We start from the raw sequence: 72,089 nt of genomic DNA, 5'->3' as shown, positions 1-72,089 counted from the left end.
GGGACAGCTGCTTGTCAGGCTTCTGATTGAGACACAAGGTCCCTCCATGGACACCATGAGTTACAGTTAGGGATGATGAAAAAGTCACATCATGCTTCCAGGGCAGCTGTAGATCTCAGGCTAGCTGGCACTGGGTCAAGAGCAGCACAGAAATCATTGTAAAATGGAAGTGGCTATAAATTGTAGTAAATAACCACGTTAAAATAATCACAATCAATATTAATTCCATTGGTATCTTTGAAGAGGCATTAATCATAGTGGACTCTTCTGATCCTTATAATGTGCAATCGTTTTTGTCATGCATTTCCTGATTAATTGCTTCACCTACACAGTTGTGCCAAAATCTATATGGACAATGAAACAATAAAATTGAGAGAGAAAGACACAGAATAAGAGTTTACATTTAAACATGCAAAGAAAAAAGGAAAACTGCATGCACTTCTTGTTTTGCGATTAGTAGGAAAGTTTTTACCTCAGCCTATCTTTCTATAAGCAATATGTTTGTCCAGTTTTGTCTGCACATTGAAATACAGGTGAAATGACTAAGTTTCATGCAATTGATGCGAATTAGCTGCAACCAACTTAGCTTTGATCTAATTTATGTTGGTTATATAGACTTTGTTCAGGTCTTTTTTTTAAGAATTTTTTTTGAACAAAAACAAAAAATACAAAAATACAAAATACTTGCTATACAAGACTTTTTTCAGGTCTTACATTTTTTTTTTTTTTGGACTTATATACCGCCCCATAGCGCTACAAGCACTCTCCGGGCAGTTTACAATTTTAATTATACAGGCTACACATTGCCCCCACCCCCAGCAAGCTGGGAACTCATTTTACCGACCTCGGAAGGATAGAAGGCTGAGTCAACCTTGAGCCGGCTACCTGGGATTTGAACCCCAGGTCGTGAGCACAGTTTTAGCTGCAGTACAGCATTTTAACCACTGCGCCACAAGGCTCTTTGAACTGTATGCTTGAAGGCCTTGCTGACAGAAGAGGTGATAGCATAGTACTATCATCAAGCACACCTATCATTCCTTTCCCTCCCAATGTCCTTGAGCTCTGTTTCCCCTGTACTTTAGAGAGGCTGGATATAAGTCTTTGCAAGTATACAAAATATTTGTTATTCTAATGCATTTTGTTCCTATTTTAAGATATGCCCTGGTGCTCCTATTTAAAACATGAGATGAGATACAAGTGTCAGGAAAGCTACAGCTAGTTTTGGTTTCCATCCCACTTTCCCCAAATTTAGTCCACCTCTATCTTTGAAAAGGCAGAATATAAATTAAGTAAATAATAAATAAAATGGGTCCAGAAGTCTATCGCTTATATATGCTGGAAATAATCCAACAGTGCAAATAGCAGTGATAAATTACTGCTAGTTAAGAAATTTATACTTTTATTCCTTATGGTGTGTCAACTTGCAAGAATGGTACACAACCAGGAATACAAGCACTGACTTCTTAACTACCAGCAATTCACTATCATGATTTACATCATTTCATTTTCATTAGCACGTGTAAATAATAGAATTCTGACCCATGTTTCTTCTCCAGTCCACAGATACTAATTATGAGAAGATTCATATACAAAGCGGGAAGCTACAACTGTCCGCCCTGCACAGAATCCACCACACACTGTCTGAATTGTCCCTACTCTAAGCCAACAAGAACATCTCTTTTTCCTGTTCCTTAAAGGAGGCAGTACCTCAATGTGATGCTTCTTTATTCTTTCACTCTTCAACACTGTTTAGTCATGCTTGCCCAAAATCAAGTTGTGCCTTTGTGTTTTCTTGTATAGCTACTATATTTTGTTTGTGAACTTCATCACAGTTTCTTTTCCCTACCTAATTTAGAGTCTAGTCTGATCTATAATACATTACTGCTGCCCTTTAAATAATCTCTCCATTGGCTCTTCTATTGATTTAAAGGTTCTCTCCTCTCTCTCTCTCTCTCTCTCTCTCTCTCTCTCTCTCTCTTTTCTTTCTTTCTTCTTACAGGAATAACTTCTGATTTTTTCCTAACCTCTTCACACCCCTTAATAGTGACCTGAGTTAATTGCACTGTTATCAGTAGATAATATAGCAGTATTAAAATAAATTAGCATGTAATTACTAGTATTCCTAAGGGATATACAGCACTTACAATGAACCAGTACATTCTGTTTCTGGAAAACTATGAAGCAGTCAGTATATTTACAAATGTATATTCAGATCACCAGCTGCTGCTGCATATCACATGACTATAGTGCTATCATCTCCTCTACAGGAGGTTTGGAAATGCAAAATCAACATCTGGTTTTAAGTATAAGAGGATTAAAAAACATTAAATTTATTTTTAATTATCTTTACTTTTGGCAAAGCATTTTTAATAATTTTGAGTGGATAGAGCAGAAAGAGTTGTTGTTTTTTAAAAAGGGATTCCATGAATACAGCCCAATCCATTACCGAGATAAACTAAAATACTTGGATTAAAGCTGATTTAGAATCCTGGTCTTCTGTGCAAATTACTGGGGTCTAAAGCAAGCCTAGCATTGTGAATATTGACAAGGCAAGAGAGAACAAAAATATTAAGGTTTCTCTCTGTAGCAGAGAAGAGGCTGTGTAGATACATTGGGGTGTGTGTGTGATCAGTACCACAACAGATCTCCAATGAAGTGGGAGAAACAGATAAAAGTAAACAACTGACCTTTGTTAAGAAAGTTACATTCCAGATAGAAAAGCTTAAGCTCACATGGGAGAGGTCTGCCCCATAGAAAAGCGGGAAAAGAAGGGGATAGACAATCCCCAGGAGTATCAGTCTAACAATAAGTGCAGGAGAAAGCAGAAGAGAATGAATCAAAGGGGGTAGATAAGCCTCCTTGACATCTATTCCCAAACCCTCCTTTGGGAATTTGGTCTGGATAGCTGCTAATAGGTGAGGCTGTGAGGGCACCAGGGCATCAGCTGGATGAGATGGGCTGTAGCTCAGTGGCAGAGCACACACTCTCCATATAAAGGATTCCAGGTTTAGAGAGCTAGCTATGTAAGTCTTCGGCCTGAGAACCTGGAGTGTGTTTCCGTATTAGCGGAGACGATACAGAGGTACGTAGATGGACTAAGAGTCTGACATGGCTCCTTTCATTGCCAGAAAATGCCAGTTGTGCTCTGTGCAGAGCATTAAAAGATTCAAGGCCTTCTTATCCTCAGTCACTGACTGGCAATATCAGTAGAAGTAGCTTGCAGTGGATTCTTGAAGGCTTTCACGGACGGGATTTGATGGTTGTTGTAGGTTTTGGGGGCTGTTTGGCTGTGTTCTGGAGGTTTTTCTCCAGAACACAGCAAAACAACCCAAAAAACCTACAACAGCCAGCTTGCAGTGGGTTAGGGGAACCCTACATCCTGGAGATACTCTATCCCTCCATTTGTCCCTCCAGTTTTTAAAAGTCCAATCCTCCTCCATCTGCAAACAGTCACATCTGTTCTTATTCTAAATCCTCGTTTTCCAATCCTTAAAATAAGAATTAGAGGGAATGGAGTGACAGCCCATGTGAGTTTCTTTTAGCACCACCGCATTATGTAGGGCAGTTCGCGAGCATATTGTTCCACTTCGCCAGAGATCAATAAGCAGATGGTCAACCAGAAAAGGACCAGGGCCTTCCCTGAATGCTTGTGCAAAAGCACGTAAACACGTCCCTTATTATGCTATGTTGTACAAAGGATTGTGGGGGGAGGGGACTATGAGCTAATGGATAAGGGTTTGGTTTTTAAGTCATTGCCAGCATGATCATTAACAGTTAATTAGCCAATAACATTTAAGCCCTTTAAGTATCCCCCTTCCTTTTTTTTTTTTTTTTTTTTTTTGGCCAAAGCGAAATTTAAGTACTGTACTCATATACTTCTCCCGATAATCTGATTTTCCTTCGCCTGCCAGTGGTCTGAGAGGAAAGATGCCGATTGGCCTGGAATCCAGAGGAAATCCCAGGAATTTAGCACTTTGGAAGATCAAGAGCTGCTTCTCAAAGAATAATGAGCTTAGTTGTATGGTTTTTAAAAGCACTTTATGCATATGTTTCCCAGAAGGGGGAAGGAAAAAAAAAGAATTGCTGGCTATAAGTTATAAAAATATAAATCAGTGTGTCAGGGATTATCCACAATGTAAACAAAATGCAGGGTGCTCCTATTGTAACCGACGACGCCTCCCCCCCCCCCCGGCAACTCCCAATTTGATTTTGTTCTGTGTCAGTTGCAATCTATTTTTTCTGATGTCAAAACATTTTTAGATATCTCTGCCAGAACGCCCAAATGGAAGTCTTTATTTCTCCAGTGTATATCCTTATACCAACACGGCCAAGGAAAGGGAATAACAAAAATAGAGGGAAGCATCCAACCGTTTCATGAAACAAAATCCGCTGGAAATGCTTACATGCTTGAAAGAGAAACTAAACTTAATCAGAGTTTCATTTCTGACAAGGGAAAACCATATTTTTGTTTACAGGAAAAAGAGCTGCAAAAACAATTGCCTCATTCCACTTTAACTACACTGCTTCTTTTCTGTAAGTGATGGGGGATCTCAGCCGTATCCTCATCTGCTGTAACTTTTCTGTAATTATATTTTTATGCCAGCAAGAGGTATGAGGCCATTGTTTCCCTTCCCTCTATCTGGAATGCCTGGGTCACAATTTAAAATGCTCTCACTGTGACAGAGAGAAGGGGCATAAAAACTGGGGGGAGGGTGGTCTTCTAGCTTCCCAATCTCACCATTAATTTCATTGTTATTGGCACTGATTAGAAAGTAAACATTTTTTTCTGAAATTGGACAATCCTCTCCTGGCCCAAAACATGTATTTACTACCTAGGCTAAATTCCTCTTAGCTAGTATTCCAGCAAACTTCATGCATGTCTCCATTAAAATAAACTTAATATTCCACTTGTGAGTTTTGGGATGTCCTTTATTTCGAGGTAGGATCTTCTCTTGATTTATTCTTGTTCAGTACACAAGCAAATAGCAATTTTTGTTTTCATTTCGCATGGAAGTGAAGAATTTTGGAAGAGCTTGAAAAATCCTCCTCGAAGTGTTATCTCCTCCAACGCTGGAGGCATTCAACTATGTGTCAGATCTTTGATTTGGATCCCTGCATTAAGCAAGCCACAGGACTTGATGGGCTTATAGGCCCCTTCCAACTCAATTCTTCTATGATTCTAAGATCTCAAGTTAAGGAGAAAAATGAAGAATTTAGTGAGTACCTCTCGATTACATGGTATCTTAATAGGATTAAATAAGGGGTTACCAGCAATGAAAAAAGTTCTCAAATGATTATATGACCCCCAAAATTTGCTACTGGCTTTAAAAAGGTATGGGCAAGTGAATAGTACAACTGCAAACAGGGAACCTTTAGTGTTTGAGCTATGAAGGCCAGGCATGCCTCAAGAGGCACTTAAAGTTCAATAGCTGCTCATTTAATGCACCTTTTCAACCCACTTGGGCTCTCCTGCCTAATGAAATGATTTTCTGAAAGTCTCACACAAAGCTACAGATATTTTGAGTGGAACCAGAATAGCTCTAAGCTCCTTGCAACTTGGAAAGAAAATGAGAAATGGGCTGCCGGATTGGAATAATATTTGTCTAACAAGGCATTCTCTTTTCAACAGCAGATACACAGCTGCCTCTGGAAGCTCACAACCATCAGATGGGTCTTTTTCCTCTAGGTGGCAGAGTTCTCTGACCATGAAATAATTTTTATGCAAGACCCCCGTCTGCTCTGAAAAAGAGAGTGTTCTATGAGAAGGCAGCTTGTGGAAAAACTGAACCAATGACAGGAACTGAAAGCAAAGAGCTCCAGAGAGTGCGGCAAAAACTGCACCACGAGCCCTTGCTACCTGGATGCACTCTACCAGACAGGAGGCAAGAACAGTAGCGGAGGGCTCATTCAGAATAGCTAAGCCTTCAGAAGAGAAACTTCTCAGTAGGAGTGCAAATCTTCACTTGCATGGGAGGATGATGAACCATAACATGATTCTCCTGACTGGGCGGGGGGGGGCAAGGTCTATTGTAGCACTCTCAACAGCAAAACCCTAACTTCTTGTCCAGTTACACAAAACCACACAAGCAATAGACTAGCACAATTGCATAACATGACAATGGCTCTGTTTCTTTGGTACATTAGCTTTAAAAGATGAGAAGCATCAGAGGTTTGTTAGCATCTTTTCCAACAAACATGTAATCGTTATGCCTTTGTTTGTGTTGGGTGTGCACAGCTTCTTAATGTGAAAGAATGCCAGTTTTGTGTGGAGATAATTTGCACACATAATAACTAAGACTCCGATAAGAAGAAAACTGCACTTGTTTTCTCCTGCATAATGGCAAGGTATCTTGAACAGCTTGAAAACTCCTCACAGAAGTATTTCATCAAGCAGAGACAACAAGCTGTGGAGTCAGAGGCTGGGAGTTCGATTCCTCACTGCACCTCCTTGATAGGGGCTAGACTCAATGATCCATAGGGGCTTTTCCACTTCTGCAGTTCTAAGCTGCTGCTGCTGCTGCTGCTGAAATATTCTTTACATCTATACTTGCCAACATGGGAAAGGCTTCATCCAAAGAGCTGAAATACCAGGATAGAAAAATGCAAGACAAAATGAACACAGTAGTGATCACTTCACCAATGAAGGAAGGAAGAAAATCTCTTTTAAAAAAAGGGGGAAAAAGAAAGGAAGAAAGAGAAAAAGAAAAGAAAAACAAGACTTTGCATTCTGCTACAAATGAGATTTCAACTATAACTTTGATCCATTAGTTACAGTTGCCTACGGATCATTTTCTTACACCTGATGACATGCACTCAAAGGCCACAAGGAACAATTTTGGTGGCCCGAGCTTTGTCACCCTATTGGTTATGTAAGACAGGCATACATGGGAAGAAAATGAGGTAATGGGGAGGAAAACCTGCTTTTGGTGTGCAACAGACATCTTGGCTTTGCTTAACCTGCCTGTTTTATGCTTCCTTACATAAAGGGAGAAGAGGCGAGAGTACAAGCACTCAGGGCAGGCAAAATCATACTTATCAAACACTAATGGGTGTGTTTGTGGCCTCCTAACAGCAAAATTTTGTTCCCTCTAAATTTTGGCACTGCGCTTGAAACCCACTTTCCCCTATAGCTCTGCGTGCACTTTGGTAAGAAGAATTTTGGCCAGAGGTGTGCTGCAACGGTGGCAAGGCCTAACAGTATCAAAGCAATGTGATGCCCTCTGAAGAACAGAGACCAGAAGTGACACCTGCAAGTCCATCATTCCATGACTTCACCTGCACTATAGAGGCAGTGGCTGAAATCCTGTTTATGTAAGTTCTGTGGCATAAGGATAATCAATTCCCTTTCCTGTCCCAAAGCCCACATAGATTCCATGTAAACTCTTTCATTGCTGGGAATCCTTAGGGGCTGAGAGATGGGAGGGGGAGGTCTTTAATTATCAAAAATTGCTCTTGCCAGTATGAATTAACTGGTGGTGGTAATTACCCTTAATTAAAGTCTTCCCCCACCCATCCCTAGGCACCTGGGCTTCCTGGCAATGAAAGGAACTACTTGGGATCTATAAGACGTTAGAAAGGGAGAGGGAAATATTATACTTTTTTTAAAAAATTGCCCTAACTGATGAAATCATCAGCGTTACACTGCAGAATGTATATACAGAATTTCAGCCAAAGAGTTTAATTTGGATAAGTCTATAATATTTAATATTTGCTGCAAGGTCAGAAGACCAGCAGTCATAAAATTGAACCCACACGACGTAGTGAGCTCTTATCGCTTGTTCCAGCTCCTGCCAACCTAGCAGTTTGAAAGCATGTAAATGTGAGGAGATAAATAGGTACCACCTCGGCGGGAAGGTAACACTGTTCCGTGTCTAGTTGCACGGGCCACTTGACCACAGAAACGGTCTTTGGACAAACGCTAGCTCTATGACTTGGAAACGGGAATGAGCACCACACCCTAAAGCCAGAAACGATTGGACTAAATGTCAAGGGGAACCTTTACCTATAATATTTAATGGCAGGTTTTGCCTCTCATGCTATTCTAGCCAGTGTGAAACCAAGGGCACAAGCTCAACACAGTAAATTTTGAATTATACCCACTCAGGTCCTCAGATTCTGTGAGCTGTAGGCCAAGATCATTTCAGAGCATGGATACAGTAAAGATCCATCACCTTGGCTTGAGCTGCATCAATGGAGGAATGACTGACTTTCCTCTGCAAATCTTGTACTTTGCCTGCCCTTTGCCATTTGGGCTCCCACCATTTTGCACCAGACTCCCCATTTCTTGATTTGCCATTTCCAAAAGTGATGGTTTGGCCAGTTGACTCTAGCGCAGTGGTCCTCAACCTTGGGCCTCCAGATGTTCTTGGACTTCAGCTCCCAGAAATCCTGGCCAGCAGAGGTGGTGGTGAAGGCTTCTGGGAGTTGTAGTCCAAGAACATCTGGAGACCCAAGGTTGGGGACCATTGCTCTAGCGTGTCTTTGCAGTGCCACCTACAGATGGAAATGGAAAGGAGCTGCAGTAGACTGATCCTGATAGCTGTAAGCCTGTTTTACTGAGAACAGATGCTGTAACCCATTCCTTGCCTTCATATACATAAAAAATGGACAGCAGTAAACAATATACCACTGTTTGGAATAAATGAACAAGAGACACACTAACACTCAGAGAGGACACATTTGAATCTATTAAATGGACTACATCTTTTTAGAGACCTATATTAAATAAAAGGATTTCATTGCAATACAATATTTATATGAAGCATGAAAGCATCCAATTTCTCATGCCTTAGGGCTGTAAGCCATTAGGATCATCCCCTCTAGACAGGTTATTGCACAGGGCTACATTAAGTAGATCTATTTTCACTTTCCTCTTTTGCATCTGCCAGTGGAAACGGCTGAAAACAGCAATAACTATGGTCCATTGATTTCATACATTTTGCATTTGCATGTAGCTTTTTGCTGTGGATTTCATGCTCACTCTTCCATGGAAAGTGCCACAACCATAGCCGAGTTTGAATATCTCCTGGGGTAGATCATCAGCATATGTGAAAGTATAGAAATTCTACCAAGGAACCAGCTAAGAGACCTCAAAGTGTGCTTACATACCACTAGTCAGAGTGTGGGAAAGCTACTTTTTGCACCATGTCCTAGAATCCAGAGAGAGTGTGGCTCGTGACTGTGGTAGTTGTCCACGCTGGGAGCTGTAGTCCCAACATGCTCAACAATCAGGTGTCTCATCATCAACATTGTGCCTATGTTCTAAAGTGTTTGCAATGATTTGTCAGTTCTAAAGCTGTTCTCTGCCATGGATAGAGTTATTTCCTACTAAGATTCAACATGTCAGTGGCAACCCTCCTCCACAGGGAGGATGGATCCATGAAAATAGTCTGCCCTTGCAGGCTTCTCGACCCAGAACAATTCTGAGAGGCTCTGGGAGGTCCTCCCGCTGACCTGATAGATGACCCTGTCAAAGTCCACATTGATAGATGCTATCTAGAGATGACTTTCCTGACTGACACGATTGCCCCCAACCCCCCTCTTCACTCTAGAGCTCATGCTGAAGAAAAGATCAGTTGGCACAAAATAAGGCTGCAATTAAGACTCTAGCCAATAAATATGTGAATGCCCTTAAAAGGGCGAAAAAGACCTTTAACATCCAGAGGACTGATGAGGCTGTGAACCCACAAGTGAAATCATTCCAGGTGGTCTGTGACCTTACCAGTTTTGACCTTGTTCTGAGTTTCCTAGTGATCAGTTCACAGCCTTTTCTAGAGTGAAAATTAAAGCCATTTGTGCCAACTTTGATTCCTCCAGCAGCTTAGCTAACCCAGGAGTGACCACAACTGCCCCATCTCTCACAGCCCAACTGGTTCAGTTTGACCCTGTAGTAAAGGAGAAAGCTCCCAGGGGGATAGCTAGCTATAGGCCCACTGCCTTATCACTTGATCCTTTGTCAGTGTGGCTAATCAGAGCCATGGAGGGAGCTATGATTGATTGGATCGTGAACCTTGTTAATTCATCACTGAGGGACAGAATCCTTCCCTCCCATCTAAAAGAAACCATAATCTGCACCATCATCAAATACCCACAGCTAGTGATGAACAACCTCAATAATTTCCATCTGATTACTAATATACCATTCCTGGGTGAGGTGATTGAGAGAGTGGTGGGAAATCAGCTGCAATCATACCTAGAAGAGCAGGACTGCATTGAACCATTCCAGTCTGGATTCAGGCTTTAATGGGGTGCTGAGACGACATTGGTTGCACTGCAGGATGACCTTTTAAGGGAAGCTGACAAGGGCAGATGCCCCATGTTGGTACTCATAGATCTCTCAGTGGCTTTTGACACTGTTGACCACGGTATTCTCCTGGACAGGCTCTCTGAGGTTGAGATTGGGGGCTTAGCATTGAGCCAGCTCCTGTCCTTCCTCAAGGACCGTGTCCAGAGAGTTCAGCTAGGGGAGGAGGTGTCAGCACCTTGGACCATATGGTATGGGGTTCCTCAGGGATCAGCACTACCCCTGAGGCTTTTTAACATCTATGTTAAGACATTTGGAGAGGTCATCAGAAGATTTGGAGCAAGGTGTCATTAGTACGCTGATGACACACAACTCTATCTCTCTGTTACCACATCCACAGTGGATGCCGTCCAGATGCTTGAGTGTTGCCTAGCTGCAGTACTGGAATGGACCAGGGCTAACAGGCTCAAAATGAACCTGAACAAAAGAGAAATTTTGTTCTTGGGGGGGGGAACCTCTGATAGGTTAGGGAGGGGTCCCTAGGCTGGATGACATTCCCCTCCAGTTTAGAGACCAAGTGAGTATGTTGGGTGTTCTTCTGGACCCAGCTCTTTCTTGACAGTCCTGGAAAGTAGGCATGTGCAGATCAGCCTTTAACCAGCTTAGGTTAATTTTTCCCTCAGGACTTCGGTGCAGGCCCTGGTCATCTCCCAGATCGACTACTGCAATGCTCTCTATGTGGGGCTTCCATTGAGCCTGAACTGGAGACTTAAGTCGGTCCAGAATGCAGCAGCCAGACTGGTGGTGAGTGTGAGAAAATTGGACCACATCACTCTGATTCTGGCTCACATCCATTGGTTGTGCATTGTGTCCTGGGTCAGGTTCAAGGTTCTGACACTCCTATACAAAGCTCTCCACAGTTTGGGCCCATGTTACACGTTAGAGCATTGCCTGACCCACAAGATCATCCCAGTTAAGGTTCCCACCCCAAGGGAGGCCCATAAATTGCATACAAGAGGTAGGGCCTTCTTTGCAGTGGCTCCAACTTTACGGAAGCAGCTTCTGAAGGAACATCATCTAGCCCCTTCCCTGCTGAAATTTAGGAAGCAATTAAATACATTGCTTTTCAGAGATGATTTCCACACCAACCCTAGCTAACCATCTTTCCCCCCTTCCCCCCGCTCTTCTGGGACGCCCAGAGTAGTCTTCGGTCTAGATGGGTGGGGCATAAATTTAATAAATAAATAAAATATTCTTCTCCCTCTCCACTTTCCTCTGTCAACTCTGGATTTATATGATTAGTCAGTGTCATTTGTTTTTAGGGTTATTGTGGTTGCTTTTAATGCTTTTATATTTATTTTTGTTTTCTGTTATATGTGTTGTAACCATCCAGAGTAGTGCCTTTACACTAATGGACGGACGGACGGACGGACGGACAGATAGAGATAGATAGATAGATAGATAGATAGATAGATAGATAGATAGATAGATAGATAGATAGATAGATAGATAGATAGATAGATAGATAGACAGATAGACAGACAGATAGATAGATAGATAGATAGATAGATAGATAGATAGATAGATAGATAGATAGATAGATAGATAGATAGATAGATAGATAGATAGATAGATAGATAGATAGATAGATAGATAGATAGATAGATAGATAGATAGATAGATAGATAGATAGATAGATAGATAGATAGATAGATAGATTTCAAAAATTATTTTACTAAGCCTCCATGAGGAGGAACATTCAAACCAGCCAATCAACCAACTGACGCATCTGCACATGCCCAAGCTCCAGAGATAGAGGAGAGGGGTTGGGAATTAATTGAATCTCTACATAATTAACAGTCAAATCAACCCTCGATTATGTAACTGAATTGATCCAAATGGACACCAGATAATCCTTCTGAATTCCATTTTCTCTGGTTTGATTTTTCCTGTGTAAACTGAAGCAGAAGTCCTACAGGTGCTTTCTTAGACAACATGCACACCCCCACACCCCCACACCCCCACACACAGAGAAAGAGAAGGTTCTAAGAAACAGAGAACTCTGCAGGAAGAACCATTATATGTGTGTACAGCAATTTCTATTTGCTGCAAACTCACTATGAAGCTTATTGTGAAATTAAGACAGTTTCTTTATATTATATCCCTAGACCACTACACCTTCTTCCTTCACAAAGAATTCTTATCTGCTTGCTTGAACTTCCCCTAAGTATATGTATCATATTTCTGAACATATTTGACTTTTTCCTCTGAACTAACATGGCACTGAACTTCTATTTCACCTTTCAAAGTATAAATAGAAGGAAAACACTATGTGTTGAGTCTTGGGTATTCCAGGGTGACCTAGATTTTTTTTTAAAAAGGGGGGGGGGAACCACAAGCACACAGAAGACACATTTGACAAAAATACTGTTTCAAAGTCTAAGTTCACCTTTTCACTCCCGATTTCCTCAAAAGGTAAGACTTTACAGAAACCATGAGCCTGCCCCCAATCTTTTGATAAGGCCATTTTTGTTTTAAAACCTAAACAAGTTCTGAAGTAGAAACAACATGACATGTGACATAATCAGAATTAGAACAGCTCTGTCGAGGACACTGTGACATAACTGAAAAAACTATCTGCTCACTAGAGACATTCATTTTTCATGTCTCAGTTTATAAATCTCAGAAGTATAGCCATTTTCAGCAAATAAAGAGTTTTGTGGCACCTTTGTAGGCTAATACTGCAATCCCACACATATCTGCTCAGAAGTCCTCTTGTGTTTAGTTGGGTGCGCCCTTGTCTGTTGTTGTGGAGGAGGAGGAGGAAAATGCTACCGCAAAAAAGAAAAAAGGAAGCTTTCTATTATCTTGAAGGGCCTGCTAGGATTATTCAAAAGCTATGTCTCATCACCATTGAGTTCTCACAACTTATATAAACCCATACCTATTCACTTACTGGTGAAATCCTCTCTTCTGGAGCCTTCTGGAAGCTTTTGATGATTTCTTCTGTGGGTACCAGCCACTCCTTCTCAGCATGACCTTCCTCATAATAAACTTAAGAGAAGAGCCACATGAGTTTTCTTGAGCATACACGGAGGAAGGTGAGATATGAATACAACCAATAAATAAACAAATAAAAGGCCTTGCCTCTGTACAATTTTCCCACTGAAAAATCACTTCCTGAACTCCGTTTCTTCATGACTATACTGTTCAAAGTGCATGTTTTTATGGTGGAGAATTCCATTGGTTTAAAAAAACAAACAAAAACAACCTAATTTGCACTTCCCAGAGTAATAGGCAGACTGTAACACAGTGATCTTTTGCTTTCCCACAATTTGGGGGGGAAGCTCAAGGGGGAAGTGCCTGTATTTAAAGAAGGTTGTGTACAAAACTGTCTATATTTGGGGAATTTGCATGTAAAATGGAATTTGGGGGACAAAAATTATGCCCTGTTAAAAATGGAAAACTGATGACAAAACTGGACCAAACTAACATGACCTAGAGACACCAGAATCACAGGGAAGCTTCCCCAACTCTCCACTACAATATCTTCAACTTTGGTGGAGATTGGATTTCAGACATCTGAATTATACTACTACAAAGTGGGTGCCTCCAGGAAAGTGCCCTTTAGTAGCTGGCTTGGGGAAACCCAACCTTCACCAAACTTAGAGGGATTGTAGAGGAGAGTCAGGGGAAATCTTCTCTGTGATTTTGGTATCTCTAGATACATAGGGGGAACTTTCCTTGGGGAACCTTCCTTGTAGGTGTATAATTCAGACATCTGAAACCCAGTCTTCACCAAACTTGGAGGGATTGTAGAGGAAAGTCAGAGGACGCTACATTTTGGTGTCTCTAGGTGCCGGGGGGGGGGGATTTTATAGCCTAAAGAATTGCCAGATCAAAATCACTAAAAAATCATTGATTCCTATTTGTCGAGCACATTGATTCCTATGAATATGAATTGATGAATTAGCAATTTTAGAACTAATGTGGTGATTAATTTTTAATTCATACCCATCTCTAATTGAAACCGTATGCTGTTTGCCTATAATTTTAAAGTTATAAATGTTATGGAAAGTTAACTGAACTTGAGAATTATTTTTTAATTCTTCTGATGAAAAGGGAACACACTCAGAACACATTAAGGCCAATGATAGAAAATTCAAGTGCTTTCAGAAATAATTCACATAATTTCAGTCCAGTATCTTGTGAGAGATACCTTGGTTCTTTTTTTCCCTTCTAGCTTGAGCTGGAAAAGATGCTGCTGTAATTATTTATTTATTTTACCTATTAAAACCTTTCTCCTTTATCAAGAAAAAAAAATCCTGTAACTACTTCTAAACTTGAGGAAAGAAACAATTTTCTCCCTGGGGTGGTTCTGTCACATTCGAATGCTCGTCCCAGGGAGCCAACCCCACACAAAGACACACTGGTGCTTACGAGAACCCTAAAGACTTCTTTCATCTATTCTTTGTATTATTTTTAGTATTTGTTTTAATTAGTATTTTACCCATTAGCATTATTTTCTATCTTACCTCATGATTTATTTTCATTCGACAATTTCGGCATTTTAATTGGTATCTTTAAAATACTCTGTGAAAGGAGGCAGCCTACAGGTAGTGGTGAGGGATTAATCTAAGAAGTGAATGAATGAATACCTAATTTGGAGATCCAATCACTGTTTCATGCCTTGGCCTTAATCCTCCAGGGAAGGACAGTTCCCTATCTAGGATAGAAATGCCAACACCCAGATCAATGAAACTATGTGGTGTGCACAGACAGACTACCAATGAATATACTTATCTGGCTGAGGAATTATGTGTGGTGGAGATATGACTTCATAGCCCAGTTCAGCATCTCTGACTGTGTGGCTGTAACCAGCAGGGATATGACTTTTCTCTCCTGAAGAGGAATGAAGGGAAAAAAACCTCTTTCTTCCTAGCTATGACAAATTTTGTGTGAGGTATTTCCCACCCACCCCAAGAAATCTCCCATACAGAATAAGTAAAAAAAAGAAGGGGAAGAAATGATACAAAGATCCTGTTTTTCCTGATTCATCAATCAATCATTTTGGGATGCTGTTTTCCTTGGAAGCCAGGAAATCTCACTGATGAAGGGAAAGTTTCAAGAAAAGATGTTGAAACAGCAAGACTAGGAAGATCATCACTGAGAACAAGGACAGGAATTCTCATAAGGCATCTAGCAACGAATGGATCAGGGCCAGGTTTAGAATTCTAAAATGCATTGTATTCTTCTTCTTTAAAATGTGCATGTTCCCATCTAGAGAAAATGCCTTAAAACTCCCGAACACACCCCAAATGTATTTGTTCTCAGACTTGGATAAAAGTTTCAGAAAGATAACCATGCATATTGATTGATCAAGCTGAGTCTTGGTTCTATAGCTTTATTACACAGAAACTTTAGCTCATTTGAATTATGCAGCTTCCATAATTACCAGACCTCTGCTTCTTCAAAATGCTTTGAGGCAAGTGTAAAAACTTAGCTTTTTCTCATAATGTTTGATACTGATATGGCACATGCATACGCAAGTAGGGTGTCGTTTCATCCATAGGCTTAAGGGGCAAAAAAAGAGAGAAAAATTTGAGGGATATTTTGAGACACGAGCCAGTGGCAATTAGTAAACACGTAGTTAGGGGCTACAATAAAACTCTGCAGATATTGGTTCTGCTGTCTGGATTGATTCTCTTCAGCCCAATTTCATCTCCCTGCACCTACAAATGTCACACAGGCATCACAGTAGCTTTTAAAGCGGGAAGGAACTATATGGCACATTCAAAGTACAAGTATATAGCTTCCAGATCTGTTGTTGAACTCACCTGGGAGGAAATAGACACAAAACAGTGAAAGCTTTGTTAACTACACTGAGCTCATAGTTGTATCTATGCCTCAAGGAGCTTTGGTACCGGATATGAAAAGACAATTTTGAATTAATGGGATGTCTCCCAAATGGAAAGATTCTTCATAAATATATATATATATTTTTTTAGCAAGGGAGGCTGGAATAGCCATCTATGAATAAACCTCATGAGTGACTTTTCTTTCACTGCAGGGATGTATAGAATGAGGGACATTCAGAAAATCAATACTGCTCATACTTTAGAACTGTTGGAAAAGCTACTGTAAATCAATGCTTCAGTATAATCTGAGCTTGGGAAAAAAATGTTCCTGAATTATTCCCAGAATCCCCCAGCTCAGTGTCCTGCTGGTGAGATGATTCTGGGACTTGTAGTAGAAGATCACATTTCCAAGTTCTTACTTTAACATATGAATCCTTGTCAAATATTAACTGAAATTGTGGAGGGGAGAAATTGGGAGCTAATTTCATCTCAGTGCTTTTCAGCAAAAGCATGAATGGATACAACTCCAGGATTTTTCTGAATGATCATTAATTAGAGGTGGGCAAATATGCTGCAAGAGCACAAGTTTTCAGGAGCAGAACTATATCTAGAATGGGACAATAGAGTTTTGACCCAGGGTGCTAATTTTATAGGGTTTCCCCCTCTCCTCAGATTTCCAAAATTGGCCTAGCAGGTTGGTCTGTTACCATATGAAAAGACAGTAGCAGATGAGGCTTCTGGGGCAATCCAAGTTTGGTTGGATTACACACTCAGTTACCAGGCTGCAAGTAGCTCACCATGGTCAGTGCCCCATCAGATCTCACCTGGTGCCTCCTGGAAGGCCTACTGTGCATGGAGACTGCCAGACCTCAGGTGGGCACTGGGATCTGTTGTCCTGTTTAGAAAGGAGAGGCAACTGTGCAGGTTTAGGATCGACACTTAGGACAGTAGGAGGTGGTGGCCTGATTCTGTGAACAGGTGGGGGCTGTAAAGCTAGAGGCAGAGGGAGTACAGGAGGTGAACCAGAGTCTGGAGACAGATTGGGGGGGGGCTCAGGACAGGAGGAGTATTGGGCCAAGGTAGGAGAGGTGCTAGTGCCTTGGCCAAGAACTTATTTGAGTACCGTATTTTCCGGCGTATAAGATGACTTTCTTGCCCTGAAAAACATGCCTCCAAGTGGGGGGGTCGTCTTATATGCTGGGTGCACTTCAGTTGGGATAGACATACCATAGCTGCCCATAGTGGCCTTCCAATGCCCACCCACCTCATTCTACATACCGTCCAGTATCACGCGGTATCCAGGGGCTTCCCCCACCCGAACTGACAAAAACCCCAACAGCTCAGAGTGGGCATATCCACGTGCCCCCGACAGGCAGCCCACACAGGCATGGAACTCCCCCCGCTCTCGGCCAGGGACTCCCCAGTGCGGATGGGAAAAGCAAGGCTGCCGGGGCCTCCAGCTACCGTCTTCGGGATTCCCCCTGCACCCGCCGAGAGAAGACGGATGGAAATGGCTAGGCTGGTCCTGATGCTCCTCCCCACCCCTAGGCCTGCTGCTGAAACCAACGCAAGCCTCCTGGGGTTGCTCAGGCGCCCCTCACAGCTTCCGAGCCCTCGTCGGGTAAATCTCCGGCTGCTGTAACTGAGGGTGGAGGATCTTATGAAAAGCGGGCTCGCCCTGTCAGTCTGCCCCGCCGCCACCTATCCACATCCTTTAAGACCTTCCCCCCCACCTCAGGTAAACCCTACTGTCACTTGGGCCCCAATCCGTGGCACGCCTCGCTACGGGGGGAGGGGGGGTAAAAGGCAGAGGGAGGGGTAGTCTTATACGACTATATAACAAAAATCTATATTTTGAGTGGAAATGTTGGGGTCGTCTTATACGCCCAGTCATCTTATATGCCAGCAAATACGGTATGTCCTCAAGAAGGGCCCCAAGGTGCCCACATCACCTGTGACCCACAAGACTTCAGCCAAGACATTCAAGCCAAGTTAGCTGCGCATCCTGACTCCAACATCTAAGCCAAAGAGGCACTAGAGATGACAGTACCAGCATCAACAGGTGCCCCTGCAATGTTTGCAGGTGGGGGCAACCCAGCACCTAAGTGAGGACCTGAGATGTAGTACAAGCCTTCTGTGAAGGGAGCCAGTGGTACAAAACTAGGCCAAGGACTTTTGGCTGCTCTGTAGTTCTTCTTCCATTCATTCAGTTAACTCTGGACCACAGAGAGACTGAGTGAAAATGAGGTTCCTGCGGGTAGGAGGGCATAATCAGAAATGACACTAAGGCCACTTGCAGGTATAATTAATGGAAATATTTATTTGAGTTTAACACACAGAACAGAGATAAAATAACGTATTTTGTTAATTCAGAAAGGATGAAACATTTCAAAGTAGCAACATTTCATGAAGAAAATGATAACAGGCACAGAATTAAACCCATTGTTCCATGCAAGAATTTTCCCACGCAAAGCAGACTCTGATTCTACTTTCACTCAAGCTGTTTGAATAATACAATTCTTCTTTAAATAACAAAATCAAGGCCTATGAAATGAGCAACCGCTTGAAGTATTATCTAGCACCACCTAAAACTCCCTCAAGCCCTGAATCTTAGAAGCAAGCCTAAAAGTCCCAATTATCTAGTGGCAAAGCTATCAAATCAAAATATGATTAGAGAAAAATATTATATCTACCTAATCCAATGTATAGCCATGAAGAGCTTGATTCTATAGATACAGACAGGTGAGATAAGCAGAGCCTCCTCCAATATCCCAGATGGGGGACTCTGGAGAGGCTCAGTAGGAAGGCTAATTAGAAGAAAGGGAAAGATTACTGGGAGGGAAAGTCCTCTTCTCTTTTTCAAGGGAAGGGGATCAGAAACCAAATTTTTTTGATTAAAGATTGAGGGGAGGGAAAGAGTCACTTCTTTTGGGGTTCAGTGGCTTTTTGCTCCATAGACACCACTAAAGTTTCCTTCATTCTGATTTTTTTTCTTTACTTTCTTCTCCAGTTGCCAACTACAAGATGGTTCTTGAGAAATAACATGGTGGGGCCAAAGCGTGTAGAAACAGTTCTCTATTTTTGTCAGGGGTTGACGTAACCCTAGACATTATATCTCTGTATAAGGAACATCCCAGGCTCATGAGGTAACAACTTTTCCAGGGGTCTATGCATCAAGTATCCATTGCCATACTGCCCCATTTTTTCGGGTGCAAATTGTTCCCAGCTTCCCATTTTCCAGGCAGCTAAAATTTCCTGTATGAGAGCCAGGCCTGTATCTGAGCCATCTTCTTGCCTTTTCTTCCAGCTGCAAATGGCAGAGTCTCACAAAGATTATGTACATAAGCCCTTGATGGAAGTGGTGGAAGAGATGGGCACAGAATATGCAGCAATAAAGCCAAGCTGAGCCCTTGTGCTTTTCAGAAATACTGTATTTTTTTAAAATCTAAAATATGTAAAGTGTTTCACGGAGCAGCAACAATCAACTGTCTTACATTCCTGAACTCCACGGCTGTGGTTTAATGGCATTTTTTTATTGATTTAAGTTTGAACTAATTTTCTAGCTTCTTTTTCCTTCTCCTTCTCCTTCTTCATTTTAAAAATCAATAGAACACAATGCATTTGGAGGGTCATAATCTGTCTTAGGTGAACATTTTTACATATTCCATGTTGTTGTTTTTTTGGTGTTCCAATTACTATTTTTTCTTTGCCAGTATCATCAAAATACAGCCGCACAACTGGAGCTTGGGGAAAAATATTTTAGACTCATTACAAGAAGCTTATCATGGCAGTATAACAGGTTGTTTCATCGCTGAATGAAGCCTATTTTAAATGTGCTTGTTTTCCTAATGTTATAATTTCTATTGTTATACTGAACCATCAAAAACAAAACAGATAGAAACACACATTGTGATGCTGAGTACTAATAGAAAAGGGGGAAGGGGACATATCTTGTGACAACCACTCCAGCATGCCAATACAAAATTGATAAAAATATTAGCATATTAAAACAACATTAGGGATGTAAATCTCTCAGTCTGCCGTTCTTAGTGAGAAACTAAGAAAAAGAAAACCCACCTTTTCTCTGTGTAGCAATGTTTTTTAATCTGAGAAACTGTGCAGTACATGACTTTCTTTGATGTTTTGTGGTCATTTCTACTCTCCCAACAGAAACAGCAACTTGTGCAGAACAGAGATGGTGCTCTATCTTGATTTGTGGGTCATCAACCTTGATGACCTACGAATTACCTCTCAGTGGCCCGACAAACCACAAATCAGTTTGTCAGTTCGTTCTTTTTTTAAGACAGCCCATGGAGTGTCTTCCCAAAGACAGTGGGGAGAATTCCTTTGGTAAGCCTTCCCCGTCTGTGCCACAGGTGCATAGAAATACAGGGGAAGCCTGAGCAAAGCAATCCCTCTGTCTTTGTAAACAGGAGGGTAGAATTCTCTTCGGGCAGCCTTTTGCAATTCATTAGAAAACAGCTGATCCACAGAGACATAAGCGGTTAGGGATAAATGATGGGACAAATATAAAAGGGTTATATTTGTTACTTTGTATTCATGGGGGGGTCTCTGGACCTCAAGAATACAAAGCAATGAATATCTAACAAATCAGGGATTAATATCTGATGAATCATATTAGTTGAATATCCTGATTTGTTTTATATTTGTCCCAATGTCTAGTGCAGAATTACTATAAGTTATTATCATCATAGAACGTTAGAGCTGGAAGGGACCCTGTGACAGGCAGCCCTGACCTCACCTGTCCGTCACAGCTGGGCAGTGAATCATCAGCCAATGCGGTGACGGAGGATGGGGCTGAAGAGGGAGGAGCTGGAAGAAAAAAAAGGGGTGTGAAGAGAGTGTGAGGAGATCAGATCAGGAGTGTGTGAGAGAGAAAGAGCTTGTTTAGAGGCCTGTGTGCCTAAGTGGTCAGTGAGGGAAGTCTGTGATTGATTAAATAAGATACAGTGATTGACATCTTGATTAGCTAATTGTGATTTACATATTTTATTTTGTTATTTCAATAAACCTGTTTTGTTTTGAAGGAAACCTTTCTCCTTCTTAAATAGTTATTACAATTGGTGGCAGCGAGTGTGAGGTAGTGTGGTGGGCATTCTGAGAGGCCTGAGTTGGCAGGGACATCAGAGTGGCCTGCTACGTCACAGACCCTATGGATCATTGAATCCAGTCCCTGTCAAGCACAGAGTGAATTAGAGATGGGGATGACTCACCATTTTGACATTTGATGACTCACAAAGCACAACTTTGCCCCCATGAAGCAACAAATAATGAAGTTATTCATCAATTTGTGTGTGGAGGCTTATTAAAAAATGACATGCCTGCTCCCCTCCCCTCCCCCGCTGCCCCCCCCCCACTGCCAGCTTCATTTACGGTAGGGATGCTGCAGCTGCCATCTTTGCAAAGGGCAGCCAGTCTCCCTTTTACCATGCCATGGCTGCTGAGGCCAGATGCAGACCTCGGTGGTGGCAGCAGCGGCAATTATGGTAAGGGCGTGTCAGTGGGGGTGGGAGGGCTAAGGTTGGGAGAGGAAGGGGGTGGGGGTTAGACTGTGGGACTGGGTGGCTATGGGGACGGGTGGCTGCCTATCGGCCGCCGATCAGCTAATCTGTGGCTGGTAGACAGAATTTTTTTAAATACAAAGGGACGAATAAAATGGGGAAATGTTCATCCCTTTGTATTCATGGGGGTCTCTGGAACCTACGAATTTAAAGGGATGAATATTTAACGAATTGGCTATTTTCGTCAAAAAAGCTGATCTGTTTTTGTATTCACCCCCATCTCTAATGCCAACCTCTGGATCCACAGCCAGATGCCTAAACCACAGAGCTATCCAACATCCAAAATCTTTCCTGGGCAAGATTCTCTGGAAACAGTGTTGTGAAATGCAGTTGTTGTCAGTTTCTTGAGCAAAAACTCAAGTGAACAATTGAAAACGGGAACAGCAATCACTTGTGGAGAGAGACCAGACTAGCATAGGAATAAGTCTCAGCAAGGGAGCTTAGCAAAACCATTTATCAGGAATGAGAAATTTTTCAAATATTCCGCACTTTCCATCATCTTGGCCTAAACGGACATGTGCAAAACTCTCTGTTTCAGTAATTACATGTCAGGATGGGCGTTTCTAGTACAGTGGTGCCTCGCTTAACGATTGCCTCGTTTAGCGATTAATTTGCATAACGATGTGTTTTTTTAGAAAATAATATGCATCGCATAACGATGTTTCCTATGGGCGATTTTCGCTTAGCGAAGTTTGGGACCATGCTTCGCATAACGAATGCGATTTTATGTCCCCTGCTTCACTTAACGATGTTTTTTTTTCAATTAAAAAAGTGTCTTAGAAGGGTCAAAAACGGTTCTAAATGCTTGGATTCGTTAGAGGACCCCTTAAGTCATGTGCAAACCTGATTTGGCTTTGATCTGACTTTTCGTTAATTTTTTGTGAATTTTTTTTTTGGGCCCATAGGAACCAATGGACCTGTCAAAATCTGACAGCTCCATGCTTTCCTATGGGGGAGAAAACAATTTACAAAAAATTAACGAAAGTTCAGATCAAAGCCAAATCAGGTTTGCACACAACTTAGGGGGTCCTCTAACGAACCCAAGAATTTAGAACAGTTGCTGAGTCTTCATTACTTTTTTGTGAATTTTTTCTGCCCCCATAGGAAATAATGGAGCTGTCAGATTTTGACAGCTGTCAAAAGTTGGGGGAAAAAAATTCACCATTAATTAACGAAAAGTCAGATCAAAGCCAAATTAACTTTTGCATCCATTTTAGAGGGTGCAGAAGCTAATCCAAGCATTTAAAACCATTTTGACCTTTTTATGACACACTTAATTTTGCAAAACTTGACTTCGCAAAGCCATTGAAATGTATTGAGTCAGCTACAATACATTCCAATGGAGGAAACATTGTATCGCTTGACGATGTTTCCTATGGGTTTTTTCGCTTAAGGACGGCAATCCGTGCCTATTGGAACGGATTAACCGGTTTCCAATGCATTCCTATGGAAAATGGTGTTTCGCATAACGATGTTTCGCATAACGTTTTTTTTTTAACCAATTAAAATCGTTATGCGAGGCACCACTGTATTGATTTCAGAAACAGACTTTGTCCATGCAAATGTGTGAGGCAGGAGGAATGAGATGACAGAAAATTTACAGAAGAATTGTAAAACAGAACAAGGACCAGAAGAGATAAGGTAATCAATGTAGGGTAGAGGTTGAAGTAGAATAGGCCTTCAGATACCTCAGTGCAGAATTAGATTCTCTCTGGCCATGTAGTTCACTGAGTGACCTTGGCATTATCACATTTTCTCAGTCTGACACACCTCACAGGTTTGTTCTGGGGTGGCAAGGATTTCAATACACTACCTTGAACTCATGGGAAGAAAGGTAATAGTATGTATATAAACAACAAGAAGAAGAGGAGAAAGAGAAGGAGGATGCCAATGCAAAATGACAAAAAGTGAGCTTTCTATTATCTTGAAAGCCTTCAAGGATTATTCAAAAGCTATGTCTTATCACCATTGAGCTCTCACAACTTAAATAAACCCATACATATTCACTTATTGGTGAAATCCTCTCTTCTGAAGCCTTCTGGAAGCTTTTGATAATTTCTTCTGTGGGTACCAGCTCATGACAAATGTATTTATCTCCCAGTATTGAAATTCAACAAATAGTTCAAGAACAAATGAAGCTGTGCATAAATGTGAGAACCTTCCAGCTGACCTCACGTAAAATAACTCAGGTTGTACAAACATACTCAAGCAGCATTCTACCTCTAAAAGAGATTGTGCTCCTTTTTTGACCCTATTCATGGCCACTTCTTATCACTGAGTCCTGAGATGTAGAAAATGCAGTGCAAATTGGAGATAACTAAGAATAGAAATTGTGATTTTAATCAAAAGAAATAAATTGATGCTGAATAAAAAAGAAACTAAGCAAACAAACCTCTCGGAACTAGTTTAAGATGTTTAATTAAAATGTTAGCAAATAAAACTATGATTAGGTCTGGTATTGTCATCCTCTGCACACACTTATGGACAGACAGACAGACAGAGAAAGAGTCCATTTTTTAGATTACAGTGTGATTGTAAATAAAATAATTGCATAGCTGAACTTTATTGTATATGTATTGCTAGGCTACAGTGTGCTCTTTCTGTGTGCTCATATGGCAACGAGCGCTGTAAAATCTTTTTTAAAATTGTTGATTTTCTTAATTAGCTGAGTATAAAGTACAAAAATGCCACTATGTTCAACAGACAAGCATGCCAAGGCGTAGCAGTTCTGAATGGAATAGAACTTGGGAAACTCACCTGTCACAACAAGTGTATATTTGCTCTTGATGATTCTTTCAAGTCTTTGAATTAAAATGGACTGACATGGTCCTGCATGAGATGTGAAGGCAGTTTACTGTATTGATTCCCAAGCTTTTCTCAGATTGGCAGGTTAATCAGGCATTCTTTTGGAAGAGCCTTTTAAAATGAAGTGAGCTCTTTGGGGTGGGCACACTGGCTAGGTGGAAAATGCAATTATTCATTTTTAAGCTAAGCGAAAGAAATAAATTTCTTCTTCTCATTACTGTTAGCAACAGGGAAACACTGATCTTCATCAGAATCATTAAGGCCCCTTTCCTACAACCCTGTGATTCTGATCAGAATTGCTATGATGGGTAGGGAAAAGCTAAAGCTGTGAAATCGTCCCCTTCCCTCCTCTTTCACTTAACTTGTATTAACTGCAGATTTGTAGCTTCAGCATCTCTAGCCAAAATGATTTTGGAACTTCTCCCTTCAGTCTCCTTTCTGTCTAGGCTCTTCAAGGCCCAATCCTGATGGAGTCTTGCAAGACTATGATGCTCTCCTTTCCCAAGATATTTCAGTGGTTCAGTAAAAGTGTTACCTAATCATGATTTTGGATACATCGTAGAGGTGTACCTAGGTAAGAAATCTGTAATATTTTAGAGGGATAGATGCAGGAGATTGTGAGTTACAAAGGCCAGAATTGTATTACATATTTCTGCCAGTGTAACTCTATTGATGTAAAGTTCAGCAGCAAATTGCCACGAGTTGGGAAGTCAGCGTAGGCACACCAAGCTACATGACTAGTATATGATAGCAAATGTGCGCACTGACTTCTTGACTTCTGGCAATGTGCTGCTGACATTCATACCAGTGAAATGTATGCCATTGGAGTTATGTCAGTGGAAATCACCAACAGGTTTCTGGCCCACAAATGAAAAAACAAGGTGAAGCTTTTCTGTCTTGGGCTCATTAGTCCCATGTCCAGAAATTACCCATGGTGCATGACAATGAACTGTGTTGTTGTTGTAGTAAAGAATTGTTTCAATTGTCTCATCATTGCGCCACTCCATGACTGTGGGTCTCATGAGACATTCTTGGTGGGAGAGAGTGAAAGTAGGAATTAAAACTTCTTTCTATGTATACATGCCAAGGGATCGAATAGTCTGTGGTGATGATAAAATAAAAACAATAAAATAACAAAGGAACATGCCCAGCAAACAAATACCTGTGGCGCTTTAGAGACATACAGTGTAACAACTCCTCTCATTGAATGCATATCATCATAGGGTAACATCTTACATTGGCTGAAATCTGTTGCACAAGCCTGTGTGCTGGAATTCTGCACTGATATTTTTCTGGAGTACTATCCTATGTGGCCTCTAGCCTAACCCAGAGTACTAGATGTCTAAAGCTGTGAAAGAATTTTACATACTTTTTAAAAAGAAAACTTTTAAGCTTTTGTACTCAGTGCAGCTGCCAGCTTTGAAAGGCAAGGAAACCTGTTTTCCTTGCATGTCATATGTGATAAGCTTCTCTCCAACATCACACCCGGTACTTGACACAAGGTAAAACTTTTCTTGCACATCAAAGTTAACTTGTGAATAATTGCATTTTCTCCGCCATCCACTCAATGGCCTGTGGCTCCCCAACCAAATGCATGGGATGCTGTACAAAGATAGTGTTCTGCTGCTGTAGCGATGTACTGTGCTCCTGGGAATCGTGATGCCGGTGGGAAACATCAGATGAATTACCTTGTTGAACTCAACCAGGGGCTGTATTTTCTCTGCCCAGAGACTGACACATGTTGAAGAGGTGCAATTTATGTGCATAGGAACACCAATAAAGTGGGGGGTGGGTGTTGTTTTTTGCTTTTTAAACAACTGCTGCCAGTGTAAATGTGGACATTGTGGGCGGGGGGAAGAAGTCTACAAAGGAAGAAAGACAAAACAGAAAGTTGCATGCAATGACTACTTGTAAGAATTCATGTTACAGCTTTTCCTTTTTATTATTTCCCCCCCTCAGACTCTAGTATTACAAAACACCGCACCAACAAGAATTAATGCAAAATGCATTATTCACCTGTTACTTATATTTGCCCCTGGGTATTTGTTCTTGGAAAGGGACCCACAGTTACACCAAATGAACATACCATATGAACACAGGAAACACATTCCCAGCCTGTAGGTAATCCAGCTTCAGTTTTAACGATGGCAACATTGTCAAGTGATGAGTAAAATATGCAGAGATGAAATCATGAAGTTCCAATTCTATAAATGTAGGACAACAGAACTTCCACTTCCACTTAATTAAAAAGATGTCATTGTTCACTGTGAAGGGCTAAAATCTAGATCCCGAGACAAAGGAAAGAAAATAAAATAGAATATTGACCAAAAGAGAAGACCGGAAAGTTCTGATTCAGCCTTTGTTTCCTGGGGAAAAGGCATCTGGGTAGAGCAAGAAAAACATTTTGTGATTAAAAACAATTGACACTTGTGACAAAAATAATAAAAATATCCCACAAATCTGCTAATAAAGACTAATAAATACACGGGGAATGCCTGAGAGCTACTTTCTTCTGAGGCATCTGATTTCTGTTCTTGTGAACTCCACCTTGAATCTGTGAGCCTCAAAGTCCATAGCAAGTCTGGGTCAGACTATTTTCTTAGCCAAAATCAATCGACATTGGAGTGCTTTAAAAAAAGAAAAGGCATTCAAGAAAACAGTTCTATATAGAACCGTGTTGTCCTTGCTTTTCACTCAAAGCCAAACCACCTATTATTTTTGTCAGAGAAGAACTGTACAGGCCACTGAGAAACGGCCACTGTTCTGCTTCATTTTAATTCCAGAATACAGTACTGCGTATGCCCAATGTCAAAGCTTTTAGCTCTTCAGTTTCTTCATGCTCCTGTATGTGCCTTAATAAAACAATGTCATGAAGCCTTGATATGATTTCATCTGCAGCTTAAGTTTTTTTTTTTTAAAAAATTTTGGATAGTATTGATATGCAGCATGAATGTATGTAATAAAGCACTGGGAAAACTGCTGTATGACTGTAGCATGGGTACCATTTTGCAGTATTTTACCAATGCCCAAAATGTGCATGGTTGAGATAGAGGCTGGGGGGAGATTCAAATGAAATGAAAGAAAAAAATGAATGGAAGAAAAGTGGCCAGAATTCTTTTTCACAAGATACACTTGCATAAGAGAAATGATATCACTGGTAGGAGGAAACTGTTGTTAGTTAAAGAGTCCCTGTTTTGATACCAGATTTCATGCAACTAGTGCACAAAGACACCAAGTTATGTTGTTCCTGTGAGGAATAAAAATGGACAGTCTTTAATTAGCAGCAGAGAAAAAATAATTTTGTCCCATGCATTATTTGGTTGTAAATTCAGACCTGCTGTTAATTAATTCTGGAGTTTCGTAGGGGTAGAAAGAAAAGAATTAGTATATTTCGCTCTCATCTCCTGCCTGCTTTCATGAGGCCATTAGAACATCGTAGATTTGCTTAGTTTTCATATGGCTTTAGACTAAAGTTTAAACTACGGTAACTCTTCTGTCCTATCTTGTTTGAGAGGAAAACCAGAATGCGTAACTAAGATTATGTACAGTGGCTAGTCAGGTGCAACAAACATTTTTCCTCCTAGAGAGGCAATATAGATTAGGTCACCTTCTTTGGTTTTGTTTTAACTGCAAGGATTGTCTGGAGGTATGGCAGAGCAAACAGCCTAACATGTTCTTAATTTTCATACACAGAGTCTGCCCCTCTTTTTCTTCTTGTCCTTTGCCTCTGGGTCACTGAAGAGCCAGATGAGTAAGATTATGATCAGGATACAACAGGTTAAAGGGATACTTCAGTCACATGGGGCAGGATCACTTTAGTCAATCTGGCCAAGTATATATATTTAAAGACACACACTAGCCATATTATTGGTTCTGGGGTTAATGTTGTGGGATGACTCTTCTTGCTGTGTCTATCTCTGCCTAACCCCTGGTCTTACTGATCCCTGTCAGGCCTCTCTGGGTTGACTACACTATTTCCGAGCTGAAATCACTCTCCCCCCCCCTCCAGAAGCCAGGATTTAGCCAGAGGTTTCTGCTAGCCCATATTTCTCCCATGAAATCCTGGTTTCTGGCCTAGGACCTTTGTTATCCTGTCCTATCTTGGGATCTTTGGCAAAGAAATTTGAGTTTAAATGCCCCCAGCTTCAAGATAGTTTAATGAGTTTAAGGAGAGATGATCTATATCTCAGAACCCTTTCAGTGAGCTTGCTTCTTTTGAGTCTGTATTTCCCCATATTAGTTATATACTTTGAGAATTTCGTTGTATGTGTATATACTTACAATGACAATAAATTATTATTATAGTGCTGAGTCTTTGCTATCCACCAATGTAATCACTATGTACATTTACATTTTGTATCCAATCAAATTCTCTCTATGGGAGAATTCTCTCTCCTTTCTGTGGGAGGGTGATATATTGAGCCTGATCTATTTCATGGTGCACTATTGCTATGATTCAGGGATTCCTTACATGTATGGCTCCAAATGTTAAGTTCATACATGTGCTTTGAGAGCACATCTAGTTGCTAATTGATTATTTAATAAATGCAGCTGGTTAATCAAATTCTCAGCTCAAACATCATTGCCTCCCTATTTTTTCTCCCAAAGCCAAATAAATAAATAAATAAATAAATAAATTGATCAATCGATTGATCAATCGATTGATCAATTGATCGATCAGTCAATCAGTCAATGAGTCAATCAATCAATCAGTACTAGGCTTGCAAATAGCTTTTTGGACAACTAAGTGTCTACAGAGGCAGAGGCGGGGAGTTCGACCCCCCTCTCCACTCTGTCTCCCAAGAGAAGAGAAGCCTGTGTAGACTTGGGCAAGCTGTATAGTCCCAGAGTGCCCCCCCACAGAAGAAAGGAATGACAAACCACTTGTAAGTACAGTGGTGCCTTGACTTACGACCGTCCCAACATGAGACTATTTCGAGTTGTGACCAGGGATGGGCGCAAATTTTTGCTTCAACTTACAGCCGGAGTTTCGAGTTGCGATCAAAAGAGGCAGGGGGAAAAGGCGGGGAATTTAATTTAGAGGGCTAACTGTTGGTCAGCGAAGAGCTTCTTTGTAGCTCTTTCACCCCAACGGTTAGAGTGTGCATCGAAGGAGGCTTCGGACAGCCTGGCGGTGCTTTCTCTCGTGAGTAAGTACACTTACTTTGTTTTGCAACGTGGGTTTGGCTTTGGGGGGGTTGTGTTTCTGTGCTGTGTGTGTGGAGGGGTGTTTTTGTGTTTTTTGCTTTGTTTTTCATCCCCATCATGTTCTGATGGAGCTGGTTGTGGTTTCGTGGTGTGGTTTTTTGTGTGATTTTTTTCCTGCTGGAACAGATTAATCCCATTCCAATGCATTCCTGTGGGAAATGGTGCTTTGACTTACAACCATTTTGAGTTACGTCCATCTAATGGAACGGATTATGGCTGTAAGTCAAGGCACCACTGTACTCTATTCCTAGAAAATTCTGGAAATGATTGCCATAAATCAGAATTGACTTGATGACATATAACTATCATTATTATTAGGCTTGAAAACAGTCTCTGACTCAGCATAAGATGGCTTCATGCATTTCTATGTGAGCTGTGTAACACAAAATCTACTCTTAGTCTTCTTGATACATATTTACTAGATGCTTATGAAAGGAGCATTACTGCCCACTTTTCGAATTCCTGGACCTGGCTTCTTCCCCATGCATTTGGCTGTCTATTCAACATGACTATCTCTGTCATGTTTTTTTGCATTTAATTTTGTATCTGTTTAACTTTGTTAATAACACTAACATATTTTGTCAGTGGTTGAGCTACTGTTATGAAAACACAGAACAGTCAATGATATTATGGATAGATTTAAGCCTGTTTTCCTATCACACATTGCATTTTTGTTATATTCCTGCTTTTGCGGGAAGAAATAAATTTTATACGTCTCCAGATCCCCAGCTTGTAAATTGTGCTTTCAAAAATAAAAAAATAATCATGACACCTGCTGGTTTCTGCACAGAACTGAGAGAGTGAATACAAGGTTATAAGGGTGGTGGGTTTTTTTTGCGTGTGTGTGTTTTCAGATGATGACATAAACTACAAGAGCCAGTAAGTTTATGAACAGAGAAAGCACTGGCACCAAGAGTGTATTACTACCTGCATATTTGAACTCAGTGGACTTGACTGCAGCCAATGCCTCTTTCGGGACTCTGTCTCTCCACCCCCAAGGCTAATTTTTAGAAAGGAAAAAAAAAGCATTTCCATAGAAATACACTAAACAAACAAAAATGTGCATGAGTATGTGTCTTGTGCACATGCACATAATCATGGAGACAGCACACTATTGGCTAAACCAATGTTGTTGATGACAAATCATACCATATACATTTTTAATTCTGAGCCTTGGTTTAGCCACAAAACCGCCATGGTAACATCTCTCAGAAAGAACCACCTTGGTTGCCTACATTTTATGATTCCTCTTTCCAGATATTTTCAGTTGCAAGAGGGTGCAACTGTAGATCAAAAATTTCACCAGTGCTGCATTCTACCACACTGACATTTTTAGATCAAAAAATGGTATCCACTCCAAATGTGAGGAAGTCTCCAAATTTTAATCTCTTCCCCAAATTAACTGAAATAAAATTATCTCTATCGCCACTGTCCAGAGTCAATACATGTGGCTGTTCCCAGTATGTTATACCTGCCTGCCCATTCATGTTAAAAATTAGAAGCCTTCAAAAGAGGTGGCAGGTCTAATTCAGCACAAACATGAATACATACGGATTTGAACCCAGATTTTTGAGAGTTAAGCCCACTATCTGGGTGGACGGCTCTGGCACTCTTGGTTTCTCCTTTGTTCAGTTTTTAATAATTTCACTTTCTCTTCACCCCAAATGTGAAAAGAGAATTGTAAATGTTAGTCATTTACCACTAAAACCTAAATAGAACTGCAATGAAATTAAATTCTTACCCATCCCTAGAAGAACCATGTCAATTAGTGGAACATGTAGTTCCTTCACATCAAAAGTTCCGGGAATAGTGTGCAACATGATCGTACTACCAACATATTGGGCCTAAGTCCCGTGCAACAGTGGTTCCCAACCTTGAGTAATCCAGGTGTTCTTGGATTGCAATTCCAGGAAACCCTGACCAGCACAGCTGGTGGTGAAGGTTTCTAGGAACTGCAGTCCAAGAACACCTGGGTTACCCAAGGTTGGGGACCACAGCAGTATACAAAATGGCAGATGCCTAACTGGATTTCTACTTTCTGGAGCATAGGAGGGCAAAGTGCAGTCTGAGGGAATCACATACAACCCGCCAAAGCCATTTTTATAGTCCCCATCAATGAAACTGGAAGAGGACTCTGAGCAACAATCAGGGTTGATTTTCCATAATTTTGCCCGTGGACTCTGCAGGGGTGCCCATCCTATTGTTAAAGAGGCTGTTTCATCTTTAAAAAGTCACCAGAATGTGTGCTTTGCATTATCACCTTGGTGCAGGAGGTGAGGGAATTATTGCAAATCAGCCTAAAACTGTTCTGAGCTATATAGTGTAGGAATAATATAGGCATGATACATATGTCTATAACTTTCCCCCTCTATGACCAACACTTTTCAGTGCTGGTGGTTGGCATCAGAAAATTGGTGCAGGGAACAGATCTAATTCACTCCCACAACTTTGCCATCTGTTGTCTGAAAAAGAGAAAAGACATTGAGAAATCCAGTCAGGGATCTCCTGTACCATGTTTAGCTTGGCTACCAATGCTCAGACCCAATCTTTTGAAATAGTGCTTCTTTAAGAGAAGGAACCTTGATGACATCTCTTCAGTCAAATCAAGAATTCCCAGATTTTACTCTCCACATGTTGGACCTCAGGAGGCAGGGGAAGAATATGTGCTGTATTCCCTGTCCTCATCAGTTTTTGGTATCTTGAGATACACTTTGATAAGGAACTTAAAAGTTCTGTGAGATCCCTCATTGTGAAAGCTTGGCAAAGAACAGTTTATTTGTGTGACACCTATACAAAATGAACACCTGTTCCCTTGAAAAGCAAAGCAGGCTCATAAAGGAAGCAGAGAAAGACTGGTGGATAGTTAGTAAGAGTCAAATAACTGCTCACGTTCTGAAATGATTTAATGTCTACAAAACGAGGAATAAATAGTCATCACTCTGACATCTAGGCTGGCAACTCATCTGCATCTCCTGGATGAACTCTGAGGATTCCAGTTCCTTTTCTTTAACAGGAACATTCTGCAGGAAGAAACTCCAGCCTCATGTGGGATCAAAGTCCCAGTCACACCTTCAAAAGGAAAAAAAAAGGAAAAAAAGAAACTTCCTTAGCCATGGCTTTAGAAAGCTTGCAGCCAAAAATATTGACTTAGAACTAAGCTAGTTTTTGTTGTTGTTATGTTCCATCAAGTCATTTCCAACTAATGAGAACCCTATGAATGAGCAATCATCAAAATGGCCTGTCCTCAACAGCCCTGCTCAGCTCTTGTAAATTCAAGACTCTGATTCCTTTAGGGAGCCAGTCTATCTCGTATTTGGTCTTCCTCTTTTCTTGCGGCCTTCAACCTTGCCCAGCATTATTGGCTTTTCCAGGGAATCTTGCCTTCTCATGATGTGCCCAAAATTGTACAGTCTCAGTTTCATCATTTTTGCCTCCAGAGATAGTTCAGGCTTGATTTGATATAGAACACATTTGTTCATCTTTCTGGCAATCCAGGTTATTTGCAAAGCTCTTCTCCAGCACAACATTTGAAACTATTCCATTTTTTTCCTACCAGCTTTCTTTACTGTTCAGCTTTCACACTCATACACACTGATCAAGAATACAAGAGTGTGATGATCTTTGTCTTGATTTCCAGTGGCACACCAATACACTTGATTTCCCCACCCCTCCTATTTCCTTCATTGCTTCCCTTCCAAGTCTCAGTCTTTTTTCTAACTTCTTGGCTGCAACCTTTATTTGGATTGATGACTGAACCAAGGTATACAAAATCGTTCACAATTTCATTTTCTCCATCATCAACATTAAAGCTGTGTAGTTTTTCTGTAGTATGATTTTTGTCTTCTTACTGTTCAACTACAATCCTGCTTTAGCCCTTTCTTCTTTCACTTCCACTAAAAGTCATTTCAAGTCATTGCATCTTCTATTGATAAGGTGGTATAATCTGCATCTCTTATATTACCAATGTTTCTTCCACTAGTTTTCACTCCTTCTTCATCTGAATCTAGACTGGTTTTCCATATGATATGTTCTGCATACAGATCAAACCAATAAGGGCTGAGGCACATCCATTTCTTTCAGAGCAACCCATGGTTTCTCATGATCCACATAATCAAAGGTCTTTCTGTAGTTGATGAAGCACAGACTGATTTTTTTCCTGAAATTCTTTAATGTGCTACAGTAGCCAGTGGATATTTTCAATATGATCTTGAGTGCCTCTTCCTTTTCAAAATCCAGTTTGAACATCTGGCATTTCTTTGGTCCATATAAGCTAAAATCCTTTGTTGTAACACTATGAGCATCACTTTGCTTGCATGAGAAATTAAAGCAATGGTTCTATACTCCTTGACATTCTGTTTGTTGGGATTGGAATGTATATTGAAGGTTTCCAGTCTGTTACTGTCTATCTGCTTTCTTCCCCAATAGTATAGTTTTGACTCATGGTTGTTCTAATTCATGGTCAATTGAGTTTAGTAATGCAGATCTGTTCCTTGTGAAAACTTTATATTCATCAGGAATTTGTTTAGATTACTGTATATTTTGGCACTACAATTCTTCTAGTGTTCTTTTTCAGCTTTAATTTTGGATATTAACAGTTCATGATCAGTGCGACAATCTGCTCCAGGTCTTGTTTTGGCAGAGATAATACAGCTTCTCCATCTCCTGCTTACAATTACATAGTCTATTTGATTTTAATTTTGGTCATCTGGTCATATCCACATATACAGCCATATGTTTGGTTGCTTGAAGCATGTATTCACAATAAGTATATTGTTGGCTTCACAGAATTCTATGAGTTGTTCCCCTACTTCATTTCTGTCCTTTAGGCCAAATTTCCTAACAACATTTGGTTCTGCTTTCCACCCCTACTTTTGCATCCCAGTCACCTATGCTTATAAGAATGTCTTATTTTAATTACCTCTTTGAGGCTTGCACAAAAGCTTTCCACCCACTCTGGTGTTGAACAACTGGGAGGACAGGCAAAGGACAGAAGAATACACCCGTCACTGCCCATCCAAGTTTTGGTTATGAATGCCAGATCTGCATCCTCCTCCAGAATAAGATTGTAAATCAGCTGGGATCTATTGGATACAGATCTGGCATTCAGCAATGCCAGTTTTAGAGTGGAGGGCCGACTGAGTTGACTACCTTGAGCCTGACAGGTGGTCACAGAGCCAGAACAGTGGACAGCCTTCAAACATCTGTCCACCGGTCTTCTGGAACAAGTGGCTACTGTGCCAGCACAATGTTTCCCTCTACTTGTATTCACCAAAATATTTAGAGGACCTCAGCAGGGGTTCATCCCTTTCACTTCTTTCAACATTAACATTTGAAACCTTGACCGAAATCATTCAGTGTTAAATGCAGGTATCATTCACATTCACAGAACTTCATGCCACTGTGGCTCTGTCATTATCATCAGGATCATAGGAGGGAAAGGGTTAAACTCACATAGGTCTCCTCCCCAACAGTTACTGTGCATCTTGCAAACACATGCATGCTCAGTACTAAAGAATGATTAATGTCACATAAAGCTTGGTCCATGGAAATGAAAAATTAACAAAGTGACACTAGACAGAGAGTAAGTGTCTGTGTATGTGCACGTCTGCATGCATGCACACTTAGACAGATAAATAGATAGATGTACAGACAGAAAATTAGAATGGCAAGAATAGATGGATAGATAGGAAGAAAAATGAATGATAGTTGCTTGGCAACAAGCAAGGAAACCTTGAACTCACCTACTGTGAGAACATCAAAGACAACCTAACTCTTAATAGTGATGTTAATGCTTCCTTCAAGTGTCCATTGCTCCAATGTTGTATATTAAAGCCAAATTAGAAGGCTTCTGGCTTAAACAAAAGCTTGCCTTTTGTTTGGGCAGTGTCGTGTATATTATTCACAACAGCTTCCACACAATGATTTCTGTGATGTAGAAATCATTGTAAACAAGGAAATGAAGGACAATGTATGAGTAAAGAATAATCGATTTTTAAATTAATAAATAAGAAAAAGGGGGAAATGAGCATGGATTGAATATAATTCTCAAAAAGTGCACTAGAACCACACTCTAAATAAAAGCACAAGAACATTATAATTGATGGGCTAAGCTAATAAACACATCAAAATATTTTAAGCAGCTTGTCTTCCTGAAGAGGAAATATAAAGAGGTTCCCATCATTTTCCCCTCAAAAGCAGCTCAGTTTTAAAGCACTGAAGTCATCCATCTTCCCCTTCTTAGGGAACAAAGATTTTTTTGTGAAAGGACTGACAATATGAACTGTCACAATACTTTTGAAGCTATTAATACGTGCTCCTTTGGATAAAAGTGATCAGGAAGAAAGAACAGTGAGAGTTAATGATTTCTTCTAAAAAGTATTGCTTCTGTTATTAAGGGGTATCACTTGCCAAATTCTAAGGCTGTCTTCCAGGAGGAGAGATCCTAGGTCTGAGGAAATCATAGACCCGCAAGGTTTACCTAATCTGCTGCATAAAATGTGTTTATCAAGAGGCAGTTGTCTCTTAAATTGCTGGAAATCATTCAAGAGGCAGCCGCTCAACCTGCTTTTCCATCAAGTGCCAGTCACAGAACGGTTTGTAGACATAAACATGGATAATAGGAAGAATAATAATGTGTCTCAAATAGGTATTATAAAACTATAATTCCTTCCAGGGTTCATGCAATGCCATAAATTGCAGGCAGACACTCAAGCCATTTCAAACTAGGAATCATGAGTTGAAATGGTGAAATTATACCTTTTTGTAATCCCCAGGGAAAACATGCATTTGAGTAAGAGCTACGGTAACATTTTAGCCTTGGGGCCCCTCTCTGGAAAAGTGAAGTACTCATCGGAAGGCTGTGCAGGTGTTTAGAAAATAAATCAAAGTGAGGAAACTAAAAAAAAAATGGGGCCCAATCCAGTAACAACCATGTAATATATTCTGTCTAAACTTTGCCTTATTGTGGATGCCTTTATAGTTTTGGAAGATGTGGAGTTAACCTTGAAAAAATACGCTTTAGAAGAAGCTAGTCATCATCTCTTTAAGTATGTGGTAGACCTTTATAACGAGATGTAAAATATATATGTTTTGCATTAAATGTCAGGGAGCTAAATAACCTCAATAACAAAGAAGAAAAACAAATGTTGTGAAGCACTATAAAACTGCTACCTATTTTCCACCCCATGAGAGATTCTAGAAAGTCATAATTTGGAAATATGGGAAATAAAATGTAATTATTGTTAGAAACTGATGTAGAAAAGGCTTCCCTTGAATGTGGTTTATAGAAATCACTCTAATTTCCAGAGTTGTAAGGAAAACCAAGACTGAAGCCCTCCCTAGCAAGATATTTGAACAGGGGCAAAAACGGGGATTAAAATGACAAATTATAGTACAGATATAGTTAACAGAATCAGGGAAAGAAAGTGTGTGGTGGGGGGGGGAGTTGAATTAATACCTTCCATTTCAGTGTAGTAATACTGTGGATAAATTATCTTTAAACAACATTTCTCTTGTTTGTTATTTCAGAATGGATTATATGATAAATGCTACGGTGAGCAATGGTGATGGAAACGGGAGCAATTTTCTGCTCCCAATATCATCTGGGGGCTGAACAGAAAGCAAATAATGCAAGCAAAGAAATTGACATAGAAACAGAGAAAGAGAATAAAAGTCCCTTTCCAGGTTTGGAAAATTGGTACACAAAAAAATGAGAGATTCTTTTGAAGGCTTCCAATGATGAGGAATCTGCAGTTCTAGAAAGTGAAGTAAAAGCTGCTCTGAAATAAATCACCAGAAGTAGATTGAATACCAGTAGAACTATTTCAAGTCACAGAGACCAAATCAATTAAAATCTGGACAAGAATACACCAACAAATACAGAAAACAATATGATGGCCCGCAGACTGGAAATGTTCAGTATAATTCCAATTCCCAAGAAAGGGGATGCCAAGGAGTGCAGTATTATACAAACATTGTTTTAATTTCCCATGCTAGTAAAGTGATGCTCACAAGGTTACAGCAAAGAATGTGATCTTATGTGGAGCAAGAAATACTTGATGTCCAAACTGTATTTGGAAAAGGAAGAGGCGCTTGTCATGATGATGGGATATGTAGTAAGAGAAATGTAAAATGGAGTCAGACAGGTTCTGTATGGAGATGATTTGCGAGACATCGGAATGTGTTTTTCTAAGCACCATGAGAGTGTTTTCCTGAAAACCATTATAGCCTGAATCCACATATCATGAAAGCCAAATTCAGAGGCCCGTGGAAGACTCAACATTCCAAGCTAGCTGGAGAAGAGATAAACAACACCTGGACTCTCATGGGAATAAGGGGATGAGAGACGTGGTACAAACTCTTAAGGTTAATTGGTTAACAGCCAGAAAGGCCACGAAGAAGGGAGGAGATAGAAGAATGTAGAAAAATGGACAATGAGTTATGTTAAGTTAACTGAAAAGTAATGAAATGTGATTCTGGTGGTTTGTGTGTTGTTCTGTGATGGATTCAATTCCATGAAGGAGAGAGGATGTAAGTAAGGAGGAATTAACTAGCTTTTTAGTGTTTACAGTCATGCCTTGCTTTACGATAGCCCCGCATTATGACAAAACCGCATTACGATGTTCTTTTTGCAATCGCAATTGCAATCACAAAACGATGGTCCAAATGTTTGTTGTTTTTTTTTGCTTTGCGATGATCGGTTCCCTGCTTCGGGAACTGATTCTTTGCAAAATGACGTTTTTTAAACAGCTGATCGATGGTTTCAAAATGGCCACCAGGTAAACAAAATGGCTCCCTGCTCTTTTCTGGGATGGATTCCTCACAAGACAGGCAGCGAAAATGGCTGCCCTATGGAGGATCTTCACTGGACTGTGAGTTTTGACCCCATTGGAACACACTGAAGGGGTTTCCAATGGGTTTCAAAGGGTTTTTTTAGCATTATGATGTTTTCGTTTAACGGCAATTTTCCTGGAACGGATTATCGTCGTTAAGTGAGGCACAACTGTATTATTTTAAATGGTTATTTAACTGCAATGGTCTTTGAATATGTTCTTGATGCAAATGCTTATGCAATATAAACTGATTTCTAATGAAATGTTATTTTTCTAATAAAAATTAATTATAAAAATTCCACCAAAGGACTGATCTCTTGAACAGCAGGGTCTGGCTAAATCCAGGAAGTGGACAGGGCCACAAACTAGCTATCATTTAAGAGTCCTACCTAACTGAGCTTTGGCGAGTTCTAAGGAATCACAAAGCCCATGTGCCTGTACGTGCAAAGTACTGATTAAGTGCAAAGTGTTCTTTTTAGGTCAGATTTGTTCAAAGGGCTTATGCTACACACTGCTGAGGTTCTGGGACTTGGCTCAGCACAAAGATGGTAGATAAGTGCCAGTTGAGCTCTCTGACCAAATGCCCAGCGGCCCTTTAGGGGGTCTGGTGCATCACAGCGCTTCACATCATATTGCAAATATCTGCTGGTTACTAGAGCACAGCAAAGAAATTGTCCTGCTTAGAGATGGGCATCAATTTAAAAAAGGAATCACCAAATTCATTTAAAAATGTGCTAATTCATCAAATCAAATTTGTATGAATCAATGCCCCTAACAAACACAAATCAATGGATTTTTAGTTATTTTTGAATTGTCAATTCAGTTGGCTATAAATGCCCACCCACCCCCAGCACCTAGAGACACCAAAATTACAGGGATGCTTCCTCTGACTCTCCTCCACAGTCCTTGCATGTTTGGTGAAGATTGTGTTTCCCAAGCCAGCTGCACTTTCCTAGGGGACACACTTTTGGGGTGTATAACTTGTATACCAGAAACCCAGTCTTCACCAAACTTGGAGGGATTGCATAGGAGAGGGATTGCATAGGAGAATCATGGGAAGCTTCTCTGCGATTTTGGTGTCTCTAGGTGCCCAAGGAAAACTTTCCTGGGGGCCCTCTTTATCGGTGTACAACTCAGACATATGAAATCCAACCTTCACCAGGCTAGCCAGGTTTGTAGATGGAAGTCAGGGGAAGGTTCCTGATAAATTTGGTATTTCTAGGTGCTTCAGGGCACATTTTATAGGGTATTAATATTAAAAAGTAACTGACAAATCAATTTGTCAATTCATAAGAAAAAAATCACAGATCTGTAATTTGTTACTCATTTACCTTAAGGAATCACAAATAAAAATGAATCACCGTTTTTTTTAATTTGTGCCCATCTCTAGTCCTGATGCAGAAGTTGCACTCTTGACGAAAAGCTTCTGTTAGGGCAGAATGTGGAGAGACCTAATGGTTTCCTATAGCAAAGGTGTCAGACAAGGCTCCATTTTATCCCTTTACCCATCCCTTTACATATCATACAGAAAGCCAGCCTAGATTCAGATGAAGGAGGAGTGAAAATTGGTGGAAGAAATATTCATAATTTAAAAGTTGCAGATGACACCATCTTACTCGCAGAAAGCTGCAATTACTTGAAATGACTTTTAGTGAAAGTGAAATAACAAACCGCCAAAGCAGGAGTGCAGTTGAACATGAACATGAAGAAGACAAAAATAATGTCTACAGAAGAACTATACAATTTTAATGTTGACAATGAGAAAAGCAAAATGGTGAAAGATGTGGTATACGTTGGGTCAGTTAACAATCCAGATAGGGACTGTAGCCAAGAAATCAGAAGGCTGAAACTTGGAATTCCAGCACTCAGATCATTAGGTCTTCTGGTGTCCTCAAGATTGGTTGGTGGTTTTTAAAAATCTAGTTAGAGAGGGAGTGCTATCACTTTGATTATTGCAATAGTGAAAGAAGAGGATAATTTTCATCTGCCATGTTTTAACACACCTGAATTACCCTTGGCACTCCTATGATGTTTGCCATAATGGAAATTTCTGCAGAAACAACACAAATATATCTTTCTCCCACTGGAAAACTTATAGAAGCTCGGATATGATTTAACTGTGGAAACATTGCATAAAAGAGAACTAATCCACTTGCTCAGTACCAATACTATGATCGAAATCTCAATTATTGTTTTTCAGTAGGCACAATTATATATTATACTATATTTCAATAACAAAAAGTCTAATTATGCAGCTGTGTATTTCCTCTAATGGGTGAATTTGATAAATGAATATTCCACTGTTTGGGGGTTCACGTTTATGAAATGCATTATTATTATTGTTATTGTTGTTATTATTGTTGTTGTTGTTGTTGTTATTAGTATTACTATTATTACTACTACTATTATTATTGTTGTTGTTGTTGTTTACTATAAATTGACAGTATCAGATTCTTGACATTTCTTGGCATTTCGAATATGGAGGAATAAACAAACCAATGTGGAAAATGTAGGACTATTCCGCCTTAGCTCTTGTACTAGATGTTTACTTCATAATAACAGAAAAAAGAAAAGCATATATGTTGGGAGCAGCACCCAAATATGGAATGCCCTTAGACCTAAAGAGAATCTTGTTTTATTCCAGATTACATCACTTTTTGTTCTTTAGTTGTTAAGTCATGTCCGACTCTTTGTGACCCCATGGACCAGAACACAACAGGCCTCCTGTCTTCCACTGCCTCCCGGAGTTGGGTCAAATTCATGTTTGTAGCTTCGATGACATCGTCCAAACATCTTGTCCTCTGTTGTCCTCTTCTCCTCTTGCCTTCACACTTTCCCAACATCAGGGACTTTTCCAGGGAGTCTTCTCTTCTCATGAGATGGCCAAAATATTGGAGCCTCAGCTTCTGGATCTGTCCTTCCAGTGAGCACTCAGGGTTGATTTCCTTCAGAATGGATAGGTTTGTTCTGTTTTCAATCCAGGGGACTCTCAAGAGTCCCCTCCAGCACTATAATTCCCCTTCTATTTGCCAGGAGGTGATGGGACCAGTGGCCATGATCTTAGTTGTTGTTTTTTTTTTATGTTGAGCTTCAGACCATTTTTGGCGCTCTCCCCTTTCACCCTCATTAAGAGGTTCTTTAATTCCTCCTCACTTTCTGCCATCAGAGTGGTATCATCTGCATATCGGAGGTTGTTGATATTTCTTCCAGCAATCTTAATTCCAGCTTGGGATTCATCCAGTCCTGCCTTTTGCATGATGTATTCTGTATATAAGTTAAATAAGCAGGGAGACAATATGTCGTACTCCTTTCCCAATTTTGAACCAATCAGTTGTTCCATAACCAATTCTAACTGTTGCTTCCTGTCCCGCATATAGGTTTCTCAGGAGATAGATAAGGTGGTCAGGCACTCCCATTTCTTTAAGGACTTGCCATAGTTTGCTGTGGTCCACACAGTCAAAGGCTTTTGCATAGTCAATGAAGCAGAAGTAGATATTTTTCTGGAACTCTCTGGCTTTCTCCATAATCCACTGCATGTTAGCAATTTGGTTTTTAGTTCTTCTGCCCCTTCGAAATCCAGCTTGTACTTCTGGAAGTTTTGATCCACATACTGCTGAAGCCTACCTTGTAGTATTTTGAGCATAACCTTGCTAGTGTGTGAAATGAATGCAATTGTACGGTAGTTTGAGCATTCTTTGGCACTGCCCTTCTTTGGGACTGGGATGTACACTGATCTTTTCTTATTCTTTGGCCACTACTGAGTTTTCCAAAGTTGCTGGCACATTAAGTGTAGCACTTTAAAAGCGTCATCTTTTAAGATTTCAGATAGTTCAACTGGAATGCCACCACCTCCACTGGCTTTGTTGTTAGCCATGTTTTCTAAGGCCCACTTGACTTTACTCTCCAGGATGTATGGTTCAAGATCAGAAACCACATTATCTGGGTTGTCTGGGACATCCAGCTCTTTCTGGTATAATTCCTCTGTGTATTCTTGCCACCTCTTCTTGATGTCTTCTGCTTCTGTTAGATCCCTACCATTTCTGCCCTTTATCATGTCCATCTTTGCACAAAATGTGCCTTTAATATCTCCAATTTTCTTGAACAGATCTCTGGTTTTTCCATTTCTATTATTTTCCTCTATTTCTTTGCACTGTTCATTTAAGAAGACCCTCTTGTCTCTCCTTGCTATTCTTTGGAAGTCTACATTCAGTTTTCTGTAACTTTCCCTGTCTCTCTTGCATTTTGTTTCCCTTCTCTTCTCTGCTGTTTGTAAGGCCTTGTTGGACAGCCACTTTGCTTTTTTGTATTTCCTTTTCTTTGGGATGGTTTTTGTTGCTGCCTCCTGTACAATGTTATGAACCTCCATCCATAATTCCTCAGGCACTCTGTCCACCAAATCTAGTTCCTTAAATCTGTTCTTTACTTCCACTGTGTATTCATAAGGGATTTGGTTTAGATTATTCCTGACCAGCCCAGTGGTTTTTCCTACTTTCTTCAGTGTAAGCTTAAATTTTGCTATGAGAAGCTGATGATCAGAGCCACAGTCAGCTCCAGGTCTTGTTTTTGCTGACTGTATAGAGCTTCTCCATCTTTGGCTGCAGATAATATAATCAATCTGATTTTAGTATTGTCCATCTGGCGATGCCCATGTGTAGAGTCGCCTCTTGTGTTGTTGGAAAAGAGTGTTTGTGATTACCAGCTTGTTCTCTTCACAAAACTCTATTACCCTTTGCCCTGCTTCACTTTGAACTCCAAGGCCAAACTTGCCTGTTGTTCCTTTTATCTCTTGACTCCCTACTTTAGCATTCTATTTATTTTTATGTTGTAAGCCGTCCCGAGTAGACATGGTCTAGAGGGGCGGGGTATGTATAAATAAATAAATAAATAAATAAATAAATAAATAGTCCCCTAAAATGAGAAGAACATCTTTCTTTGGTTTCAGTTCTATAAGGTGTTGTAAGTCTTCACAGAACAGGTCACTTTCAGCCTCTTCAGCATCCGTGGTTGGTGCAGAAACTTGGATTACTGTGATGTCGAAAAGTCTGCCTTGAATTCGTAATGAAATCATTCTATCATTTTTGAGATTATATCCTAGTAGAGCTTTTCCCACTCTTTTCTTGACTATGACGGCTACTCCATTTCTTCTATGGGATTCTTGCCCAAAATAGTAGGTATGATAATCATCTGAACTGAATTCTCTCATTCCCATCCATTTTAGTTCACTGACGCCAAGGATGTCATTGTTTGTTCTTGCCATCTCCTGTTTGACCACATCCAGCTTACCAAGGTTCATAGATCTTACATTCCAGGTTCCTATGCAGTATTTTTCTTTGCAGCATCGGATTTTCCTTTCACTCCCAGGCATGTCCACAGCTGAGCATCCTTTTGGCTTTGGCCCAACCACTTCATTAGCTCTGGAACTACTTGTACTTGTCCTCCACTCTCCCTCAGTAGCATGTTGGACGCCTTCTGACCTGACAGGCTTATCTTCCAGTGTCATATCTTTTAGCCTTTTGTTTCTGTTCATGGAGTTTTCTTGGCAAAGATACTGGAGTGGCTTGCCAATTCCTGCTCCACCTACATTTAGTGAGAACTCTCCACTATGACCTGTCTGTCTTGGGTGTCCCTGCATGGCATAGCCCATAGCTTCTCTGAATTAGTCAAGCCCCTTCACCACAACAAGGCAGCAATCCATGAAGAGGTTACATCGCTTGTCAATGTTATCTGCAGAACAAACAAGATCTTGAATGATACTCTTTGAGATGAGAGGATTTTGGAATTCAGATTTTGCTCTGTTTCTCCAGTTCTTCAATGAATTTTATTTCTGTCCTTTCTTTGTATCAGCCTGCAAGGTTTTGTGTTGCCTTTTGCACTGAAATTTGTTCACACTTATTTTGCAATCTTGTCTTAGCATGAGAACAACATTCACTCTCTTAAATGCTCCCATTGTTTTATGCAGACTTTATGTTGGAATCTAAGGTACTGTCTGTGGTTTGTGTGAATGGGAGGGCCTTTCCTGAGCTGGGGTCATTGTCTGTCTATTCAGCATTAACCAGTCATTCCTTCCAGTCTTCAATTTCAAAGAGATCTCATCTCTCTGCTCAGTTTTTATCCCGTCTCTTTAGCTGATTGGAAACAATTGTTTGAATGTTTGATGTTGATCTGTTCAGTTGGTTATTCAGTATGTGTGCAGTAATGAAAGCAGCATATACAAATCTGTAATTTCAAGTTACTGTAAGTAAAGAAATGTTTTTATTATTTCTCTTACAAATGTCTCAGAGTAAGTTACTGAGAATTTATGTGCCAGTTAATGAGAAAGAGTTAGATTCTGGGGAACTTGTAGCTATTCTCCTCTGTTGATCTCTGTATATCTACTGTGTAGCAAAATAGAATTTTACCAGAAATTCAAAACTTGGCAACTCTTTATTCTCCCCAAACACCATGTAAACCTAGCGAATGCCTCTCTCCTCAAGGTGAGGTATATTTCCTCTATAACAATGACTCTTGAGAGGTGAAAAAAACCCCGACTGTTTTCACTGAAAGTCAAATCCAATAAAATTATTTTCTTTCTCTAATGAAGGAAGCAGAGGCCTGATAGCAACACTGAGGAGTGGGTTTACACTGACCTATTCCCTGTCATTCTTCTTTGCACAGTTTATGTGCAGACACAGAACAGGGCTGGGGAAGGAGGAGACAGCTCAGTGGTTCTGGTACAGCTGGATGGAGCTGAATCAGGTCAGTGTTCTCCTAGCTCAGGAATGGGCAGTGGCCCAAAAGTCCCAGGCTATATTTTGCCTACTCCTGTTGCACAAACATTAATAGCAAACCTAATGGTATATAAAACATGTATCCAAACATATTAGCGGAGCCCTCCCCCCCAAAAGTCCATCACACTACAAATTATCTATGAAGATTCTCAGTCATCTAGGTGAGGTTATCTGGAAGTTGAGTCCTGGCAACTGGACTTCTTTCATCTTAGGTTGAAACATTTTGCTACTCATCCAAGTAGCTTCTTCAGTGTGAGGAGAGTTGGTAGGAAACCTCAGATATATCATCCCAGAAAGATCAGAATCACACCCACCAGAAAGACCACTGTTAATGATTGTTAATGGCCCATGACAATGGATGGAGAAAGACTGCAGAAGTGGGATTATCCCTCACCCCCAGTCATCTGTCCTAATTAGCCTATTCAAGGGGAAGTGAAACCAATGTCCTATCACCATTCATAGTAGTTGATCAACTGGGAGGGAATGGATATCCAGAATGAGGGAACAATGAAGTATTCACGTCCTTGATGTTTCTTCTTCTCACCCCATCCCAAAATTTTCTCCTTTAAAAACCCTTTTTAAAAATGCAGTTTTCCATTTGAAATCTGGTAGGAGGCTGTTGCTGCATTGAACTGCTTCCACATAACAGATGATTAGCCCCTTTGTCAAGAAGCAGGAGGCTGTGTCATTCAAACAGTCTTCTTCCCCTGATTGACGTGAAGTACTTTTGAACACAGTTCCAGCCTATTAATCTTCCTCAATGCACCTATTAATAGTTTCACTGAAAATATGAACAATCCACATTGTTTTCCACTCTGGCATTCCTATAATTAGATTTAAATTATCTAGGACTTAAATTGCATGTTTAAGAACTGGGAGGGTGTTATAATATCATAGTGATGGTGCATGGGGAAGGTGGAAGACAACTACCATTAAGAGACAGAAAAAATATTTCCTCTTAAAGATTTAAGACAGCGAGCATAATAATTGCTTGACAAGTTGATAATAGTCTCTAATGCGAGGGCATTTAATTTACCCTTTCTAAAACACAGCTATTGTAAAGTTTATACTAAATTGATGTCTTCATTATATTTCCAGGAAGACATCTTTCACTGAATGGTCATTAGTTAATACATTAAGGATCTGTCTGTCACTGCCAGCATTGTAAAAGTAATGATGACAAACGCTGCTATGCTCCAAAGGTAATTCTGCATATTAATTATTTTCCACAGGCTTCCAGCAAACAAGTTTTCTTTTATTTTTGAGTAGCTGAGTGTTTGGGGGAGGGAATCCATTCTGCTGTCCTGCCACTAAATAAAAATGAAATATTTATTTTATGTTATAGGAAAAATCTTCAAACCAAATTTAGTCAAAACCTAAAGTAGCCTAAATCCAGATTTGATCATACCTTAAAATAGGCCAGTGAAAGTATGGTTAAGTCTGGATCTAGCCCCATATCATAACTAAGTGCAGATCACAGAATCACAGAACAATGGTGCTGGAAATGGACATATAAGGCTATCAAGTCTAACCTCATGGTCAGTGTAGGAATCCAAATGAAAGAATATCTGACAGATAGTTGTCTTATTTCGTCTTGAATGCCTCCAAAGTTGGAGTCCTACAAATACACTGCAGTTAGAACTGATAGCTAAAAATTGGTTGCAATTATACACAACTGAAGTGCTCCAGTATTAATAGAAATGAGTAGATTATGGTTTTTATATCAAAGTCATGAGTAACTGTAAATTCTACAAATGTGTTTATACTTTTAAAAAACACTCAAAATGACATGACAGGAAAAACACAATTTATTACTATAAAATAAATTGTACTATAAAATGTTTCTACTTTAAAACCAACATACTCTGTTCATATGTTAAAAAAGTGGACAAGAACATGAAACATTAAATATTTAGTGAGAAACTTTGTATACTAAAAAACGGTGTTTACTCTGGAATGTGGTAACCAGAAACCATTATTATTCCTGTGCTTCTAAATTGGATTAAGTAAATTGAGCTTTTGGACTAAAAAAATAATCATGAATCTTTGAGCACCCTACAGCAAAAAGCAGAGCTGTTTAGATCGAGTATATAATTCATCATTATGCCAACCTCAAAATCTGTGGGCTCTAAACTGCCACAAAGTAGAGAGTTCCTTAAAAAGCTCTGCAGAAATGCTTCAGAACTAAAAGCCCAGCTGCAAGCATTCTCAGAAACCTGTGCTGAATAAATTAGCTTATTTTATTCCTCAATAAAATAATAAAATAAAAAATACAGAAGTTAACAGTTCATATAAATCAGTACTATCCTCCATAATCACCTTGGCTTGAATCTACAAAGGGAATTCCTCAGACTCACACTAAATTCTCTGAATACCTTCCTTTCTCCAGAGATCAGATCATCAGATTCCTTATCATGAGTTGGAAGAAAAATCATTTTATCCCCATCATGCTATTGGGTCTCCTGGAATGAATTAAGTAGAAATTAATCTCTGGCCACATCTCCACATTAACTATATTTCAAGGTACCTCTTCATCACTTTAAAGGGTGGGGGGAGATGAATTGCCTCTGAATCTAAAGGATTCGCTGTAAATACAGTAAGGGTCTAATAACACAGATCATTTGAATCACTTAATTTTCCTCCTTTTTATATCAATATATTTCTATGTACCATACATATTGTTGGGCCTGTTCACGTGGCCATCAGTTCAATCAGTACATTTCTGGCTGTTTGTACCAGTTCTGTAGGCTATGCATGCCATCTCATTTAAGCTAATTTATTTACTGTTTCTGGGTCCCCACTGCCCGAAAATTTCCTTTTAAAAAATCGTAAGTGATGTGCCACTATTTTTCTGTCACTTCCAACTGTTAGTCAATGCAGAACGTGGTGATATGTGTCACCTGCAGCCCTTTCTACCTTCCTTCCTCTTTAAATTTTCGTTTCTCAATTCTTTTCAACACTTTGTATTTCTCCCCCCTTTTATTCCCTCCTTTACTCACTTGTCCCCTTTGCCTTATTTTTCTGCATCTTTTCCTCTCAGTTCTTGATTTTCAGTTTTCTTTTCCCCTTTGAACAGCATCAGGAGGAGGAAGCAGATTTTAAAAGACTTGCAAAGTATTCTGAAGAGCAGAATGCAACGTTCCTTGCTTTCTCCCCTCAAACAATTGCAACCAGGAAACGACCCTTTCTCTGTTCAAGCCCTCATTTCTCTTTCCTTCCTTAAACCTGCAAAGGAGGCGGGCAGGCTGTCTCTTTCTCATCAATGTATTTATCTTGTTGCTGTTGCTGCTGCAAGTGATTTACCAATAAGCATCCATCCATCCATCCATCCATCCATCCATCCATCCATCCATCCATCCATCCATCCATCCATCGATTTATTTTTAAGGATACAAGTGCAGTGGTCATGAGACCCCAAAGCCTGACCCATTCACAAAGAAAATAAATCAACAGTGATGCTCACATACACCAAAATGCTATGGATTGAAGCAATACAGAGAGAGATAAATTTATAAAACAACCATGACAGAGAGGTGGGGGAAAAAACACTTGTTTGGAAATAGACTGGTAGCAAGTGAAGGGGCTCTAAAAAAGGAATTATCATATGTTTGTGGAAGCAACCCTGACAGTCTGGTCACAGCATTCTTTATTTAGATCTTGGATATTTTGGTAGCCAGCTGCTCTGACCACCAAATAGCATAACAAACCCTTCGTGCCCCTTTCCTGATCTAGAAGCTTGCTGATTTGAGAGTTGTGAGACAAGGACCAAAAAAATTTCCCTTGTCATGACTCTGAATTAGAAATATTAGCCTATGACACCGAAAACACAACCAAGGTACCACATGATCATACGGCAAAACAAAATCCCAGCCTTCACAACCAGGTTGTGAGGAAGGTATAGTGATGATGACACGGTTTCCAGAATTACAGTCAACAGGAATTACAGGAATTACAGAATTACAGACAGAGTGCTGTCCTCTGAAGATGCCGGCCACAGAGACTGGCGAAACGTTAGGAAGAACAACCTTCAGAACACAGCCAAAGAGCCCAAAAATCCCACAACAACCATTAGATCCCGGCCGTGAAAGCCTCCGCGAATACATTACAGTCAACCCTCGACTTACGAACTGCCCTAGTTACGAACATTTCGACTTACAAATTGCTCTGATAATATGGACTCGACATGCGAACTTTGATTCGAGTTATGAACAGAAAAAACTGCGGGGAATGTATTAGCATATATACTAATTTATTGGCTGATATATGTAATATTCTACAGCTGTTTTCTACAATTTGCCACATACTGCATGGGTATTGAATTGTATACAAATTATATGCTTTATGCCAGGCACATTACACTTTAATTGTACTGAGTTTTTGTTAACACACTATACAGAGTTTTTTTGACCAGTAGAAGTCTAGACAAATAGACAGACAGAGAGACAGATGAGATGATTGCAGTCCATTATTATACCTTTTGTAGACTGACAATTTATGCTGTTTCAATCAGCTGAAATGACAAATTATACACATTGTCCAAAATTAATAGAATAGTCACGTCTAACTAATGTTATCACTCTCAAGGTAACCTTAATTTAGACACTTGTAAGAATGAAAGAAAAAAGTGTGGATATTCTAATTTTTTTTGCTGAATATGTGCTTTTTTTGTGTCTGGTGCTAACAAACTGGGAATTCTACTTTCTTCACTGAATGCCCTCATTCTGTCCTTCCATACCCTTCAAGTGCCAGATTACTACTCACATCTGAAAAAGGAATTTGATTAATTGCTAAGTTTTATTCAGAAATGGTGCCCCCTTTATTTTAGCCAGAGTAAATTATGCAGAATCTTTCTGCAGCTTATGTTTTAAGATGGTTGGTTTGATTAGGAAGTCTTTCCTTAAAGTATCAAGCAGACATTGTGCTTTTCAACCCTAGTTTAGCTTTATTTTACAAATTTTAAAGAGTTTCATCAGTCTCTGGTCTCTCTCATTCCAGGTCAGATGAAGTTCCTGTACCTCTGAAAACAGCATAATTCCAGACTGCTTGTAGTAGCATTTTTCATATTGTTACAGCTTGATCTCTATTTTAAAATAAGAAAGCTTGCTGTAGAGCAGAAAGAAAAATCCAGACTTATAAATCCTTATTAAGGAATCAAATAAATACAAATCTGACCAAAACTGAAAATGGTAGCTATTTAAATCCAGAACCTTGAATTTCAGCTTGCCATCAACAACAATATGGGATTTTTAAATTACCCATATGCCTGTAAAACCACTAGAGGATTGAGCCCGGCAGGCATAAGTAAATGTATGTGGTGGAATTTTTTAAAAAAATGTATACAAAATTTTGGATTGTTTCAAATATTGACTCTCTGCTTTTAACAAATCTAATATCGCCTATGCACATATCGTCGTCGTTTAGTCGTGCCCGACTCTTTGTGACCCCATGGACCAGAGCACGCCAGGCCCTCCTGTCTTCCACGGCCTCCAGGGGTTGTGTCAAATTCATGTTGGTTGCTTCGATAACACTGTCCAACCATCTCATCCTTTGTCGTCCCTTCTCCTCTTGCCATCACACTTTCCTAACATCAAGGATATAAATTTGATTAACCAGAATAGACAGAATACATCAAAACTGAGTGGAAAGGTGCTCTTTTCTTTTCAGGATGCTCTGCCAATTTTTCTTTCAAAAGCCATATGTATTGCATAGTCTATCCATTGTGTTATTTCCTAAACTTTCTTCAAAAGACCAGATAATGCCGGTTATTGATATATTTCATGTGTATATAGTTTGCCCCTGTGTCTCTCCATCCTATAAGACACTCTTAAATGAGTATTTCCCAACCTGTGGGAAAGGAGGCCCCAAAGTATTTTCTGGGGTGGGAGGGAGGGGGTCCCCAGGTTGCCTTACATGTGTTATAGCCCTTATCAAATACTTTTTTCCTTGACCTTTTTGGAGCAGGATATTAAAGTTAGTGTGTATGTATGAGAAATAGGCCCTTTGGGGGAGAAATAAGCCTCTATTTTCTGAGAAGGGATGATGTGGACTACTTTTTACAAAAAAAATATATATATATGCCGGTATAAAGATATAATTCCTACCACTTGTGCAAGAAAGAGATCTTAACTGTGATATATCACTTCTGGGGGGCCTAAACAAAGGGAGAAAAAGGAAGAAGAAACCTCTCCTCACAACAAATCCCAAGGAAGGAGGCACAAAAACAAATGACCCCCTTCCTGGTGGGTGCAAGGAAAGCTTTGTGTTAGTTTCCGAGGGGGAATCCTCTCTGCATGAAGGTTTTGCCCCCTTCCTGGGTACTGTGATGGCCTGATGCCTCTGGCCCATCTTTGAAATCCTTTGCCTTCTCTTCTCCCTACCTTTAACCTTCCCCAGCCTGCTCCCTCCCCAGTTTTGAATTGGTGGTGGTGAAGTCAGTGGAAGGATCAGTAGGAGAGTGAGCAGCATCAACATTGATAGTGCCACCATGTCGGGGAATGACAACGATGGTCTGTTTATGCAAACATGGTGTGTGTGGAGGAGTTGCAGGTTACTTGGCTATTATAAAAGAGGGTCAGAACCCATTAAGGTTTGAGAACCATTATCTTAAATGTTGACTAAGACTACTTTTAATTTCCCTGGGTTTCTAGTCCCCATTCGATTGCCCTGTTTGAAAACCACCGCAGGGCTACTTTTGAAATAAGGGAATGTTATCTGACTTGGGTCCCTCTTGGCAGAAAAACGGGGGGGGGGGGGAATCAATAAATCAACCAAAGGAATGACTATATGTGTTTCCCAGGAGTTGCAGTAGTGTGACAGGAAAGCACAGGTCCCTCAACTAAATAGTAATTCCTGATTCCCCCCCCCCTGTTTTTCTACCAAGAGGGACCCAAGTCAGATAACAGCCCCATAAAGCCGCCGGAGTCGAAGCTGGCAGCCTCTGCTGTCTGAGATCGCAGCTGCCGTTAAGTGCGCTGGAGCGGGGCTGCGGAGGACGGCTAGGGCTGCCCTCCCATGCGGCCCAAACCAAATGTATGTGCGGCCCAAACCAAATTTTCATCTTCTAATGTGGCCCAGGGAAGGTGAAAGGTTGGACACCCCTGGTATAGATGCTAAACATGACACACAAGACAGTGTTCAGATATTTTACCCTCAGAGGCAGCAAAACTATGACCCAGAGGTATTCATTTTTCTCTTCAGCAAATGCTTTTGTTTTGTAAATCTGAGTAAATTTCATGGATCCCAGCAGAGAGGAGGGAGGGAGGGAGGGAGCAAGGGAGGGAGGAAACTAACTGGGGAGAGCATTGCCTGCTCACTGGAAGTTGAGTAGGATGACCCTGAGCTCCACCTTTCATCCCAAAACATGACCTTTTATTTCTCCATTTAACGTGGTTGTAATTGATCATTTTTTTATCTGCTACATCTGGAGCAGATGCATTGCCACATTACATAATACCCTATCAAATGGCTGTAATTTGTTGCACTTACATTTATTAATCCAATATTACTTGTATTACTTATATGACTTATAGTGGGTCTGGTGCAATGGTTAGAGCTGGGAGTTGGATTTGTGAGACCAGCTTCAAAATCCCACCTGACCTTGAAACTCATTGGGTCATTCTGGGCCTGTCACCCTCATTGGGTTGTTAGGAGGATAAAAGGAGGTGGGAGGCAGTCAATAGATCACCATATGTTGATCTCGTCCCAGGAAAGACACAATATAAACACAATGACCACAATCCTACTGTTGTTAATTTGGCTCTGTGTAACTTGCAGTGGCTAATTTTATGTAATCGATGAGGCGCCAGAGTTCATATCGGCTGGACAAGTGATGATGGTCCCTCACCAGGATGAACCAAGCTACCATAGACAAGCTGACAATGATTTTCAAGTGAAGACTTTGGGTGGTTTGATGCCAGTGTGTACCCAGAAATACATGTGGAAAGAAGAGAAATGTCATCTGCACTGAATGGTGCTGAAAACTCTTGCTGTTAAAAATTGTGTTTCTGAGGCATGACCACAAATTGTAAGTGGATGGACACTGATAGCTGAATTTGCACTTATTTTTTTTTTCCAAAGGAGGTTGCAAGTGTGTAGAAACAAGCACTTCAAATTCCAAGCAGGGTAATGACAGCCAGTATTCTTGCTCTTTATTTTAGCACTGCCCATGGAACCCTTGGGGGAAATCATTCTTCTCTTCTGTCAGCACACATTAGTGAAACAAAAGCAACATGCAGTAACTGAAACGAACATGGCACTGGCCAATTAGTAACTCAAGGATAATGTTGTAATGTGACATACATACATTTGACCAGTACTGCCAAATCATTTTGTGTTGATTGCTATAAATAACAGGACTGTACGCTTCATCATTATTAAAAGAAGAGGAATTATGAGTAGCCAGAGGCACAATCTGTCTGTACTGCAGAACAGAAAAGGGAAAAAATTCTGCAATGGTTTAAAATATGTCCTAATTAGTACCCCAATGACCAACGCAGTTGAAATCAGTTAATACAGATTTCCTGCAGTATCTACAAAAGGGACTTTTAAACCAGTCTCAGGTTTATTTTATTTATTTCATTTATTTTTCTTTTGCTTTGTTCCCATGAAAACCTATAAAACAGAAACCTTAACAAAAAAAGAGAGTGAGAGAGTGAGAATATTTAATGCATTCCGTTCATAAATCAAATTGCCAAGAAACCTGTTTTGCTTTGATTTCCTATGGTTTAGGTGTTGAATGAGGTATTATTCAAATCCTTAAATAGCACTGAAATCCTGATGGCTGAGGCATACAGAGGCTTTTTATTCCTGGCACTTCAGATCTGGAGCATGTATCAGAGGCTTTCATTAATGTTTTCTTTTGCTGTAAAGGGCAGTGCTAATGTATTATGGTGCCAAAAATAATAAGATCTTTTGTGCTGGGATATTCATTTTTTTAAAAGGCTTGCCAGTAATAAATGACTTTTAAGCTGTGTGAGACTGAGTACATAAGTTACTCATCTTTTTACCCTACATGACATAAGTCATATTTGTCTCCAAAGAAGCAAGTAGAAGCCAGCTGGCCAAGCTTCATTCAATGCTGACAGAACTCATCCACCCCCTCCATATTAAAAAATACTGTGCTTAACCCTTGGTGACCACTCAGATCAGACAATTTAACACAAAGAATGGAAAGAGGCCTTAAAAGCAATGATTTTGGTGTGCGTTTCAAGAAGCAACAGCATCTCAGTGATTTTTTTCATCATGGAAGTGGGAAATCCAAGTAGCTCTAGCAATGAAACAACAGGACCTCTGGCACATAATGTCATACCTGGGGGAAGGCAACTTATGCCCCCCCCCCGGGATGATGCTGAATTGTAACTTCCTAAAGGCCACATAGCCAATGGTCTGGAACCATGGAAGTGGCGGTCCAGAAACATCTGGGTCATCACACATTGCCTACCTCTGTGCTAAATCATGATGCTAAACTCTGTGCGTTAAACTATGTGTGAGGAGCTTTGAAGATTTTGCTTATAGTTTTACAATAACCAAAGTTCTTCATTGCAACTGGACTCAGAAAAACTCCAGTTAGTAAAACCAGGATCAATTTTATTTATTTTATATATAAAATTGATCCTGGTTTTACTAACTGGAGTTTTTCTGAGTCCAGTTGCAATGAAGAGCTTTGGTTATTGTAAAACTATATATATTTATCCAGGATCATTTTTTTATGCCTCGAAAAAGATTCAGAATGTGGTCACTCTGGACAGTTTGTGGCTTGTTGGATCATTCCCTTCTGGTCTTGTTTTCCAGAACAAGGTTCTTTGGCCTGGAATGGGCAGTGGACTGGGGAAATGGGGTGAGTTATTCTACTTGGCAATTATTTTACCAGTAGGTTTTCTAGACCATGGATCTTTGGGGCAGAACAGGCACTGGCGAGTGGTTCCTGTGGATGTTTTGCAGCTTGTTGCATCAGTACTTCCTGGTCATATGTGACCAGTCAATATGGTTGGTGAAGCCTACTCAGACATTGCTTTTCCTTGACTGTTTTCTGGAATATTTTCCTGGAACAGATACTATAATCTGTCCCTGTGGAGTTTTTGTGGTATATTTCACCTGTCCCACTGAGCCATACTTGCTGCTGAATGTTGCTGGCATGTGGCCTACTCAGAAGTTGCCACTCCAGAGCATGCTGTTCTGATCCAGCTAGTTTTGAGGCAGTAAGCAGTTAAGAGAAGAGTAGCATTTGGTAGGACTGGTTTCTAAAATATTGCTCTGATGTGTGTCTATCCATTCTGAGAGTTTTTGCATCAATTTTATTAATGAGTGCCCATTCTGTTCCCTGTTGTTCTGTTCCAGCTCTTATCTACTTCTGCTTCTCAGGTCTTTCTTCAGTGTGATAAAATAACAAAGGAAAAGGAAGATAAGCATTGGTGCCAACTTTAGGTTTCTACTTCTTTCCAACAATAAATTGATAGTTTAAGTTTAAATAACTGAGTTCTCCTCTTGTACCCAACATTAAACTAGTTCAGTTGCCCAACTCAGTTTATTTATCATCATTAATATTTATCTCTGATCCAAATTGAACATTAAATTTAAGAGGTATATAAAATGGGGAAAACAGTCAGTGGAAGCCAAATTATTATATTATCTTATGTTTGCAGGATAATGCAATATTACATGGTTCTGCCTCATTCGGCAGTCCATTCAGCTAGGTTTCCGAAAATCAAATTCTGCATCAGTATCGTATTTTTTCCGTTTATAAGATGACCCTACGTATAAGATGACCCCCCTTTTCTAACCCCCAAATTAGAAAATTTGATCCCCCAAGGGCTTAGGAAGTGGATAAAGCAGCTTTACCCGAAGGAAGCCTTTCCTTCCTTTTTGCTAAGCCCTGTGGCTTCACAGGGAAATCAGCTGCCTTCCATGTATAAAACAACCCTCAAATTTTTGTCTATTTAAGGAAAAAGTGTCATTTTATACATGGAAAAATACAGTATGCTTTACCTTTGTGGCTGAATCTAGTTTCTACAAGGAAATGCTGTACACTCATCTTGAAGTATATTGCTTTCACATTTTAACCTCATTCCCTAATTCTGAGCCTATTACATAGCCATTCCTTATCCCTCATGTTCCAGATTGCTATACTGAAATGATATATCCAGGCTGATAACATACAGTGGACAAAATCAATGTTGTTCTCTTATTTTACAAGAAAAGGAGCTGTGATGGACAGGCTGAGTTACAGATCATCTTCTATAAGCTTCAAAATGCAGACTCATGACTAGCCAAGATGGAAAGAATTAGCTGAGCTTATAGTTGGCTAACTGAGGCTGACCTGAATCCAAACTTCTCCTTACCTAGGGATACTGGAAATTATTCAGGGCTACCTCACTTTGGCCTAACTTTGTGACAGGATAATAGTCGTGTCCCTAGCCTACAGGAGGTTTAGATCTGGCATAACTTAGCTTTTCCCTTACCATCTTCCAATGCCTCTCTTTCTTTGGTTCTTTCACCGTAAAATCAGCAGAAGAGTCTCCTGCTTATTCCAAGCCTCCCCACAGCCAGCACTACTTTGAGTTAGGATTGCACTGTCATCCATTGTACATACTGTATTTATTGCTATAAAATATCTGAATTATAAGAACCTTCATGGTTCCACCAGGACATTGTAATACATAGTTCTTAAATCAGTTCTATGCTCTTAAATCAGGATTTTATTAAACAGCAGAATTTAGATGATCTTCTTCAGTGTCAGGACAAATTCAATGGGTACCTTTAGATTCCACATTGGGTTATTTAGATTGGGCAGCTTTGTCTTCTCAAAGCACATCGCATCCAAAACAAAACAAAACATTATTTTGCAGTCTAAAGTTCTTGTGGCTGAAGTTATACAGCCCTTAGTTTAAAAAAAATCCCCCGAACCTTATAAGGAGTCTTCATTCCAAAAGTGGCAAACAACTGACAACCTATCTATCATGGCCCTCTTCCCTTTCCTGTCAATACGAAATTGAGGAAGAAACACACTGCAGGTCACGCATCTCTGCAAGATGACACATGGTTCTTTTCTCACTAAAGATCTGTGAATCTCATTTTCCACTGAGCTGCCAAAGCAAACTTTTTGATTTATATTTTTATATCAACAAATATAAGTGTCATGAATAAGAATGAAATGTGGGAAGCAAATGACTCTTAAATTTAACATGAATATTTTCTACATACTTTTGTTGATGATAGGAACATTTACTGGCTCAGGCCAAGAGCTTTCTGTTCTTTTGGAGCCATCCTAGACTATAAAATTTTTTTTTGGTATGGAGATGTTTCATTTGGAGACATCTATAAAATCCACACAATATCAAGAAAACCTATACAAAGAACACATTTTTATTTCTGCAAGGAACATAGAACCTACCCATCAATGAGTAGCTAGTTCTGCTTAGAAAAAGATAAAATGACAGGGAAATAATTCAAAGTTAAGCATCTTGACACAGTGAAAGTGTGGTGTGTGGATAAGATAAAGACACACACGGAGAGAATCATACAGTTTTAGTTTGGACATAGTGAAAGCAAGGATGTGACAATTGTTTTTATAACTGGGAGAACCAATCTCAATGAGGTCCATATGCCCTCCAGGGTGTCTGTGTGTCCTGGCACATTTAAAGGGGGCCACAGGCTGAAAACAATTCATACACCACCTTATAAGGTTCATTATACGGTTTATACAACCCTAATTTGGCCTATATTTCTTTCATATTGTGTTTATGGCTGTGGTGGCAAAAAAAAAAAGGTTGAGGATGGCTGGATTAGAGCACTAGACTAACAGCCTGGTCCCAATGCTGGAATAACCCAGGAAGGGGGGGAGCTGATTCAGGGGAGATGATTGGGCAGATGATCAAGTGGCAGGCAGAGGGGATGATTGAGGTGGTGGGGACAAGCAGGCAAGCAAAGAGTTAGGCAGGGGGGTGATCAGGCTGGGGGATGATGAGGCAAGTGAAGGCACGGGGTGAAGATGGAAAGAGTGAGCAATCTGGCTGTCGGGGCAAGCAGGTAGGCAAGCATGGGGGCGAGTGGGGGGATGATTGGGCAGGCAACCAGGCAAATGGGTGGGTGAGGGGGCAGAGCTGCGAGTGAGTTTTTCTGCTCCTATCCACATATGTGGAATTGATTGCAATGAATCAGTTCCACATCCGCCTCAAAACAAACAGACCCCTGGAGGAGGAACAGAAAGATTTGCACCCCTGGCACATTACTCTGCATGTGCATGTACCTAGTCTATAAGCTAACATTTTAGTTTAAAAAAAAAAGGAGAACCCAACGTAATTATGCTTTTTATTGTCAATTGTCAACCTCCTAAGACGAGAGATTCAGGTTCAAGCCCCCTCAAGGTGGCTTTGCACTGGACATTTTCTCTCAGCCTGACATACACAGGATTGGTATGAACAACCAGAATCATTATCTTGAACTCAATCACAGAAGGGCAGACTATAAATATAATGGAATAATAACCAAAGCTTAAACATTGGTATCATTTTCAAAAACCAATTCATCTGGATTTCTACAGCATCTCAATATTTTTTTTCTCAGTGACAATCTTAGGCTGGATAGCAGAAGCAGACAATTCATAGAGCCCTGATCAACCAGAAGACTGGTCTTTCCTCCATGCAATGGGACTCAGAACAGCCCTGATTCTTGACAGTTATTGCTTTGATTGCATCTGCTCATTGAACCTGAGCAGATATGGAGGTTATTTAAAATGTCTCAATATTGTTCGATATCAGTTAATCGGATGTTAAGCTGTCTTCACTTGCTTTTTTGCCTTGTTTTCATTTCCATTGTATTCCTTTGAGAGGAGGGGGAAATTAGCATTTGGAATCAAGGGAAACATGCTACTATCTCGTGCTATTTAGTATGCAAAAGGACGCAGCTGAGATAAGAGAATTGAGTTAAAGCAAAGCAAACCTAATGGGAGGAATGTCAACATTGTATCTTTCTCTACATTTCCATACTACAAGCAAGCTCCAAATTTGAAATATGCAGAAGATAGTGTAGGATGCGTAGCATTGTCCCAGCTAGAGCTATGTTAACAATGGAAAAGGAACTCACCGAAGCAAGCAAGAGAGTGCAGGTAAACTAACAGCAGGAGATATCTCCAGGGAAACCTTTCAGGACTTCCAAGCTTTTCAGTCATGCTGCTTAAAACTTCCACGAGTAAACAGCTGCCAAGCTGATCTTTTGTGCTGTTATGGACAGAGTAAGTGAAAAGCAAAGGCTATATTGAGAGTTTTCTGCAGTTCAATAGGAATAGCCCTCTTAGTTGTTCCAACCATTTCCTAGAAGATTTTTTTAATGAAGTGTATTACCTGATCCACTCAGTCATTTTGATGCAAGAAACCTTTCTTGACCAGTCTTTCCATAGTTCCTTCCTTTCGCCAACGTGGTGCTGGAAGTTAAATCTCTGGCTGACATACCCACAGCATGTATTTATTTGGTGTATGTACAACTGGAATGAACAGAAGAGTTACAACATTGGGTAAACTGATCCATAATTTGCTAGCTTAAGTGCATCAAGATTGGGCAACAGACATGTGTTGGAAGAGCCATCTGATGGCTATGCTTGCAAAGAGATGACCCTGAGCTATCAGTCAGTTGGAATAGTCTGAGGATAAGAGACATGCTGCATCTCAAAATGTGGACCAGCAAAGTTCTGTAGTAGGAGCTGTTGCAACCATCTATTCCACCAAATCAGGATGGCACTCTCTCTATTAGTTGTTTCCTGAGGAAGTAGAGAGGACTTCTTATCATACAGTCTCCCACAAGTCTAGAGGCGAACAAGACAGTTGAGCACCGTAGTGCATTGTAGAGAGCTGCAAAAGTTATCCCTGATTATTAGTGGCAGTAGCAGTGGCAGTAGTGGACTCTGGCCTATTTCAGCAGTGGCTGTGTTCCCAACCCTTTGCTCTATTAGAAATAAATAATGTGGCCATTTGGCGGCACAAAGCGGCCAAAAGAAGTCACTGGGCATGGATTGGACTTGAAGAATCCCCACTCCCTTTACCAAAGTGATCGACAATGACCCACATGTCATATTCATCTAAACCAGACTGTTTTGTATCACTGACAGAGTGGTACAAAGCTGAAGAGAACTTTGACTTTTAGCTGCAATGATCAGACCACATGTGGAAAAGTTAGCTTTATACATGTTTTATCATGTTCGCCTCTCCTTACAATTAAGTCATCAGATAATATGTTCTCTCATCCTTTACCTAATATAATGACTTAATACAACTAAATTATCGATCGATCGATCGATCGATCGATCGATCGATCGATCGATCGATCGATCTATCTATCTATCTATCTATCTATCTATCTATCTATCTATCTATCTATCTATCTATCTATCTATCTATCTATCTATCTATCTATCTATCTATCTATCTATCTATCTATCTATCCATCCATCCTATCCATCCATCTTATCTATCTATCTATCTATCTATCTATCTATCTATCTATCTATCTATCTATCTATCTATCTATCTATCTATCTATCTATCTATCTATCTATCTATCTATCTATCTATCTATCTATCTATCCATCCATCCATCCATCCATCCATCCATCCATCCATCCATCCATCCATCCATCCATCCATCCATCCATCCATCCATCCATCCATCTATCTATCTATCTATCTATCTATCTATCTATCTATCTATCTATCTATCTATCAGCTAGCTAGCTAGCTAGCTAGCTATCCAATATACTGCCCCATTACTGCAATGCACTATTCTGGGCAATGTAGTATTTTTTTAGTATTAGTATTAGGCCTCCTTCAGTCTTGAGAGACTATGGTAACGTGCTCTGTATGGAGGACTTGGAGCAGGGTCTAGTGTGGCTGAGAAGGCCAATGCAAGAGGGACAATCCCTTCCACACTGAAGACAAGTACAATCTGTCCCCTGTCCAGATCCCTGATTTTGCTGCTTTTGGGACTGTCTCTTTGCCTCGGCCTGCTGGACAAGGGTCTCTTCAAATTGGGAGAGGCCGTGATGCAACACCTGCCTCCAGGCTGAACGCTCAGATGTCAGGGTTTCCCATCTGTTGAGCTCCATTCCTAAGGCCTTCAGATCCCTCTTGCAGATATCCTTGTATCGCAGCTGTGGTCTGCCTCTGGGGCGATTTCCCTGCACTAATTCTCCATACAGGAGATCTTTTGGAATCCGACCATCAGCCATTCTCACAACATGCCCCAGCCAATGTAGACATCACTGTTTCAGTAATTTATAAATGCTAAAAATTCCAACTCATTCTAGAACTACTCTATTTGGAACTTTGTCCTGCCAGGTGACAAAGTCTGGGCAGTTTACAACAAAGTGAAATGAATCAAACATAAACAATTGACAATATAATCATGAAGTAAAATAAAAGTAATACAGACAAATTAATCAGAAAGAATCACAGTCATTTGTTTAAATTTGAAAAAAAAGATTCATTTTCTATTGTTCTTATAATACTGAAAAATGTCATTAGAAATGTGATTGTTGCTTTGTTGTATATGTACTCACATGCCAGCAGTTCTCCTGTTCAAGAGTAAGCATACAGCCATATGAAAACCATAACTTGTAGACTCAGCCCTTTGAAATTTAGAATGATTGCTTGAGCACACTTCCCCATGTGAAAAGAAATCATGCCCACACTTCTAAGGAAATCAGAAAGCTTGGCTTTATTAAAGAAATATCCCTCACAAGGAATAGGTGATGGAAGTCCAAGCTCTAGCTAACTAAGTTATGTCAAAAGTGATGGCCGCCTCTTTTATATTTACAGAACAAAGACAGGAAAAGTTCTCCTTGGAAGGACAAGAGAGAGAATTGTGAAAGGGAAGGAAGTGATATCAGCAGCCCTAAGAATAGCAATCTGAAGTTGAAGGAAAGTCAGTGCAGGTCAAAGCAGGTAAGAGGCAATCTAGAAAGTCTGATGAAGTCCTTTCCTTCTTCGCTTCTACATGCAAAGACATGCATCTGTAAGCTGAGCTGCAGCCAGTGAATTCCAGCAATTCCAGCATCAGATTCTGAAGTATCAATACAGAAATTAATTCATTTAATTTAAGAGGCTAGAATTGACATGAAGTTAAAAAGAGTCTTATTGCACTTTGCTTTTCTACAGATCATGAAGAATGTGCACAGGGTAAACTTTCAAATTTCATTCATTTTGAGTTCTTTCCAGGGGGAGGGATTGCTTGTTTTTGAGTTTTTCAGGTACTGGTTCTCTCATTAAACATAGAAGGGCCAGATTATTTCATTTCTGGTTCCCACTTTCTGGTTCTCTTTTGTACTTATCTGAAACCCCTAAATAACCTTTCTTAAAAGACAAAGTAGGCAACAGAAAATCAATTTAAAAGCCCCAAAGAACCCTTAAGCAAAGCAGGAACAATTTCTGCAGTAAATCAATAAATAACACAATTTTATCCATCCAACAAGTAGCCCTATACGCACAATAGGAGACAAAATAAAAGAAAAAAAATACACTGCCTTCTCTCCAAAAGCCAAAGAAAAGCAAGGAAGCAAATGAAACCAGACAAATACAGTCAAAATCATCCAGCCACTCAAAATGACTAGAATGTCTCAATGTATAAGTTTCTTTTATTTGAGTCCACCACCAGCCTTCAGCCATAGCAACAAAAATAATCTAAAGAAGTAAATGTAGGGCAAAGAGGAGGGAAAACTGGCAAATACATCCAGGGAAAAGGGCAAAAAGGATTCACAGGCACAAATGGCATACACAGTCAAGATGGACGGCACTGACAGAGCTCAGCAGCACATGGATCCCACTCACTGGGAAGAACTGAACTAAAAGGACATTCTTCACTGAATTCCACAACCAATCCAAGTCCTTTCAGAACTCAAAATTCTCTTTCTGCCCTTTCTGATTAGGTTCCAACAACAGCCCCCACAACACTATAGCATTAATTTTTTTCCAGAGAATTTGAAATACAAGAGGTGAAGAAATGGAAAACAAAAGAGAAATCCAAAGAAATCTGAAGCAATTGTGTTCCTGTCTTTTGTTAAAACAGATTATTTGGATTTCAGAGGTTGTCTTTTGGAATTAAAAGAAAGAACATGAAAGTGAAAGCGAGAGAGAGAAAGAGAGAGAGAGATTTGCTTGTTCAAGTGAACTGAAAAGTCCCACCCTACAAATCACCATCTCTTTCTGTTTTTATTTTCCTTTTTTGTATTATAGTTCTATATATATATATGTACTCAAAACTAAGATCCATTAACCTCAATGGCACTTAATCCAAGTACATAAATATATAGGACTGCCATTTTTACAAATAGTCCTGTTTAGAGCTTCTTCTTCTTCCTCCCCAGTTACAGTAACACAGATGTTATTATCTCAATCCAACTTGTAGAGAAATATTGCCTTGTTGAAAAACTAAAGATTTACGACTGTTATCTTTTCCTTGCCACTGTTGTTTTCTGAATCACTAAGTTCAGATCTGATTTGTATCTTCTAAAGACTCTGCCTTGTATAATTTCTGCTACTTCTTATTGTAATGACTCAAAACCTGCTTTATGTCTCTTTCACTGCTAAGTATCCTGCAGAATCGATTTCGCTAGCAGTTGCTTTTCTGGCTTATTTCTTTTTTCCCACTCCTATTTGTGATTCCTTTTAAAAGTCTCCTACTGCTTAACTTCCTCTAGCAGTTGTTACTTAGCTTATTTTACCCCACTCTTTGAATTTCCTGTTTAATATCTCCTGCTGTTCTGTTTCCTCAAACTGTTGCCTCTATATCCTGTTTGGTTTTCCCCTGTGATCAATAGAAGTTGTTTCTGGATCAAATGTAGAAGCGAATCTGGAAGCCAATGATGTAAAATGGCTTGTTTCTTGCTTTGTCTACAAAATCACAGTACACTGACATGGTTTCTCTGTAAGATTTGAAATTATTAGTAAGTGTTAGTAGTACCTGTTATTTTGTGATTTCATCATAGTTGGGCTTTAGGGTGCATCTGAACAGTGGGGAAGACTAGCTTTGGTGGACTTTGACACAAAGTTTCTCAAATAGGTCCCTGTTCGTTTCCATAGATGAAATCATCATAGCCATCCAGATGAACACAAATAATTGTTGTGATGCAGGGGTAGGCAGGGGTGAAGGCAGAGAAAGCTGTGAATGTGTTTCCATGGAGTTCCAACAGTGGAAGCTGCCTTTGATCATGACAAAGCGCCAACTGGCAATTTCTGCTGGGACCATCCCTTCCTTTTGCCTCTTTTTAATGTTTCTGTTTTGGGTTTGTTTTTTTAAAAAAAGCAATGGAAAACTCACTCATGTAGCATTGACTATAGAGAGCATTTGAAAGAAAAACCCACTACAGTGGTGCCTCGCTTAACGAGCGCACCGTTTAACGAAGAATCCATATAGCGATCCCTTTTTGGGGATCGCTATACGGATCAGCCCCAATCGCCGCACTCGCTTTGCGATGATTGGGGCGTCCGGCGGCCATTTTGGAGCCGCCGAACAGCTGATCGGCGGCTCCAAAATGGCCGCCGGACGCGAAAACATCGCTGGAGGGGTAAGTTTCCATGCTTATTGGAACGCATTAAACTAAGTTTAATGCGTTCCAATAGGCTTTCCTTACCCGCACAGCGATGTTTTCGTATAGCGAAGGTTAATCTGGAACGGATTAACCTCGCTATACGGGGCACCACTGTATTTGGAGACAACAGTTGGGTGAGAGGAACTGATACCCTCACAAGTGTCCCTTTGAATCGGATCAAGCAACCACATAGGCTGAAGAGAAAAGTGGTGCCAGCAAATAGAAGTAAAGATAAACCACTCCTGCTGGCTGAAAAAAAGAGAGTTTATTCTCCATGAGGCTGGTAACTGGTAGTTGCCAGTTTTTAATTTGTTTTCATCCATGCCAAATCTGACACAAACTATTGAGTAAGTGAACAATGTAGTTGCCCCCTTAGATGGTCTTCCAGCATTTATTTGTTTAAAATATTTTGACCCCACCTTTCTCCTTCAGAAAGACCTAAGGCAGTTTACATCATTAGAGGACAATATATAAAGCTAAAAATAGTTAGTATACAAATACTAAAAAGGATCAAACAAATACCACACTAGGAAATAGTAAACAAAGGCAACACTAAAAACATATTCAAAGCAGTAAGGTGCAACATCCATTTAAAAAACCTGCTCAGGCAGCCTGTCATTAATGAACGGTTGCCTGAAGAGAAAGATTTTCACCTGCTTGCAGAAGGACAGCAAAGATGGGGCCAGCTTGGCTTCCTGTGGGAGGGAGTTTCAAAGTCTGGGAGCAGCAACAAAAAATGCCTTTTTCTATGTCCCCACCAAATGTACCTGTGACAGACAGACAGACAGACAGACAGACACACACAGGGAGAGAGAGAGAGAGAGAGAGAGAGGTGTGTCTATAGCCTGTAACTTATTTTGTTTTTAAAAATAGAGTTTGTGTACATACTAGTACAAACTTTAACTCTGTTATTTTGATGGCACTACACCAGATTAAACCTGATAGAACTGATACTAACAACTGCTGGGTAGCTCAGCAGTTTAGGTATCTGGCTGAGGATCCAGAGACTGGGAATTTGATTCCCTATTGTGTCTCCTTGACAAGGGCTGGACTCAATGATCCATAAGGTCCCTTCCAGCTCTGCAGTTCTAAGATTATTCTGGTGACAAACTCTAATCATAGGGTTCATTGATAAATTATATCATAAATGTTTGATGTGATAATTGATGTTATGCATATGAAAGTTACATATGGGTCATACAAATCACACATTTTGTTGCAGCTTCAGGTTGCTTGTCACTGAATTTTATGTTTTCTAGTCAACCTAAAGCAACAGCATGTACTTTTCACTAATGCTTTGTGAATAGTTCCCATAGCATCACATCTTCCTGTGAGCAGAAAACATGCCATCCAAAGGAGGATGCACAGCACTAGAAAATGGTGCAAAAATGTTTATTTCACGTCTCAGTTTCCAAGGAAGAGCTCACCCCTCACTTCCACTTTGTAACATGAATTATTGCACAAACCTGAATCCTTTCCACTCAAAATCTCCCGCATTTCTACAAACGTATAGATGAAAAGACACAGAAAAATTGCTCCTTCTTTTGTGTAAGTGACAAAATGGGATGAAATTGGTAAGCAGTAGACAAGGACATGAAGCTGGAAAAGGCGCTTCATACAAAGCTCCCTGCACTGCACCACAGGTACCATCTCCCCCTCAACCAGCAGGCCCACTCACTATACTTTGCAAGCCACCAGGCAGGAGCTCGGCTGGCTTGTCTCTGCCACCACTGGCAGCTGACCACTCTGATGAGAAGGTGGGATGAAGATTCTTCCCATGCAGTTGATGAGTGTTGAGCTGCTGGAGGAGGCAGCTCCTGCCTGGATTGGAGTGCTACTGGAGAAGAAGGACTCTGGAAGTGTGTGTAAAACAGTGAGTAGGCCAGCTGGCTAGTGGGGGTAAGATGGACCCATGCAGGACCTGTGGTGCCATACAGGGTGCTCTGTACAAAACACTTTGTTTAACTTAGTGCCCATGTCTACTGCCTACCAATTTCATCCCATTTTGTTATTTATACAAAATAGGGAGTGCATGTCAAGTAGGCAGCAAAATTCAGTAAAAGAAGCAGCAATACAGCACTTCGCTTGTTTATCTGCCAAGCAAAGCAGACCAATGCTAAAAGAGGTAACAGCGTGAGTAGGATTCAGATGGAGTGTTGGTGACAAAACTGTACATCAAAATTGTAACTGGGATAAGTTCATTTCTTTTAATGAATTCAGGGAAGAATGGGAAATAAATAAACCGTCACTGACTGCAAGAATAAGCCACTATAAAAGAACAAGAACTTACCTGCAAGACATCAAGATATTCTCTGGAAGACTCAGTGAACACACTTGCATCTCTGAGAATGGTTTCTGTGCAAAACTGGAACTATGCACAAAATTCGGCAAGTTGCTGCTTTACTGCATGCATTTTTTTAACCGTCATAACCCTGGCTGGGATCTTTCTGTCTCTTAAAAAATCAGCCAGTCCTCCTATGCTTGTTGTGCATGTATGTGCCCATGCTGTGTTTCCCAGAGGGGAAAGGTAAGAATTTTGCAGAGAGATTTTTTTCAAGCTAATTGTGGAAAAGCTTTGATTCTCACACTGAAGGTAGGAAATCTTGCAGAGGGCTACAGTTCCTTGATAGGCTGTCTTGCTGCATCAAAAATGCCTGTCTCATTGAGCGTGAGAATTGTGAATATTCTTCTCATCCCTGCTCGAGTACAGCTCCCTGACAGATACAGAGGGAAGTCAGAGGTCATGGTGACCAGCCCCCCCCCCAAAAAAATTAAGAACCTTCTAGGGTGTTAATAAAATTTGCTTTTATTGTGACTTACATGGAGTTTCCAGATTCTGGCAGCCCTCCTTGGGCTCTGCAAAGTATCTTTAGAGCAGGATACTTCTAGGTATTCCTTCATGGGGCTGACAACCATCTTTTCCTAGACTGGTTCCTGAACTCCTGGAAGATCCATCCCAAACAAGTGCTGCTCTCCCTCCCATGGAAATGAAGCTGTGATGAATATACTCTTCTGAGCTCTGAGTCCCCGTTGGGGTTGGTTAGCAAATCTGCATGTATTTCTTTTTCTTTTTTTCTTTTTTTTACTTTCAGAGCCTATTTCATCCTTGACACTATCGTACTGCATCCAAGTAGTAGAAGTAAAAAAAAGATAAGGCACAGCTGGATCTAACAAAAGGTTTATGCCTGAGTTCTTCAGACAAGCCTCTATGTGTGGGAGAGCCAGTACCTTTCATCATTTGCCCCGGAAGCTTTTGTATTTGAAAGAGAGAAGGTAGAATTTCCCAAGTCACCTCTCAGGTTGTCTGCAACTCTGAGCCTGTGAGACAATTAATCCAAAGTAATCCATATTATCCTTGAATTTGAAAGTGGCTCATGACTGGGAGAATGGTATCGCCCCCCTCCAAACACTTTTTTTGGGGGGGAGTATTATGTCTGTCCAAGTCCATGAGTTTCTCCTGCCCCTGCAGGTTCTGGAAATCATCTTGTACCTGAGTCATAAAAGGTAAAGGTAAAGGTTTCCCCTTGACATTTTAGTCAGTCGTGTTCGACTCTAGGGGGCGGTGCTCATCCCCATTTCTAAGCCGTGAAGCCAGCGTTTGTCCGAAGACAGTTTCCGTTGTCACATGGCCAGCACGGCTGTACACGGAACACTGTTTACTTTCCCACCGAGATGATCCCTATTTATCTATCCGTATTTACCTGCTTTCAAACTGCTAAGTTGGCGAGGAGCTGGGACAAAGTGAAGGGAGCTCACTCCATCTCGTGGATTCGATCTTACAACTGCTGGTCTTCTGACCCTGCACCACAGGCTTCTGCGGTTTAGCCCGCAGCACCACCACATCCCTTCACCTAAGTCATACTTTTTACTATAAACATGCAGAGGATATTCACCTAATTTTGTCCCTTTGTGGACCACTTCCCCTGCATATCCCTTTCAGATATGCACGTCTGCATTTACATCCCATTACTCCACCTGTCTAAGACAAAAATGTTGCAAGTCTCTGTGTAGGGCTGCCACAAATACACTGTTACCTTAATCTGATTAGTATATGTCATCAGCTCTGAGCAGTTTCGCCCATGGGTTCTGAAACCTTTAGTGTGACAACATTCCCATAGTAGTCCTCACTTAACATAATACGTAGTTCTTCTGTGTGACCTGTCAAGCCCTATTGATATCTCTGGGTTTTATATCTCTCATCATACCCTTTCCCTCAAGTTAGTGCAAACTATCTCATCTCAATATATTACTGTTTAGTGCTACCAGGGCCACTCAATGAAATATGTTTATGTTGCATACATTGATGGCCAAAATACAAAAATGCTTTATTAGAAACATCCCAACTGAGCAAACTCAGATCTGTGTCTTTTGGTTGGGTCCAAAATGGATCCCAGACTGAAAACGGTGTGAAAAAGAAACCAAGAAATCAATCCATTTCGTCTTACCAAAATAGCTTGCATATGTCATATCCTACATTCTTAACTCAGAAGTTACCTGTTACCTATAATGAGTCAATAAGTATCAGTAACAAGGGATTCTACAGCCTGTTGTTCTTGGACCTAAACTCCCAGAAGCCTTCACCACTAGCTGTGTTGGCCAGAATTTCTGGGAGTTGTAGTCCCAGAATATCTGGGGACCCAAAGTTGGGAAGCACTGCTATAGCTGGAAACAAGAGAAACATGTGGATTAAAAGAGTCTCAAAAGAAAAGAAAAAGAAACCAGGCCACTAAGACATTATAGGAAGGGGTTAATAAAACTGAAGGATGACCTTCCATAAAGAAAGGGTTTGGAAAATTCATCCTTCCTAAAACCTTTCTTTGCTACATCCTTCTTTTCAAATTTAGAGGAACAGAGAGAGAAAATGTTCCCAAGGATGAAATTCAACTTCAGCTTATTGGAATAAAGATGGCGATGATGTTGGCTCTGGAGATCAGGGTGAAGTAAAGGATTTGGATGTCTTAGTGGAATACAATTTACTGAAGTAAGAGCAACCTGCAGTTCAGGACTGTTTTCTAAGCTGCTAAAATAAGTAGGTAAGTAACATATGCCTCAGGCATCTGCAAAGACTATTTGCATAATCAATGTGGCATTGGATCCCATATGTGAAAGGAAGGCCTCTCTTCAACTGGGAGTGACAGCAGAAAAGAATCTACACCTCCAATAATGAATTCTTTAGCTGTCAAGGTTTTTGACAACACCACAAACAAAATGTGGATATATTTTCTTGATAAAGGAGCACAGCCACTTCTGTGAATGCAGTTGGAGCTTGAAAGCATAGCCTTAAGTACTGGAAAGGTCTTTTAGTGGATAACATTGTATGGCTTTCAGTTTTAATGATGCCACCAGAAAAGAATGAAGCAGGCAACTAAAACTGGTCGAAAACAAAATAGCTTTAAAAAAAAAACCTGGGGAAAAAAATCCTTTCCTATTTCTTCCAGCCCCAAATGTCAAGGGCATTTATGGGTCCCTCAGTAAGAAATGATGCCATGAATAGGTGTTCCACACACCGACCAACCAAGTGGATTTGCTGTGCTGTGCTGCTTCTATACGTTGTGAGTGAAGGCTGTGTGAAAAGGTCATCGAAAATAAGCACAGCGCAGCAGGATGTTGATAATTTTTGTTGTTGCTGCTGGTTTCAGACACTCTTTTCTTTTTTTGAAAATAGGGAGGGGGGCCCACATCTATCCTTAATGCAGTTTTTCTGGTCTTTGAGAACAATCACAACAAAAACTGGTCCTTTGCTAAAAGCAGATTTAAATGCCACAATGAAAATGGAGCCAAAGGTTAAAAGGAAGATGTTTCAGTGGTGTGATGAGCAGAGAGCCCTGGACACCCATTTATTTCCTTTGAGGCACAGACACCTTAGACAGCCTTTTGAAAAGATCCCTGTAAAATTACAAGTCATCAACTTTTGGTCGCACTTTTAAGATTTCATCTGCTGAGTAGTTAATCATCCAAAGGGGCAAAGGAGGTAAATTTATTGCCATTCTTCATCTGTGGCAAGAGGAAGAATAAAGCAAAAAACCTTTGTTGAGGCATTTAGTAGTACAGCTTGGTATATGCACCCAAGGATAGCTTAAAATCACATACCTGAAAAGAGGTCTGTTGGATGCAACTTGTGGGATTGATATTAAAACTGCATGCAACTTCCATTGCTTGTGTGCTGCATTTTATTTTAGTTTTATGAACAGCAATCTGCCAGATCCATTGCACAAATGGTAAAATTAGCATAAGAAAAGCAAGTGTCACTGATTAGAAGTCTCAAGCTCAGTTTTCTTCTGCACATTGAATGCAGTGGTTTCCTTTGAAATAGAATGTGGATTCAAATTTGGTAGTATATTTATAGAAACAGGAGAAGATAGAAACTAGTGCACCTTTTCTCCAGCTAAATATCCATTTTGGTCTTTTATTTTCCTTCCTTCCTTCCTTCCTTCCTTGATCATGCCAGGAAATTGATAGAAAGTGGCGAAACTTTCATAGACACTCACTGATGGTGAAAAGCCATGCTACATGTGCATCTGCCTTTAACAAGGTTATTTTCAAAATTCTCCAAAGTAGGGTCAGAATCCTGAACACAGTTTTCCAACTACAGTCATATAGAGATGGAGAGAATTATTACAACAACCAGTGCAAATGAATGGGACAACAAAAGAGGAAAAACAAGTATCTCTTCTAGAAGATCCCAGAAATAAAATGGAAATTTAAACCTCATTTAGGAATGCTGAAAATCCAATAGGGAAGCAAACTATCTGACCAGGAGAAATTGAAAAGAAGATGGAAAAAGTACACTGAAGACTTATACAGAAAATACTGACTTTTTTTTTTTAACAAGGAATCTAGTGACAGGAAAATCTGCAGAAAGCAAAGTGAAAGCTGCTCTGAAAGCCATGGGAAGAAAATAAATCAGTAGGGGTGCATTTAAATGTAAAAATGAAAATGGCGCTGGTAGAACAATTTCAAGTCACAAATGCTAAATCTGTTAAAATACTAACAAGAATATGCCAACAAACATGGAAAATAAAACAATGACCCAGAGACCGGAAATACTCAATATGCATTCCAGTCCCCAAGAAAGGAAATGCCAAGGAGTATGATAAATGTAGGGTCATTGCTTTAATTTCCTATGCAAGCAAAGCAATCCTCAGGAAGTTTCAAGAAAGGCCTTTACCTTATACAGAGGAAGAAATATCTGGTGTCCAAGCTGGAACCTGAAAAGGAAGAGACA

At 40.2% G+C, this 72,089-nt stretch overlaps 1 long non-coding RNA gene across 1 annotated transcript; it reads right to left on the bottom strand.

The window, feature by feature from the left end:
- Nucleotides 1–12,628: 12,628 nt before the first annotated feature.
- Nucleotides 12,629–59,504, bottom strand: LOC144589095 (uncharacterized). Its single transcript, XR_013545001.1, has 2 exons — nucleotides 59,374–59,504; nucleotides 12,629–15,145 (listed from the first exon to the last, which is right to left on the bottom strand). It is a non-coding gene; the product is annotated as an uncharacterized LOC144589095 (long non-coding RNA).
- Between the last annotated feature and the right edge of the window lie 12,585 nt (nucleotides 59,505–72,089).

This window comes from Pogona vitticeps, chromosome 4 (genome assembly GCF_051106095.1).
Source record: "Pogona vitticeps strain Pit_001003342236 chromosome 4, PviZW2.1, whole genome shotgun sequence".
Classification (NCBI taxonomy): domain Eukaryota; kingdom Metazoa; phylum Chordata; class Lepidosauria; order Squamata; family Agamidae; genus Pogona; species Pogona vitticeps.
The sequence above is the reverse complement of the archived record's forward strand: the minus strand, read 5'-3'. Positions and strand labels throughout refer to the sequence as shown.